We start from the raw sequence: 72,089 nt of genomic DNA, 5'->3' as shown, positions 1-72,089 counted from the left end.
GAGTTGTAGTCTCATTTGGATCATTGGAAGGTAATGGAAATTGATTTATGTATTTGGAATATGGAATTAATACTCTATGGCAAACATAGTATGAATGTTTTATCCCTGGCATTGTACATGCATATGCACTTATATCTTTGTTAAATCACATATATTGTGTTAGATTGTTCCTACTGGGCTGTGGCTTACCATATTTGGAAAAAATATTTTCAGATAATGATGGCATGCCTCCACCATGATAATAGTATTGGAGGGATCTTTGGGAAGCAAGAGCTTCTTGTTTTGTTATATTTTGTATAGTCTAGGGGGCTTTAAATTGTAAGGGCTAGTCCCACTTTTGTTGTAACCAAGTCAAGGCTTGGAAAGGTGTAAACCTGAAGGGCATTTATTTGTGTAAACTCTTTGTAATATTAACTTCATGTAATGCAAGAACCATATATTCCGATGTATGCTGTTACTTATATGTGCTTATGGGTGTATATCAATAGTTATATTTTGAGGGCGTTACATCCTTCTCTCTCATCTCTCCTCTTCAACCGCTGATCGCACCACCGTCACCGACACCACCACCACCACTCTCTTTCTCTCTCTCTCTTTCTCTCTCACCTCCGTTCTTGTCTCGTCTTCGGTGTTGACAGCGGGCCAGCGGTGTGATGTCTTCGACGACTTCATCTTTAACTCCATCAAGCTCTAGATTTAGAATATTTGAAGATCGTAGGCAGTTTCTCCATTGTTGTCTCTCTTTCTCTCAGTTCCGAGCACTCTCGGAAATGGTGAAGGCTAAGCAGAATGATCCGAGAGATCTACTGCGACTGTTTGTTTGATGTCTCTCTCTAGTTCTGAGTTTTGTAGTAGTTGTTGTTAATGTTAATGATGATGAGGTAATCTAAGAGATCTATCTCCATTGTTTGATGTTGATGATGGTGATATATACATATATATAGTTGATTTTTTTTCTTGTCGATAATCTCTATTTGTTGTTAATATATAAAATATATATATATATATATATTGTTGATAATCTTTGTTGTTGATTTTGATTCTTGTTGATATATAATTGTTATTGTTGATATAATCTCCATCTGTTTGTTGTTGATGTTGTTGATGTTGATTAGATTTTTCGATCTTAATCTCTGTTTGTTTGTTTGTGTGTTTTTGTTTTTTGTTTTTTGTTTTTTTTTGGGCTGGGGAATTTTCGGGTTCGAGGAATCTCGATCCCCGTTAGGGGACTGAGGAGGGGACGGTGATAGGTTCCCCGTCGGGGATCGGGGTCGGGGATGGGAAAATTTTCACCATCGGGGATCGAGGATGAGATGTATGATCCCCGGCCCTGGCCCGACTCGTTGCCATTTCTAACTCGGGTTGGGCTTTGGCCGGGCCCACCTCGGGTCGCCGGGGGGGGAGGGGTGCTTCGGGCCGCCTATGGACCGCAGGCCATTTTTACACTCCTATCCACGGGACACAAAATTCCAACACATTTGGGACTAATAGTCCGGGGCAAAATTGAAAAATCAAACAACGGATATAAATCTTATCCCATCCTCTAATCCTATTTCACCTTCCAATCCTTCCAAACAAACAACACCTTACAGTATAAGTTAATCAACTTATTTTGAGTAAATAAAAAAAAATGATGTTCCCAGTATTTAGAAAGAAAGAAAATCTGTGTTTCCTAAAATTGCTTTATGATGTTCCCAGTATTTTGAAAGAGAGCACCAAATTTTCCAAATTTTGAAAAACCTTTATGAAGGGACTTGGATTCTAAGTTGACTGGAGGGCTGAACTCAACAAATGTGAGGAGGACTATGAGGCCCTAAATATTCATGAGCCTTGAAGTTATTTCTATTAAATATTACTGTAACCGACTTTGTAATTGTGGGGACACGTGGCGTGATGTTGGGCCAATGAATCACATGACAACCTATGATGACCAAGGCATGGCCATGCCTCATACCTTAGCTGAGATATTCAGACTTGATAACTGAGTCCTAATGAACTACAACTCCTAGGTTGGGTAGAATTGAAACTCTTCGGAGAAGTTTTTTTATCCTAACTCAACTAGAAGAGTGCAATCCTAGATGAGGAGTGCTAGGGTCCTAGATGGAAAGGATTCCTAAGCAGAGGCCGAGCACCCTTGGTGGCACCACAAAAACTAATAATAATAATAATAATAATAATAATAATATCCCTTCGAGTTGGAGAAATCTCATCCTTTTTGTGTATGTTCAACACTATCCGTTCAATAAATTCTATAAAGAATTCAATGGCCACAATTCACCAGTTTACATGCAAAAAAATGTCTACATATTAGCAAAAGCAACACACCTTTAGCAAAAGAAATATCAATTGTGTCTAATTTGTCATGTATATTTGCACATGACATATAGTTCCCTGGTACTTCCCATGAATCAAAAAGCACCAGACATGTTACCATATCATATACTCCAAGATTATTCAATAAGAGACCCTTGGCCCCACCTTCATCAACCTATGCAGATGCATGGTGATAGAGAGGATCCACTGCAAATGCAACTGAAAAGAGAGGAGATTTCATTGTAACCTCATAGTTCAAACAAAACTAGTAACATAGAACCAAAAAACATGCAGTCACCATTAAATTTCTTCGCATTGAGAGGTTCAAATGATGATTCCAGTGTGGATAATGGGGACACCTACATATATTCATTTCCTTTAGTTTGAGTCCACTAATAATCTATTCCATGAAAGTAAAGGTCTACCAACCTTCATCTCTTGCTCTTTCTTAGAATTCCGTTTCTCTTGCCCATTGTTGACACTGGCATCCTCCACCACATTATCCGCAATAAAAGAACAAGAAGAAGAAGCTAAAAAACCAGAGGTGCATTTACCCATTGTGCAGCAAAATGCAGAAACTCAACAACTCCAAATGTGAATTTAGATTTAGCAGTCAAACATACAAAGCATGGAATATGAAAGTCAAAAGAAATACAAATCAGAGCTAAAAGTTCCAGCAAATGGAACAAGGGAACAAGAGAAATAATGTAACTAAAACTTCCCATTTGCAAATACAAGCATTGCCTAATAAATTATTTTGTACAGAAAATAAACAGAAGAACCAATATTATAAAGGAAAGATTATACCAACTTTTGCTGGATATGGAAGCTGTTGAAGCTGAAGCAAAAATAAAAACTCGAGAAGCTTTGGAGACACCCAAACGACCCATAAATAATCATTATTTACTTTGTTTTTTTTTTTTTGAAAGGCACTATTTACTTTGTTGGATACCTGAATTTTCTACTTTGAGTGAAAATCTAGTTAAGTTGGTGTCTATAATTCTCAACTCAACTCAATACAATCAGCTTTAATCGTAATTACTTGAGTACAACTACATGGATCAATTTTCTATAGATGGCCCTGCTCAAAGCCACATCTATCAATTTATCTATCTATCTATTATATAAGCAAAAGGAGGATTTTAACTTTGAGAGCTCTAGGAGCTTCAAAACTCCAATCCAATTATGTTTGTTAGTGTAATATATAGCTATCATACATTAGCATATATTATATACATGTAAAGTAAAGTAAAGCAAATGTTTATTTTATTGTTTCAGCTTTCGGTGCTTTCCTTTAGCATCCTATGTACAACACTCTCCTCTCTATAAAAGAGAGTGAGCTTCTCCTTGTGTAATTACTGAACATAATCAATATATACACTTCATTCAGTCTCTCTCTATCTCTCTCTCTACCAAACTAACATGATATCAGAGCCCAGTTCTACACTCCTGGCATTTTCTGTTTTTGGTGCTTAGTCCTGTACACAGTGGCACTACACCATCCTGCTCGGAATCACCTCATGATTCCAATGGCACCTCCTCCATCACCAGAATCGCCGGCACGCACCGTCAACGTGCCGCTTTTGTGTTCGGCGCATCTCAACTTCTGCCGCCACTCGTACACGCGCCATTCACGCGCTCTTCCGTTGCTTGCTCACGTCAGCATCTGACGTCAGCCTTACGCTTGCGTGCGCCGTGCCTACTGCTGTGCGCCTCACGTGCGCCGTTTTGCTATTTTGCACCCGCGTGCGTCGTTCTGCTTCCGTGCGCCCCACGTAGGCCGTTCTGCTACGGTGCGCCGCGCACCCTTCCTACTATTGTGCACTACCTTCAGTCTGCTATTGTGCACCGCTGGCATAATTTCCCCTTTGCTGACATCATCTCTGCACAGCAGCCCTTTTCCCAGCTATTTTCGACCTTCCAGACTCGCTGGTACACCCTGTTTTACCAAATTTTGCTCCTACAGGCCTGCTTCTACATATTTAGTCCTACTTCACTTTTAATATGAATCGCTATGATGCCTCCCATCCAATTTCTATTCTTCTTAATGGTTCCAATTATGTACTGTGGGCCCAAGCCATGTTTTCCTTCCTTAAAGGACGAAAACTTTGGCATATTATCACCGGGGATGTGACCAAACCGGTGAAGGAGACCGCTGAATCTACTGCCACATATGCAGACCGACTCGAAGATTGGGATAGTAAAAACTACCAGATCATTACTTGGCTTCAGAATACCTCTACTCCCTCTATCAGTCTTCAGTTTGGCCGTTTTCAACTTGACTTTGTTTCCAATCCTGCTAAAAACATTTGGGATTTTTTACAAGATCGATACTAGACTATTGGTCTTTCCCATCAGTATCAACTTTAGAGTCAACTTCACCACATGCGCCAGGAATCCAGTCAGTCTATTAATGACTTTCTTTCTCAAATGTATTCTGTTTGGGACCAGCTTGCTCTCTCAGAACCGCGCATGGCCTCACTGAGAAGATGCTACTTTATTCACTACCTATCGTAATCAGCAGCGGTTGGTCCACTTTCTCATGGCTCTCACTCCCTCTTTTGAGCCCATGCGTGCCTCTCTTCTTCATCGCCTTCCATTGCCCACTCTTGAAAGGCTATTTCTGAGCTATTATCTGAGGAGACTCATCTTGGTACTCTCCAGACTCATCATGTGGACCCTGTTCTTGCCACTCCTCAGTCACAGCTCTCATTGACCCAACGGTCCAGTACTTGCCTCTATTGTCAAAATTGAGGCCTTCCTTCTGCTCATTTTTTGGTTCATTGCCCTATCCGATCCTGCCGATATTGCAACAAGCTTGGTTCTGGTCATCTGAAGCAGGATTGTTTTCGCAATCCATCCCGGTCATCTTCCACTAGCCACTCCTCTCGTGGTGGTTCTTTTAGGAGGAGCTCTCATCGTCAGTTTAATCGCACTGCTGCTGCTGCCTTTGAGGATTTCTCTGAGTCTCTTGCTTCTTCTAGACCTGTTTTTTCTCAAACTGATGTTGAGGCCATGTTCAAACAGCTTCTCTCCACCTCTGGTACACCTTCTCCTACTGCTTTGTCTGTGACTCCAGGTAACTTCTCTTGGTATTTTGACTTCGCCTGTTGTAATCATATGACTTCCAGCTCTACTATATTCTCTTCTATCTCTCCTTCTACTCATCTTCCCTCCATTCATACTGCTGATGGTTCTCTCATGTCTGTCAGTCATGTTGGGACTGCTGCCACATCTCAGCTATCTTTATCTCAAGTTTATCATATCCCTGCTCTAACCTTAAACCTTATCTCTATTAGTCAATTATGTTAGCTTGTTCTAAACGTCACCTTTTCTGCTAATGGTTGTTTGGTGCAGGACCCTTAGACGGGACAGACTATTGGGATCGGCCGTAAGCATGGATGTCTCTATGAACTCATTCAACTTCATGTTTCGAACTCCCCACAGATCGCTGCTCTTGCATCTGCTTCCTCTTTATCTCCTTTTTATCTTTGGCATTGTCGCTCAGGACATCTTTCTGTTAGTCGCTTAAAATCTTTAGTTTCTAGTGGTCAATTGGGTCATGTACTTCAAGATACTTTTGATTGTATACCCTGCTAACTTGCAAAACAACATGCTTTATTATTCAATAAAAGTACTTCTGTTTCTCATGCTCATTTTGATCTCATACATTCGGATATTTGGGGCCCATCCCCTACTACTACCATGGGGGGATCTCGTTATTTTGCTATTTTTATTGATGATTATTCACGGTTTACTTGGCTTTTTCCCATGAAAACTCGGTCTGAACTTAAACATCTTTATTATAGCTTTGCCAAAATGGTGCAAACCCAATTTTCCAAAACCATTAAAATTTTTCGCTCTGACAATGCTATGGAGTGTCGGGATACCGATTTCCTTTCCTTTCTTCAGAGTCATGGTACTCATCCTTATCGTTCCTGTGCTGGCACGTCCCAACAAAATGGACGTTCTGAACGGAAACATAGGCATATTCTTGACACTACTCGCGCTCTCCTTCCCTCGTCTTCTTGCCCTGAAAACTTTTGGGGGGAAGCTGCCCTTACTGCTGTGTACGCTATCAATTGTGTTCCTTCCCCTGTCATTCATAATCAAACTCCATTTGAACATCTACATGGCACTCCCTCTCCATACACCAATCTTCGGGTTTTTGGCTCTGTCTGCTTTGTTCTGCTTCAATCCCATGAACACACCAAGCTTGAACCTCGTTCTCGTCTTTGCAGCTTTCTTGGTTATAAGATTGAACATAAAGGCTTTCGCTGTTGGGATCCTCTCTCTAAGCGTCTTTGTATCTCCCGCCATGTCGTTTTCTGGGAGCACAAAATGTTTTCCTCTCTCTTCTCCTTTCACTTACACGCACTCTTCACTCCAGTCATATTTACTAATCCTTCCCTCGATCTCTTTTCTACTAACTTTGATACAGATTCCTCCTTCATCGAGATACCCTTGTTGATCCCTGATCCTAGCCAGACTGTTCTCTCTGATGGTCCACCTCTCATTGCACCTTCTAGTCCGTCTCCTCCTTCTTCGCCAGTTCTTCCCCCTACCGATCCTTCCACGGATCGGCCGCACCGGGTAACTCAACCACCTATTCATCTTCGTGATTATATTGTTGGGTCTGCTGTTTTTTCTATTTATGAACTTACCTCCTATCGTGAGGCTCGTACTAATCCTCTTTGGCAGCAAGCTATGACTGATGAACTTCAGGCTTTGGACAAAACTCACACTTGGGATGTTATTGATCTTCCTCCTGGCAAGATTGCAATTGGCTGCAAATGGGTCTACAAAATCAAGACTCATTTTGATGGTTCTATTGAGCGCTATAAAGCTCGTCTTGTTGCCAAGGGTTTTAACCAGGAATGTGACATTGATTATGAGGAGACCTTCTCCCTTGTTGCTCGACTCACCTCTGTTCGCAGTTTGCTTGTTGTTGCTGTTGCACGCCACTGGGAGCTCTTTTAGATGGATGTCAAGAATGCCTTCCTTAATGGTAATCTTCTTGAGGAGGTCTACATGTAACCTCCACATGGGTCTACTTATCCAACTCATAAGGTTTGCAAACTACAGCGTGCCCTCTATGGCCTCAAGCAAGCACCCCGCGCTTGGTTTGTTAAGTTCAGTTCTACCATTCATGACTTCGGGTTCACCTCTAGCTCCTATGACTCTGCTTTATTTATAAGGACTACTCCTCATGGTACCACTCTTGCCCTTTTTTATGTGGATGATATGATTATCACTGAAAATGATGCAGCTGGTATTCTTCACCTCAAATGTTTTCTCCATCGTCAGTTTGAGATGAAGGACCTTGGTACTCTTAATTACTTCTTAGGCCTTGAAGTCTCCCAAGATTCTACTGGTTCCTATTTGTCCCAGGCCAAATATGCATCCGATCTTCTGGCCCATGCTGGTCTTACTGATTGCAAAACTATCTCTACTCCAGTTGATCCTCAGATTCGTCTTATTCCTCTCGATGGGGATCTTCTCTCAGATGCTACTCTTTATCGCCAGCTCGTCGGTAGTCTTGTCTATCTCATTGTGACTCGTCCTGACATTGCCTATGTTGTTCACATTGTTAGTCAGTACATGTCGGCTCCTCGTACTCCTCATTATACTGCTCTACTCCGCATCTTTCATTACTTCAAAGGCACTCTATTCCATGGCCTTTACTATTCTGCTTCCTCATCTCTTGAACTGTGTGCTTTTTTTGATGCTGATTGGGCTGGAGATCCTACAGATCGACGCTCCACTACGGGTTTCTGTTTCTTGTTAGGGGATTCTCTTCTTACTTGGCGCATCAAGAAACAATCCCTCACTGCCCGCTCTAGTACCGAAGTTGAATATCGGGCTCTTGCTGATACTACTTAAGAACTTTTCTGGCTTCGCTGGCTCCTTGCTGACATGGGTGTTTTTTCTTCTAGTGCTACCTCTCTTTATTGTGACAATCAGAGTGCCATTCAGATTGCTCACAATGATATTTTTCATGATCGCACCAAGCATATTGAGATTAATTGTCATTTCATTCGCCAGCATGTTACCTGTGGCACTGTTCTGCTTGGCCCTATTGCTTCTGTCGATCAACCTGCCGATATGTTCACCAAAGCTCATCCTCCTGGTCGCTTCAGTGATCTCGTTTCCAAACTCAAGTTGGTTGATGCTTACCCTCCTTGAGTTTGCGGGGGGGATGTTAGTGTAATATATAGTTGTCATACATTAGAATATATTATATACATGTAAAGTAAAGTAAAACAAATGTTTATTTTATTGTTTCTGCTTTCGGTGCTTTCCTTTAGCATCCTATGTACAACACTCTCCTCTCTATAAAAGAGAGTGAGCTTCTCCTTGTGTAATTACTGAACATAATCAATATATACACTTCATTCAGTTTCTCTCTCTCTCTACCAAACTAACAATGTTGATTTTTTGTTATTTTTTAAAAAGAGAAAAATATCATTGGCAACTAAAAATTAAAATTTAAAGTTTAAAATTTAAAATTATAGTCAACAAAAATTTATTGAATTCACCTATGATTTAGGAATTTAAATTTCAAAGTTTTAAAACTAACAAAATACACATACTTTAATGAGTTGCTTTCCATAATAAAAATATACTTTATATTTTACCTAGCCAATTAATCTTTCTTTCGATGGGAATTACAAAATTCCTTCCTCAAAAAAAAAAAAAAAAGAGCTTATATTTCACTACCTTCACATAAAATTTTAATTTATACAAGAATAAATATTCTTTACACCTCTCTCTCAAATGATGATTATTAAGATTTCATTTGGTGTTTAAAACTTTTTTTTTTCAATTTTTTTTTTTTTGGCCTTTCATTCAAGCTTAATCTCCATGTCCGTTTAATAGATCATGTCCACAGGTAAAGATAACCATGGATCCCTCCTTCAAATTCTAAGGCAACTACAAATAACTGTTGGTCTCGATGTTAAGAGTAGGTGTGAGATTTTTTGCATATTTGTTATTTCTAAGTCATATAATACGTGAATGTGCCATATATTATTAAAAAGTCCGAGTTTGTGATTGATTATAGGTCTATCAAATATATTATAAATAAAATAAAAAGAATTGTATCATTTATTGATTTTATATACGTAACCTTTAAAAATCAATAATTATATTTTTCATAATTTTTATTTTCAATTCTATTCAGTAACTATTTAATTTATTAATTATTATGTTTCTTAGGCATAGAGTATACAAGTGACATAAAATTAGTGTGTTTCAAAGCATTAATATAAATACAATAATAATTGATAAATTAAATAGTTTCTTTTGCTTGGAAACACACTAATTTTATCAATTATTATTATATTTATATCAATGCTTTGAAATTCCTAAAGCCTCTTAGACCAAAAGCCTCTTAGACCAAAAGTTTATTTTGCTCAGAAACACACCAATTTTATGTCACTTGTATAATTAAATAGTTACTGAATAGAATTGAAAATAAAAATTATGAAAAATATAATTATTGATTTTTAAAGATTACACATATAAAATCAATAAATGATACAATTCTTTTTATTTTATTTTATTTTATTTATAATCTATTTGATAGACCTATAATCAACCACAAACTCTGACTTTTGAATAATATATGGCACATTCACGTATTATATGACTTAGAAATAACAATTATGCAAAAAATCTCACACCTACTCTTAACAACGAGACTAATCATTATTTGTAGTTACCTTAGAACTAGCATAATTACCCATGCTATGCACGGGTATAAATAAATAATCAGAAACTAATTTTTAAAATTAAATAATAATTTGAAAAATTTATCTAGAGTATTTAGTAAAAATAATTTAGAATCAAGTAAATTTTATTCATTTTTTTATCACAGTGACATATAAGAGAATTTTTTTTATTCTTATGTCATTAATTGTGTGCTCTAAGCTCTTAATAACAAATACATGTCATAATTTAATTGGTAAAAATTAAAAAAAATAAATCACAAAAATTATATTTATGATAAAATATAAATACATTTCATCTTTTGAGTTTCGTAAATTTAATTTACCATATGATAGTTGTAAATTATATTTGTCAATATATTAATTTTTTCATAATTTGTAAAATCTAAAAATTTGTCTATCATCAAAATTATAATTTATCTTGTGCTATAAGATTTACGTAAAAATGGATTAGAATTCACTTGTGATATTAAATTTAGGCTAAACATTAGATTTTTGCCAACTTGTCTTTCACCTAGTTATTAAAAATTATCTTTATCTATTCCCAACTTAAATGAATCATTTGACCTATCTATTTATTAAATTAGTAAATAGATATTTGTAAGTATTTTTTATAATAATTAAAAAATTTGAACTTAGTTTAAAAAAACTATATATTTATGTTTAAAACAATCAAATGAATAGTTATATATATATTTATAGATGAAAAAATTATCTAAGATAGAGCCACCCTAAATTGGTCATATTCTAGTCCTAAGAAATTTAAATTTTACCATAGCTTATCAATTTGTGACTCATATAAGCAAGTTTGGAGAGCTTTAATATTAGATTTAATGCTAGAAAGTAGTTAAGAAAATTTAGTTCAAGTCAATTTTTTTTGCCAATAATTCTTGATTTAAGCCTAGTTCTTGGGGAATCGTCTAGTTCATGTCCAATCCATGAGTTAGTAGACTCACCTATTTATTTAATTTTTAACTAGTAAATATATTTTAAAAAAAATTTATAACTAATATAGAAATTATGTACATATTTGTTTGGTATATTTATTAACAATTTTAAATTTATTTAAGAAATTATGTAGTTATTCTTAAAAGAATAAATTACATTGGTAGTCCTTATATTTTAACTCTTGTGTTATTTTTGTCCTTACAATTTTAATTTGCTTGATTTTGATCATGAATTTATAATTCTGTCTCAATTTGATCCAATTGTTATAATTGTTAGTATTTTTTTAATTGAAAATACACACAATAGTAGCATCTGTTTTAATTTTATAGATAAAATTGCATATTTGTTCAACTCAGTAAGTTAATATTAACCAACTTAATAACCGTTTTATTTTAAAAACCTTAACCGACATTATTAATTGGATCAAATTGATACAAAATCAAAAATTAATGGTCAAAATCAAACTAATTAAAATTACAGAGATCAAATTGGCACAAGAGACAAAATGCGGGAAATATTGATATAATTTGCCCTTCTTAAAATATGTCTAATATTGATTGTATTAATATTAAAATATATTTATATTTGAAAAACTATTTAAGACTAGATCAGGCTAGAACTTGAATAAAAAATTGATGGCTTATTAAAAATATTTAATAATTATAAATTTAAATTTGATCAATTTTTCATTTAATTCGTAATAAAATTAAGTTGTTTGATAATTATAATTTATACTTCCAATTTTTCTTTTTATTTTGTTTAAAAATATTTTAAAATTATATATAATTATAATTTCTTTTGAAACTTTCCTTTCCAATCTCAAATTAGTTATAACTTGAATTATATATAATTTATTTTTGAGTTCTCATCTACAAAAAAAAATAATAAACATAAATTTTTTTTGACCATTGTAAAAAATAAATAAAGAAATATATTATCAATAATAATAATAACAAAACATATTTTTATTTACCATGTGACATCTCACTACCACATTGATAATAGACATTAATAATAAAACTCATTACAATAAGACAGTAATAATATATCAGATGATAAATAACATATGATCACAATGATTTTTTTTTATAGTTATACAAAAGTACCCAATATGATATATATATAAATAATATATGATTCATATTCAATTTTTATATAGTAAAATTCACACTTAATCTCAACCACACATTAGTTTTCTAAATTAATTCATCACCTAAACTATCTACTATTCTTTTAAGTAATATCCACCTTTTCAAAACTCAACTAAATAATACTCTGACCGAACTCATCATCCTTCTTGTTGTTGCAATGCTCACCACCTCCACTAACCATTATGCAATTCCGATAAAGTTTTTTTTATCTTTGCAAATTTAAAAAGACAATGTTGGAAAAATAAAAAGGTACCGCTAGAGTTTTAAAGAGTTAAAAATAAAAAATGAAAAAAATGTGTGGTTTTAGTTTTTCTTATTCCATATATGGGTGATAATTTTTTTTTTTAAATCCATAAATTATGGAACAGTGTTCGTTATTTAAAATTTTATTTATTGATGGGCAACTCAATTAAATGTTTTAAATTTTTTATAAATAAAAAAATTTGAAAAATATGTTTAAGAAATTAAAAAAAAAAATGGCCAAATCATAAAGAACAATATAAGACGTCATATTCTATTAAAAAACTCATAACTGTATTATCAATTTACATATATCAAAAATAATAATAACAACAATATAAAAAATACACAAACACCTACCAAAAAAATAAAAATAAAACTTTAAATTAACTCCCAAAACAAGGATGGTTTGTAACGCCCTCAAAATAAACCCATCAATCATATATTCTTGATAAGAGGATAAAGCATAATTACATTTCATCAGAGTATTCATTACAAAATGTATTACATGTTGACAACAAAAGTAAATGCCCTACGGGCTTACAACTTTCCAAGTCAACACTTGATTACAGAAAGGAGAGTACTAACTCTACACAAATAAGCCCTTGGCTTGATATACATGTAATACAACAATAACAACAAAAAGAGTCTACAGCTTCAAGCCTCCCAAGCTACGTCCTTAGAGGTGGCATAACACCTGTACCTGAAAATGATGTCCCATATAGGGTGAGCCAACGCCCAATAGACATATGCTAAACATAACATGAGTAATAACTAAAACATTAGCACTTGATAAATGTTTAACTCATATAAACTAACATACAGTACAACCAGTTCCATGATCCTTCACGTAACAAAATCAACTGATAAACATGGCTCAGAACCTGGCCAAACAACTTAAGCGAGACTACATCTCATGCCAACAATACTTCAAACTGTCATTTTATGGAAATTGCGTCCGCGGGATTCGGCACCCATGTGTTTTTGTTCTCTTATGGCCATTTTACAGATATTTCATCTGCGGAACTCGGCACCCATGTATAGATATTTTTGGATTGCCATTTTACGGAAATTGCGTCCGCGGGATTCGGCACCCATGTATAATTATATTCGAATTGCCATTTTACGGATATTGCGTTCGCGGGATTCGGCACCCATGTGTAATTATTTTCAAATGGCCATTTTACGAAAATTTCATCCGCGAGATTCGGCACCCATGTATTCAAATACACTACTTGATTAGTTTTAATTCACCTAATCATCATGCAGTGTCTACAACAATCAAGACTATCCTCCACCGATAGTCCAAAGCAGTTATTTCTAAACAGATAATAAATGCTTCAACAGATATATAATTGATATTTTCAAAAGTGAGCGATTAATAAATCCAACTCCACCATTCTATCTCATAATTCCATAACAAATGTCATTAATTACACTAATGACCCAAATATACCCAAACATGGCATTTTTTCCTTTAAGCTCAATATTGACCCAAAGGTCCAAACATTATCAATAACACCAATAATCTCATTTCTAGACCCAAATACACATGTATAGGCTCAAAATACAAAACCCCTCTTTTATACATTTCGAAACCCTAACACCCAAAATCACCCAACTCAACATTATATCAAAATGACCAATAGTTTATATCAAAGACCATAGAAATGAGTAGTTATCCCTATCTCAAATTCGGAGCTCAAAGGAAGAAGATGTAGAAATCTCGAAGTGCTCCAAATCAAGAACTTTTCGGATCAAAAGATAGCCCACAACAAACTCCACACTTTTTACAAAGGGTCTAAGGTGGGAGATCACTCTAACTAGATCAATACTTAGAGAGAAGTTGAGTTTTTAGAGAGAGGAGCTCTCCAATGGAGGTTTAGAAAAGTAAGAGAGAGAAAGGAAAAGTGAAAAGTGATTCAAAATGACCCAGTTGCGATCTGATAAATGTATGACCCGCTCGAACGGAGAATAGGACGCTCGAGCGTCAAACACAAAAATTGGACCCGCTCGAGCGCAAAGGGAAGCCTGCTCGAGCGTAGATTACACTCGTTCAGTACTTTTACAGACCTTGTACATCCGCTCGAGCGCCAAGAGGCTCGCTCGAGCGCGACCCGCTCGAGCGCAACCCACTCGAGCGCGACCTGCTCGAGCGCAAGGAAAATCGCTCGAGCGTGAAAAATGCACTTGCAGAAGTTTTGCAGAGGCACAAAATGCTGAAAGTGTGTAAACTCCGCTCAAGCGCAAAGGGACCCGCTCGAGCGGACCACCAAAAGTTTGGGCAATAAGAAATGAGACTTAAGCTCAACCAACCTGTTCGAAACACGCCCAACACAACCCAAGACTCAAATACAAAGAGTAAAGGATGGAAATGAGAATGAGACAACAACACATCCATAGAACCGAGCCCGGAATACAATACAATAAATAAAGAAAGGAAAAACCAGAATCGCTATATGGTTAATGTAACGCTCCAAATTTCTGGCCCAAATGATAATACAACAATCATGGCTCTTTTAAGGAAAATTGAATATAAATCACCAAACTTATATTACATGATACAATAGTTCTTCATGCAACAATACATTAATCCAACAACAAGTAAATAAAAAAATAAATACCCCCAAGGGTTTACAAGTTTCCAAGGCTTGAGCCTAGTTACACAAAATGGTTATTCAAACCCACACACATATAGCCCTTGGCTTACGCACAGAGTCACAGCAAAATGAGAGTCTCATACTCTCAACACACATTTCCTCGCCTTTAGTTAGGCGGCATCACCACATCTTTTTCTGCACAAAAATCCCGTAGGTGAGCATAAAGCCCAGTAGGAAATCCTTAACAAAGTATATACATTTTATACAAGTCTCAAGAGATGAAATGCACATGCCATGCTATGCCATTTTGAAATAAAATCACATCTTCATCTTTGAAAACCATCATGCTCAATAATGTCATGCAATTTCAATTCTTCAAAACTTAACAATTCATTTCAAGAGCGGTAAATACGACTCTGGTAATCCCTAGGTCGGTGTCTGCAAGAAGACTATACATGTGCTACCAATTTGTCATGTTTACCGGTGTTAACCGGAAGGCTCGACACCTATCCGCACGGGTTTTCGGTCTTTCACCCCGGACTCTCAGGCCAACTTATTCAATATCATCTACACCACCTATTAAGACTTACCAACGCATTTACCCCAAAACCATTCCATGAAAACTTGTTTCTCAACATTATTTTTTCAATGCAAGTTTTCAAATCAACTTTTAAAGTTTAATGTAATCAAATGAATTGATATGCCAATAACACAAGATGAATATAAATACCTTTATTCCAATTCATCATCCAAGGAATAACACAATTCCTTCTTCTCAAGTATCCTCAACAATTAGTCATTTCAAGACTATTTCAACGTTTTGAACAATAATTTCCAAAATGAACAATAATTCTCATATTCCCTGAAATTCATCATTTATATAAATATAAATAAGAAATTTTTCAAAGATTCATTTATTTTGACACATAAAATAAATATAACAATATCATTCATGGATTTTCAGTCTCTTAAATTTTTTTTCCAAATTCTAGGTTTTCTCACCAAAACTATAAAACTCAAATCCTTTGAAAGAAAACTTTCCAAAATCATATTTTGTTCAATCAATGAAGATCAAAACCCATAAGATCATTTTAAAAGAACGAGAGACAAACTCACTTTCAAAATCGCTCAACTTCTTTAATCAACAATCAATTTTCAAAGCTATCGAAAGATGATTTCGAAAATCATATAGATCTTGCAAAAACATATATATAACTCTAAGAAAATCCCTACCTCAAGTTTTGAAGAAGAAACGAGATAAAACCCCCAAAATCGACGGTGTCGAAACTTGATCTTCACCGCACACAATGAAGCTTTCGAGATGATAACAAACTTTGGTGAAGAACTTAGGTCTAAATCTTAATGGATTTGGAGAAATCAAAGAGAGAAGATAACTTCTAGAGAGAGAAGCTCCCGATCTGAAATTCTGGAGAGTTTCAGAGAGAGAGAGGACTGAAAAAGTGATATGAAATATCAGATTCACGAACTGATATAACATGGTCCGCTCGAGTGTGGAAAGCCCTGCTCGAGCGTCAAATACACTAACCCAGTATTTTTGCAGACAAGTCAAACTTCTGAAACCAAACATTCTCTGCTCGAGCGCATAAGTGGCTGCTCGAGCGGACAAGCAACTTCGAATGTATTTTGTATTTTTGCTTTGGGGGCGCTACCCCTCGACCTCGCCAAGGTGCTGCCCCCTAGACCCCCGCGAGCTGACCGGGTAGCTCGATCCCCAACCAGCCTAGTCGAAAACATGAAAGAAGGATCAAAACCGGGATCGCTACAGTTAAACAGATATATATATATATATATATATATATTATCAATTTAGTTGAAAAAAAAAAGTCATATAGAGAAAAAAAAAATACTCACACGAAAATAGGATTTTACAAAAATAAAAAAAATACAAACAAATAAACTTGAAATAAATTTGGACTTTTGACAAAGAGAGAGACTAATCTTTGCATCATTACATTTAGAGAGGAGTTGGCTGGGCTAAAAAAAAAAGATCAAATATTGATTATTCTAAGGAAAGAATTGTATTGAATTTTTAATTTGATTGGGTTTTTAAAATTTTAGGATGAAGGTGGTTTATCATATTATTTTTAATTTTGAAATTTAAAATCATAGATAATTAGTGCTTTTATTGTTTCTTTGTTTGAATTGTTTCGATCAACATTATTTTTGAAAAGAGAGGGTGACTTATCATATTGTTTTGAATTTTAAAATTCAAAATTATAGATAATTAGAGGGTTTTATTTTATTTTATTTTCTTTTTTAAGGAACTAACCAATAGGGTTTTTTTTTTGGGAAAATCGGTTTAAGGTCCCTATCCAACTTTTAGTAATGGATTAGGTCCACAATGTGTTCTTTTGTAGCCTAAGGTCCCTCAATGTTATTTTAGAGTGTAAAATACATGTCTTACCCTTGTTTATAATATACGCTGTTTTCAATTTGGCAGCTAAAGATCATATTGATATTTTGTGGGAGATTACGTGAGGATGAATTTGACGATTCAGATTTTTGTGGAGATTTTCTAGGGTTTTGTAGGTGTTGAAATCCTGTTCGTTGTTTGTAGGTGTTGAAATCCTGTACGAGTTGAAATCATGTTCGTTGTTTGTAGGTGTTGATTGATCGTGTAGGAGTTGAAATCTGGTTCATTGTGTTTGATTTGATTTCATGTGGAGTTGAAATAGATAAGTTTTCAATTTTTGATTTGATTTGATCGTGTAGGTGTTGAATTAGGTTTTTGTTTTTAGTTTTGATCAATGTGAGAGAGACGAACTCAGTGTTGTTCTTTTTGATTTTTGAAGTTAATTTTTCATTATCTATTATTGATGAATTTTCGATGGAGTTGATTTTGATTTTTGGAGTTGCTTTTTCATTCTCTGTCAACATGGTTATGAGTTCCTTTTTGGTGCTCTGTTTTTCTGCGTTTTGTGCTCTGTTTTTTGTTCACTTTGCATTTTTTGTGTAGTGCAGAGAAAATTGCAGGTTTGTTACTATAATTGAACTCAAATCACAGAGAAAATTGTAAACTTGTAGTGCAGTGAAAATCACAGAGAAAATTGTAAGTAGGCAGAGAAATTTACAGACGTAGCAATAGAGCAGTAAATGTTTTGTTTTTTTTTTAAATTTTTTTTGAATTAAGTGTTTTGTGAACATAACAGATTTTCTCTGTGATTTTTTTATGTGCTTGTGTTTAATATATTTTTGTCTCTTGATGTTAATGTGTTTTTGTTTTTGTTATATTGAAAGTGAATATAAGTTCACAAATTTCTCTGGACTTTTCTTTGTAGTCCAGAGAAAATCATATGATTGTATTACAAATGATAAGTATTACAAATTTCTCTGGACTTATATGTTGTGTTTTTATATGTTTGCACTTTTCAAAGTTTTCTGATATGTTTTCTTTGCACTTTTCATTTTTTTTTTTTTTTGCACTATTCATGGTTCTGGACTTTTCTTTGTAGTATAGAGAAAATCATAGGTTTGTTATTATAATCCAATGAAAATGACAGAGAAAATGTTAAGCTTGTAGTTGAGTGAAAATCACCCTTGAAGTTGGTGTCTTGATCTTGATGCTTATTGGTTCTTCAAGGTAGCAACAGAGAAAATTACAGAGAAAATTACCTTGACAGAGAAAATTACCTTGTAATCCCAGAGAAAATTACAAGGTAGCAATGATTACACAACAGAGAAAATTACAAGGTAGCAACATAAACATGACAGAGAAAATTACACGACAGAGAAATTTTGAGGAAATGGTGCATTGAACAAAATAAATATGCCATAGAAAATTAGACACAAGACATAAACATAAGTTTACAAATTTCTCTGGACTTTTCTTTGTAGTCCAGAGAAAATCATATGATTGTATTACAAATGATAAGTATTACAAATTTCTCTGGACTTATATGTTGTGTTTTTATATGTTTGCACTTTTCAAAGTTTTCTGATATGTTTTCTTTGCACTTTTCATTTTTTTTTTTTTTGCACTATTCATGTTTCTGGACTTTTCTTTGTAGTATAGAGAAAATCATAGGTTTGTTATTATAATCCAATGAAAATGACAGAGAAAATGTTAAGCTTGTAGTTGAGTGAAAATCACCCTTGAAGTTGGTGTCTTGATCTTGATGCTTATTGGTTCTTCAAGGTAGCAACAGAGAAAATTACAGAGAAAATTACCTTGACAGAGAAAATTACCTTGTAATCCCAGAGAAAATTACAAGGTAGCATTGAACAAAATATATATGCCATAGAAAATTAGACACAAGACATAAACATAATGTGGCCAGAGAAAATTATAAATGCTGCCAAAGAAAATTAGACACACAAGTAAGAAAAGTAATTTGGCCAGAGAAAATTATAAATGCCAGAGAAAATTAGCCACACCAATAGAGTAGTAGCAAGCCAGAGAAATTTACAAAAACAAGAACACAAGAAGCTTCAATAAGAAGCCCCAAATGTACAGAAAGCAGTTCAATTTTGACAGTTGGAAGGAAAGCAACCCATCATCAGTTGGAAGCAAAGAAATTCTGGACTTCGCAGGAATTTCTCTGGATTCAACCCAGAGAAATTTCAAATTTCTCTGGTCCAGAATTTCTCTGGAACGATAAAACTTTGATTTTATCAATTTGTCATTGGTTTTGCTGCTGCTGATTCAATCACAATTTCCTGCACAAACAAATTAATAGTTCTTCTATGAGTTTGTGATAGATTTTCTTTAAACTTAATGGTATGAATTTCTCTGGGTTGAATCCAGAGAAAATTCAAATTTCTCTGGGTTGAATCCAGAGAAAATTCAAATTTCTCTGGATTACTTTAAGCCTTCCTCTACTGCTGCCTCTTCCTCAAGCTTCTTTTTCCAATATTCTTCAAGTAGGGGTCCAAATATTGCTTTTCCAGAAAAAACTCCAATTCTACTAAACCCAAAAAATCAAAAGACGTTATATTCAACACTCAGAGAAATTTTGAACCTGAAGATGTTATATTCAACACTGGATATATATATATATATATATATATGTGCTGACATTGTATATATATATATGTATGTATCATATATATATATATATATGTTTGCAACCATAGATAAGATAACCAAGAGTGACTGTTTGATTATGGTTGCAAATGGTCTTAATTGATTAATTATCATATATATACTAGTCAAGACAGTAAGCAACAAATTGTATATATATATATATATATATATATATATGTATGTATCATATATATATACATCTATTAAATTTTTTTGAAAAGAAAAAATAATAATGCATACATGTCGAAGAAGATCTGGAGTCGAGAATCGAAGCTCTGATCAATGACTTGAGACCAATACTCGTAAAGCTCATCTCTGTTGATCTTGTCAACATTCAACTCATTTGAAGATGAACAGACGTAGGGTATTTTGGTCCAAGAAATTGATAAAATGCGTGGGTATTTTGGTTAGGGACCTGAGGCAGTATTACATTTTTTAATGTCCTTTATGCAGAAAATTGTTATTATTAGGGAGCTTAAAAAAAAAACCCCTTTTTTTTTCCCCTTCTTTAAAAATTAACAAATTAACAAAATTAGTTTGGGAGTTTGAAACTTCCACAATCAATGTTTTTAAAATATCCATTTTCCTTATATATATATATATATATATATATATATAGATTTGAAGGAGGCATCCATGGTTATTCTCACATATGGACATGATCTATTGGATAGACATGGAGATTAAGCTTGAATGAAAGGCAAAAAAAAAAAAAAAAAAAGAAGAAAAAAAAAAGTTTTAAACACCAAATGAAATCTTAATAATCACCATCTGTGAGAGAGAGAGGTGTAAAGAATATTTATTCTTGTAGAAATTAAAATTTTACGTGAAAGTAGTGAACTATAAGCCTTTTTTTTTTTTTTTTTTTTGAGGAAGGGATTTTGTAATTCCCATCGAAAGAAAGATTAATTAGCTAGGTAAAATGTATAGTATAATTTTATTATGGAAAGAAACTCATTAAAGTATGTGTATTTTGTTAGCTTTAAAACTTTGAAATTTAAATTCCTACATGATAGGTGAATTCAATAAATTTTTGTTGACTATAATTTTAAACTTTAAACTTTAAATTTCAATTTTTAGTAGCTAATGATATTTTTCTCTTTTTTAAAAAATAACAAAAAATCAACATAATTGGATTGGAGTTTTGAAGCTCCTAGAGCTCTCAAAGTTAAAAACCCCTTTTTGCTTATATAATATATAGATTAGTCGATTTAAATTGATTATTATAAAATATTTTTACTAATTGACCAATCAATTTTTCTTGATCAGGTGTAGGGTTACAGTTAGAATATGACCCATGATATGGCCCGACCAACTTTGAATAATCTTTCATAAATAAACATACCTTAATATTAATCACATAATCTATATTTATCTATATTTATATTAAATAAAAGGGTGTTTTCAATCACAAGTTGCTCCTTGGTTTATCCAATCTAAAAATAAAAAAATCAAAAATCACAAGTTGCTCAAGCCCTCACCAAATTTAAAAATACGTTTCTCAATCCCTAAAAAATTTCGATTTGGCTGCAGGTTGCTCTGGTTGAATTCTTACTCTAGCAAGGGGGGAGGAAGTTACATGGTTGAGTTAGTGACAACTTAAAAATTGACACATAAAGTATATGCTACTATGTAAAATTTTGAGCCATGTTTGGGAAGTGTATTTTTTGTCAAAAAGTCATTGCAAGTTGTCAATTGATTATCTCTACCTTTTATGTGATTTTTCATAAACAATTAAAAAATTAATTTCCAAACAAGTCCAATTGTAAGTTTCAACCTTTTTCATTTTCGTAATTTGCATACAAAAGTCTAACTATTTATATAAAAATTATGTTATTAATTTTTTTTTTTTTTTTTTCACATCCCGTGCATAACACGGGCTTACCACTAGTACACAATTAAGCCTAAACCCATCTCAACCCATACCCTTCTTGGTCTGGCTATTTTCCTTTTAACACCTTCAACCTGAATCGAAATCATTCCTTACTGGTGCATTAGTGGGTCTACATCTCACACAGCCAAACCATTTTAAAGAATTATATCTCATCTTATCTTCAATAGGTGTCACTTTTGACTTCCCATGAATGCATTGGTTTCTTATCCAATCTTTGTGGAATTTCAATAGAAATCTAAACCCCAAGATCTCCTTTATATTGTTCTTTGGTATTGGCGCAAATTCAATTTATCATCCTTATCAATGGGTGCATCACTTAGTGCACAAAATTTTACATACCAAATCTACTGGGCACCCTTTCGATATATGCCTTATGTGATAAGCCAACTATACCACGTGATTTATCACAGTGAATCTGAATGCGTATCACAAAAGATGCATTCCCAAGATCTTTCATCTCAAAATTCTTTAAAAGAAATCTCTTAGTTTCATGCAATACACTTATGGCACGTTTGATTGGAAGGATTAAAGTATGGGATTAGGATTATTAATCCGTGGGCCCAATCATCCTATGTTTGTTTTGACATTTTAGTTTAGGACTATTAATCCAATGGATAATTAATCCAACAAATTTGTAGGATTATTAGTAATGGGGTAGGGGTGGGATAGTTAATACCACACTAATTTGATAGGATTATTAATACCTCACTATTAGTATTGTGAATCAAACATGACCTTATGTCACTGCCGGCCAGTAAGATGCAATCAGCATATAGCATTAGAAAAATAAATTTAAATTCCAAAGAGGAAACAACTTCCATATCTAGCAAAAGTAGGTAAAATCTTTCCTTTATAATATTGGTTCTTCTGTTTATTTTCTGCACAAAATAATTTATAAGGCAATGCTTGTATTTGCAAAAGGGAAGTTTTAGTCATATTATTTCTCTTGTTCCCTTTTTCATTTGCTGGAACTTTTAGCTCTGATTTGTATTTTGTTCGACTTTCATATTCCATGCTTTGTATGTTTGACTACTAAATCTAAATTCACATTTTGAGTTGTTGAGTTTCAGCATTTTGCTGCACAATGGGTAAATGCACCTTTGTTGATTTATCACGGTATCTGAACGCATATCACAAAAGATGCATTCCCAAGATCTTTTATCTCAGAATTCTTTAAAAGAAATTTCTTAGTTTCATGCAATACACTTATGTCATTGCCAATCAGTAAGATGTAATCAACATATAGCATTAGAAAAATAAATTTAAATTCCAAAGAGGAAATCACTTGGAAAAACTTAAGATACCATTGACTATATGCTTTAAACCATAGATGAATTTCTTTTGTTTGAAAACCAAATGTTCTAATCCCTTAGTCTCAAAACGTTACGGTTGCACCATTATGGTTTTTTCAACATTGTCGTTAAGAAACATACTCTTTATATCTTTTTGGTAAAACTCTAAATCAAATTGAGCCACAAATGCCACAATAATCCTAATGAGTCTTTCGATAAAACCGCAGAGAAATTCTCTTTATAATAAATGCATTCCTTTTGAGTAAAGCCTTTATTGACAAGATGTACTTTATATCTTTCAACACTGCCTTTAAAGTCTTATTTGGTCTTAAAGACCCATTTGTAACTAATTGGTTTTACACCCTTAGGCAATTCGATAAGATTTCAAATGTCATTGTCTCTCATATGCTTGAACTCATCAACTATGGCATCTATCCATTTTAAGAAGTGAACACTTTGTTTGGCTTGATTGAAAGAAGTTGGAACATCTTCTAATCATTTATCAAACTTATGCTTTTGGAGATAAATGATATAATCAACTAGAATCGCTGATCTCTTCTCTCTTCTTAATCACCTTATAGGTACTTTCAATTAAAGTTAATGAGGCTTTTCCATATTAGTAGAAGGAAACTCAGGAATATTTCGGTGACTTGCATCTGCATCTTATATAATAACAGGTGTCACCGCCTTATTATTTTCAATATTTGTCATAGAAATGTCAATACTTTCCTCTGTAAACAAAATATTTTTGATTGTAAACTTCCCCTACTTTTAGCATCCTCAATAAATTTGACATTATTCATTTCAATAATGGTAGTACTGGCTAGGAAATAAAACCCAAAACCCCTTAACCTTTTTATGATTATCCAATAAAGTAGCAACTATAGTTTTTGAGTCCAATTTTCTTTCATTTGGCTTATAAGGCCTAACTTTAGCTAGACAACCCTAGACATGAAAATGCCTAAAACTAGGTCTCTCTCCAGTTCATAATCCATATGGGTTTTAGCTACTGCCTTACTATATACCCAGATAAAAAATGTAAACTACAGTCTTTAAGGTCTCTTCCCAAGGAGACTCTGTCAAAGAAGAATGATTTACCATACTTCTAACCAAATCTTTTAGGATCCAATTTCGTTTCTCAGCTGTATCATTTTGACACAGGGTCCCTGATATGGTGTACAAAGGAACAATGCCATATTCCTATACGTATCTCGCAAATGCCTTGGACGTCATTCACCTGATCTGTCATATCTACCATATTATTCACCACCATGATCAGATATAACGTCTTTAATTTTCTTATCAAGCTGATTTTCAACTTCAACTTTATATCATATGTATGCCTTAAATACAGATATATGGATTATGAACTAGAAAGAGATATATGCTTTTTATCAAATATATGCCTTAAATACAAATATATGCTTTATATCAAATACATGCCTCTCACTTCCTTATCAGATATATGCCTTAAATACATCCAGTACTTGTAATGTTTCATGTATTAAGTATAGATATCCATAATGAAAACAATCATTTATGAAAGTGATAAAATATTGTTGATCATTCCAAGAAACCCTATGGAATGAACCGCAAATATTGATATAAATCACTTCTAGAACGTTCGAACTCCTATTAGTACCTAACTTTCTTATGTTTGTTTGCTTCCTCTTCATACATTTAATACAAATTTTAAAATCTGTAAAACCAAGAAGACCAAGAACTCTACTTGATACAAGCCTTTCAGACCTCTATAAAGAGATATGACCCAGATGTTTGTGACACGAAAGAGAAGAGCTCTCACTAATTAATATTTGCTTTGTACCATAATTTATCACATGCAAAGTTTCATTTGACTTTCAGGTAAGAGGCATCCAAGTCTAACCAATATAGATTATGTTCAAAGAATCATTACTAAGGGTATGTTTGGTAACGTTTACGTTTTCAGTTTATATTTACAAAAATTTTATAAACTGATTTTTGTTTATTTTTTATTTATTTTTAGAAAAACATAAACTACAAACGCGTTTGGTAATTGACAAAATGTTTAAAAAAAATTTAAAATATAAAAAAGAGTGAGAAATGGCGAGTGGTGGCAAGTGGCGGTGGAAGACGGTGGTGAAAAGTGGTGACGGTGGATGGTGGGTAGCTGGTGGTGGTGGGTGGCGGTGGCGGTGGTTGGTGGGTGGGTGGGTGATGGTGGCGGGTGGCAGCGAATGGGTGGTGGTGGTGGTGGTGGCGAGTGGTGGGTGGTGGTGGCGGGTCGGTGGCGGGTGGTGGTGGTGAGTGGTAGCGAGTGGGTGGTGGTGGCAGGTTGGTGGCGGATGGCGGGTGGTGGTAGGTGGTGGCGGGTGGTGATGGTGGGTGGGTGGGTGGGTGATGGTGGCGGGTGGTGGGTGGTAACGAGTGGGTGGTGGTGGTGATGGTAGCGGGTGGTGAGTGGTAGCGAGTTGGTGGTGGCAGGTTGGTGGCGGTGGCAGGTTGGTGGCGGATGACAGGTGGTGGTAGGTGGTGGCGGGTGGTGGCGGGTGGTGATGGTGGGTGGGTGGGTGGGTGATGGTGGCGGGTGGTGGGTGGTAACGAGTGGGTGGTGGTGGTGATGGTGGCGGGTGGTGGTGGGTGGTGGCGGGTGGTGATGGTGGGTGGGTGGGTGATGGTGGCGGGTGGTGATGGCGGGTGATGGGTGGTGGTGGCAGGTGGGTGGCGGATGGCGGGGTGGTGGCGGGTAGGTGGCGGATGGTGGTGGTGGGTGGGTGGGTGAAGGTGGCGGGTGGTAGGTGGTAACAAGTGGGTGGTAGTGGCGGGTGGTGGTGGCAGGTGGGTGGTGGGTGATGGTGGTGGTGGTGGTGGTGGTGGTGGGGGGTAGTGGGTGGTGGTGGCGGGTGAGTGACAGGTGGCTGGTGGTGGTGGGTGGCTGGTGGTGGCAGGTGGTGGATGGTGGTGGTGGCAGGTGGGTGGTGAGTGGTGATGGCAAGTAGGTGGTGGTGGCGGGCGGTGGATGGTAGTGGCGAGTGGTGGGTGGTAACAGGTGGATGGCAGGTGGGTGGTGGGTAGTGGTGGTGGTGGGGGGGTGGGCGGTGGGTGGTGGTGGCGGAAGACGGTGGTGGAAAATGGTGACGGGTGGTGGCTAGTGTTGGGTGGTAAAAAAAAAAAAAAAATTGAAAACTCAAAATGAAAACACATTTTTTGTGTTTTCATTTTTAGCCAAATTTATAAACTGAGACCATTGATTTATAAATCAAAAATCAAACAAGTTTTTATTTGAGTTTTTAAAATTTTTGTAAATATAAACAGAAAACTAAAAACGTAAGTGTTACCAAACGGCACCTAATAAAATTTAAATTTTGAAAGAGACTAAATCTTTCTTTTCCAAATGAACAAGTATAACTGAATTTGTTCAAACAGGAAAAAGAAATAAAAATCCGTCTAAATAACGGCACATAAATAGTCTTATCTAAATTCAAATGAAAATCATATTCTAATTTAATCTATAGACTTTAATTGCCTCAACACATACTTTATTATTATCTCCTATGTAAATAAACCTTTTGGCATTCACTGGCCAGGCAACTCCTTAGGCAACTCTGCATATTAACACTAATGTGAATAGTAGTTCCCAGATCTATTCATCAAGTGTGGGTTGGTACTTCTGTTAAATTATATCCAGAATAAACAAAAAATAAAAATTGTAATTTTTTTTTTTTTTTTTGGCAAGCTAAGTAATGGTATTTGGGACAATCCTTATTCACATGACCAATAACCTTCTTGCAAAAGAAAAAGTAAAGAACCTTATTCTATTTCTATTGCACATTTGCCTGTGAAATCCCAACATTCGAAATTTCCTTACTTTACTATCTCTTATCCTTTTTTTTTCTTTGAATTGCCATGAGAAAAATTATCAAGTGAACACTTTTATGTTTTCTAGTTTTAACCTCACTTCCTCTTGTGCACTAAGCAATGAGCTTATTAAGAGTACACTTTTTCCTTTAAATTTAAATGTAATTTTAAAGGGACCAAATTGTGCAGGAAGGGAAATCAGAATGAGATGTTGTAGTTGTGATATCCCTGTTCCGTAATATGTTAATTGGTCCTTAACATGTATGTGATTATGTGTTTAATATGATTTTGTGTGCCATTATGTGAAAATATATGGTTTTGAATTTCTATTTGTTCACCGTAGGAATATCTGTTTGATTATCTGCTTTGGAAATTAATTTGAAGGCCTTATCAGCCACGAAACCCGAAATTAATTGCGCCATTGTGATTAGCGTAATTTTTAAAGTCTACGGTGAAATTTAATTGAAAATTGATTCGGATCAAATTAATCCGATTGAATTTGATGAATTAGTGCGCAATTATTTTATATTAAAATAATGTGACCAAGGGAGCTCTTATTAAGGCCATTACACTCTCATTTTTGTTTCTTTTTGAGTTCAACTTCTGAAATTATGCTGTAGAGAGAGAGAGGGGCCGGATTTAGTGAGAGAAGAGGCTCAAAGTAGAGATTTGCTAAGGAACTTGGTAATCTTGAAGCTACACTCAAGAATTAAGCACAAGTTTGGAAGATTAAAGTTCCTAGGTGAGTAATCAACCCTTAATTCATAAGTTTGAATTGTGAGTTTGTGAATTGAAGATTAAATGGTGGGTTAGCTCATGAATTGAGTTGTATTTGTTGAATTTAAAGTCAATAGATGCATGCATGTAAGAAATTACTATGAATTTCCATATTTGAGCACAATGTGTATGATCCATGTTGAATTTTTGGTTTAAGTCCATATATTTGATCACCTCTTCACCAATTAAGTTAAGGATATTGGCCCTGTTTGGTACATCTTTTTTTCAGCTTATTTCAGCTTTCAGCTTAATTTAAGTTATTTTGATGTGTTTCGTTTAGCTTAACAATGCGGCTTATAACTTTTTGTAAGTCAGAAATCAGCTTGTTCTTTAAGTGGGGCAGGATAAGCTTAATTTATAAGTCAGAAATCAGCTTATGTTCATAGTTATAAACTATAAGCTGTTAAGACATACGCTATAAGCACTTTCCCACAGTTCTACCAAACAGGGCCATTGTGTATATTCCACATGCAAGTGCAAATCATGGAAGTATGAACCTTAAATGTTTGAATTTAGTGTGTTGGTGATGAGTTTGAGTCAATTTGGGACATGCATGTGTTTGATTCATGAAATTGAGCTTCATTGTGTTGTGATTTGGTGTTTATACCATGTTAGTACATGTATATGTGATGTTGGAGCCAAAAGCATGCATCTAGAACCTTTGAATGTCGAATTGAAGCTCAAGAACATGTTCTGAATTTTCCAGAATTTTGATTCCCGCTCGAGCTGGGAAACCGCCGCTCAAGCGTGAAATTTGTGTTCCTAGTATTTTCTGCAGACATGGTGTCCGCTCGAGCGGGGAGCCATGTAGAGAGGCCTTCCACTCGAGTGCCAGAGTTCGCGATCGAGCGTAAATTTGACATATCCAATACTTTTGCAGGCCTCAAGGGTCCGCTCGAGCGAGGAAGTCCACGCTCGAGCGGGGGCCATGTTTTCTGAAATTTTGAAAAGACATTCTGTGTTTCATTTTTTGTTCTCTTTCACTTCCAAGTACTCTTAGGCATGCATTGAACATTGTAATTGAGTTAAAGAGATAAGAATGAAGCCTAATGAGGAAAATATGAATTTAGAACGGATCGAATTGTTTGTGACCCTTTTGTGTTCATGGAATGTGTAGGGTCGAGCTCCAGGGCAAACCAACCAACCGATCATTGCGAATAATATCTTAATAGAGATATCTGAAATATGTTGTTGTCCAATTGCTTACTTCTATGTAAGTCTTATAAGTTTATTGATTCGATTGGCGGACAATGTTTGCTATACCAAATGAGTGGGCCAGAGGCCGTTTTGACATGAATGGATGGGCCAGAGGCCATTTTGACGTGAATGAATGGGCCGGAGGCCGTTTTGACATGAATGAATGGGCCAGAGGCCGTTTCGACATGAACGAGTGAATGAGCCAAAGGCCATTTTGTCATCTGAATGGGCCAAAGGCCGTTTTGACACAAATGAAAGTTTGAATGGGCTAAAGGCCAGTTTGTTTGGAACCGCAGTCACTTGACCTAAATTGTGTATATATGTTAAATAGAAATATGAATTGGGCCTAAGGCCGTTTGATGCATGTTGTTCTACATATCGTCTGTATAGCTTCTTTAATTGATATTATTCACTGGGCTTTCGCTCATGCTCATTCATGTGTTTGTAGGTGAGCCAAGGGAAGTCCAAACCCAGCCCTAGTGAAGTCTATGTAGAACAACAAAGGTTTTGGGAGAGTCAGCCCTTGTGTCTCACGCACAAGACCTATCTTCGCCCTTTTGGTATGTATTTATATTCTGTCATATTGGAGAAGACTTTGCATCTGTTGTATATAGTTGTGATGGGTTGACTTAGACTTATATGATCCTGTATGTACAGAACCTTATGTAGTACATATTTTGTTGTGAGTTATTAATGTGCATATGTATGGTTTGTTATGATGTGCAATGTAAGCACAGCTCTATGGACAAAGTTTTAAATTGCTTTCGTTTGGCCACCATTAACTCTGTTAAAATACGTTTGGTTTGGTTTGAGGTCGTAGGTAATCTCATGATTACTGGCCGGTTACGTCCTTAACCCACAGGGGCGGGTTTGGGTCATGACAATAGTGATCCCGATTTTGACTTGGTTAACTTACAGGGGTTGAGCTGCCAGGTCAGCTCGCCGAAAGCAGAAATGCAAAATGCATTTAAAATTGCTTACGTGAAAGTATATTTCATGCTCGAGCGGACCATGTTATATCAGTCCGTAAGGGGAGATTTCAGATCACTTTTTCAATTCTCTCTCTCTAAAACTCTCCAAAATTTCCAGATCTAGAGCTTCTCTCTCTAGAAGTCATCTTCTCTCTTTGATTCTTCCAAATCCGTTGGGAGTTAGACCGAAATTCTTAATCAAATTATGTAACTTCTCAAGGGTTTCATTGTGTGCGGTGGAGATCGAGTTTTGACATCGTAAATTTTGGGGTTTCATCTTATTTCTTCTTCAAAACTTGAGGTAGGGAATTTCTTAGAGTTATATATATGTTTTCGCAAGATCTATATATTTTCGAAATCATCTTTCGATAACTTTGAAAATTGATTGTTGATTCAAGAAGTTGAGCGATTTTGAAAGTGGGTTTGTCTCTTGTTTTTTTAAAACGATCTTATGGGTTTTGATCTTCGTTGATTGAAGAAAAGATGATTTTGGAAAATTTTCTTTCAAAAGATTTGAGTTGTATAGTTTTGGTGAGAAAACCTAAAATTTGGGAATTTTTTTTAGGAGATTGAAAATCCATGAATGATATTGTTATATTTATTTTATGTGTCAAAATAAATGGATGTTTGGAAAATTTCTTATTTATATTTATATAAATGATGAATTTCAGGGAATATGAGAATTATTGTTCATTTTGGAAATTATTGTTCAAAACGTTGAAATAGTCTTGAAATGACTAATTATTGAGGATACTTAAGAAGAGGGAATTGTGTTATTCCTTGGATGATGAATTGGAATAAAAGTATTTATATTCATCTTGTGTTATTGGCATATCAATTCATTTGATTACATTAAATTTTGAAAGTTGATTTAAAAACTTGCATTGAGAAAAGAATGCTGAGAAATAAGTTTTCATGGACTGGTTTTGGGGTAAATACGTTGGTAAGTCTTGATAGGTGGTGTAGATGATATTGAATAAGTTGGCCTGAGAGTTCGGGGTGAAAGACCAAAAACTCGCGCGGATAAGTGTCGAGCCTTCCGGATAATATCGGTAAAAATGACAAATTGGTAGCACTTGTATAGTCTACTTGTAGACACCAACCTAAGGATTACCAAAGTCGTATTTACCGCTCTTGAAATGAATTGTTAAGTTTTGAAGAATTGAAATTGCATGACATCATTAAGCATGAGGGTTTTCAGAGATGAAGATGTGATTTTCTTTCAAAAGAGCATAGCATGGCATGTGCATTTCATCTCTTAAGACTTGTATAAAATGTATATACTTTGTTAATGATTTCCTACTAGGCTTTATGCACACCCTATGGGATTTTTATGCAGGAAAAGATGTGGTGATGCCGCCTAACTAAAGGCGAGGAAATATGTGTTGAGAGTACGAGACTCTCATTTTGCTGTGATTCTGTGTGTAAGCCAAGGGCTGTATGTTTGTGGGTTTGAATAACCGTTTTGTGTAACCAGTCTCAAGCCTTGGAAACTTGTAAACCCTTGGTGGTATTTATTTGTTTATTTACTTGTTGTTGGATTAATGTATTGTTGCATGAAGAACTATTGTATCATGTAATGTAAGTTTAGAAATTTATATTCAGTTTTCCTTGAAAGAGCCATAATTGTTGTATTATCATTTGGGCTAGAAATTTGGGGCGTTACAGATGCACATGAATTTCATTAGAAAATTTTTGCTTTAGTGGTCTCATTCTGGTAACAAGATTAGACATCTCCATAGTGTACTCTTTTATATTTCTTTTGCCATTATACCGCATGGTGACAAGTTTTCTAAAAAGCATACTTGCCTCAACCTTTTCTGTGTAACAAATCGGTTTGCAATTTGGCTTAGAAATTTCTTGACATTTCCTTCCTCAAACACTGCATCTCGAATTGTATATGAGACAGAAAACTTTATTATCATAAAACATACACGATTCAAGCATTCCCACTTTTCATATGTAACTTTATATCAACTTTACTTTTATCAGTAATTGTGTAGAAACTCCATTTTGACCGGCCCCAAGACTTGGGCACTTTTTTTTTTATCACACTATGACAAATAACAAGGTGTTTCTCACAAAATTCTCAGCAAGAAAAATGAAATTTGGTTTTCTCTCAAAAAACCTTACGCCCTATTTTGACCAAACTATTTTAGACCTTAAAACTGTCTTTTCAAAATATTTTGTCAAAAGTTTTTACGATATTTTGAGGATCTCATTTCGATTAAAATATTACACTTTTCAATAAGTCGAGTAAAGACAAAGCGGAAATAAATGGAAGGGACGTATACTCTTTGAAAAATATTTAAAAACATCTTCTTTATAGGTTTGGAGTTGAAGAAAATAGGAGGGAAAGGAAAAAAAACTAGTTTAGCAAAAGGATAAGCATCAAATCGTTAAGAAAAAAAATGAAAAACCTTCACTAAATTAGGCATATCTCTTTGTACAATAGGAATTCAGATGTGAGGTCACCATCATTGGAAAGTAGATTTCTGGGGCTTCAATTTAGACTCAAGAATCACCTAAAACCGAGTTCGGATAAGGAAGATATGCCCGTTTGAAGTTAGGCTTAAGAACAGATTTTGTTGACCCGGACAAAGACAGCAATAGGTCCGTTTTTTCTGGTTTTGGTTCAGTTGGGACACCCCATTAACCCATTTTATGATCCATTCAAGTGCATCCACTCATCCTCCATTATCTCCACTCACCCTCCATTATCAAAAGAGGTTTTCCCTTGTCATAAAGGATGAATCAAAAGCAACAAAGTCTTGATCATCATTATCATCCATGTCATCCCCATCAAATTTGTCTTCCACCTTGTCCCTCATTCCATGACTTGTTTATTCCTTTATGGCTTATACATTTAGATTGTATATTAAAGAGGGAGAGGATGGAATGAAAAAAAAAAAATTCATTCGAGAGAGTTAAAGAGAAAAGAGAGCAAAAGAGGAAAAATTGCCTAAATTGCAACCTTTAGCTAAAACACTTCCAAGTTCCCATAGCTACTGAAATTCCTCATTTCCACACACCAAAACCACTATAAAAATTTTGATATAGCCAAAGATCAATTGCCTTGATCATAAGGAAGAGTGTTTAGTGATTGAAAGTGAGAAAAACTAGAGAGTTAGCCACTTTCCATACCATGAACTCCAAAATTTCAAATTGAGGATTTGAGAACACACTTTCTACACTCGAGGGTGATCAAGAGCGAGTTTGTGAACTGATTAAGGCCGAAATGTACATCATTGAGGCCGTTAATTAGAATCTCTTAACTTCACTTGCTGGTCAAACCGTATATTTTTATGTGTGTTGAGTGTCAATCAGGTTATACATCGTCGGAGCATAAAATGAGCAAAAAGACAGAATTTGGCAGAGTTGACTTTTCCCGCACGTGCGTTGACTTTTTCCGCACGTGCGTTGACTTTCCCGCACGTGCGTTGACTTTTTCTGGGAAAGTCAAACCGACGTTTTAAACCTGTTTGGACGGGATTGGAAGTATAAAAAGAAGAGAAAAAGGCTGGATTAGGGTTCTAAAAGTTTTTGGACCTAAAGAGGGAGGCTAGGGTTTGCAAAAGAGGAAGAAACAAAAAGCTTCAAGGATGTCTCCCATGGTGATTCCTTCTCCTTCTACTTCCTTCCACTCCTCCATGAGTGGCTAGTCTTCTTTTCTAGGGTTTTGATGAAACCCTAGCCATGTAATTATGTAGTTTTCTCTTTTGATTTTATATTATGTAAGGTTTGAACCATTGTATGGTGTTTTAGAAATTCTTTATATATGATCTTCATTATCTTTTCAAATATTTAACTTTCGGTGATTGTTGAATATTATCCATATATGAGTTTTCTATTCCTTCACATTCAAGGTATGGGACGAACCATGCTACGAGGAACGAGTCGTATCACTACCCTAGTTTAGAGTGAACGATTCGTATTACTTGAGATGGTTCGTGCTCGTACATTGAATGTGATGATCTTCTTGTTAAATGCTTTGAGCTTGTAGTTGTGAAGCATTAATTCGTTCAAACCATAGCATAATTAATTTCAATTGGAAACCCTAATTATGTGGTTAGTGGTGAATTCTCAACCCTAGGATTTTTCCCCAATTTAGTAAATCCAATTTCATTTATTATTGATAATTTAATTCCTTAGTTTAATTTATTTGTTATTAAATTAAGTTATGATCATTCAATCTTTTTATCAAAATTAATTTAGGAATTTAACAATTAAATTAGTTTAATTTCACAATAGTCCCTGTGGATCGATACCTGGACTTGCCATTATTCTGATAGAATTTGGTATAGTTTAGTATTTAATTTTGGTGTGTTCAACGACCCATCAAATTTTGGCGCCGTTGCCGGGGACTTCTGGCGAAATTAGTTAATTTAAAGTTACATTCTTATTTTAATTTTTAGTTTAGGATTTTATGCTTTTAGTGTTGCTACGTGTGCAGAGTGTTTGAAATTGGAGCTATTATTGAAGTGTAAGCGGAGCGCAGCCGAGCTTAAATAAAAACCGCAGCACTAAAGTGAGTAAACAGAAGCAAACACTCACAAGCAAAGCACCAAAGTGCTAAAACAGAAGTCAAAGCTCAAACAGAGGTTGGGGACAACGTCTACACGTCAACCATCCGTAAGACGAGTAAAGCGTTTTCGTTAAACCGCTGTGAGTATTTCTTCCTTTGGTATTTTGCTTTCATACTTAGTGCATAGAGTCGGAACTTGTTGTGTGTGTTTGGGTAGTGTATGCACGGGCGTCGTTCTTGTCGCCCTGAATTGTGGAGTTTGGACCTTGAACTAGAAAGGACCCTTAGGAGACTTAGGACTTCTGCCCGTATTCCCAGGCTTGAATATTCATACATTGAGCCATTAGAGATGGCAGATCCTAATATCCCGAATGAGCCGAACCGGACACTTAAGGATTATTTTACACCCACTGCATATACATCACCATCATGCATCCAATTGCCCAACACCACTGCTGCTCATTATGAGATCAAGTCCAGCACTATACAAATGCTCCCATCATTCCATGGACTAACTCATGATGACCCTTATAAGCATTTGAATGAATTTCTGGAAATTTGCTCGACAGTAAGGATCCAGAATTTCACAAATGAGGCCTTAATGTTGAGATTGTTTCCATTCTCGTTAAAGGATAAAGACAAACACTGGCTAAATTCTTTACCTGCTAATTCAATCACAACTTGGGACCAATTACAACAACGGTTCTTGGAGAAGTATTTTCCCATAGGTAAAACCAACCAACTTAGGCGAGCCATCACAAACTTTGCTCAAATGGATGGCAAGCAATTCCATGAGACTTGGGAAAGACTTCGAGACCTTCTCCAACAGTGTCCCCACCACCAAGTGCCTAATTGGCAACTTGTTCAAACATTTTATTATGGCTTAACTGAGCCACACCGCCAAATGGTGGATTCGTCCTGTGGTGGGACATTTATGTCTAAAAATGATGCTGAGTCATGGCAATTGTTTGAGAACCTAAGTGATAATTCCCTTCACCATGCCTCCGCAGCCCGGCAAGTCCGGCAACCCATGGTTGGATCCCCGAAAAGAGGGGGCATTTATGAGGTCGGGCAAAACCTAGAGTTAGCCCAACAAGTAGAGGCATTGTCCCGCAAGATGGACCAATTATTAGCTACGGGACATGCTCCTACCCAACATGATCAGCCTCAATTTCACGAGGCATGTGTTATTTGTGCGAGCCCTGCTCATGACTTGAGTGAGTGCCCTTCGGTATCACAATTTCCGGAGTTAGTCCAAGAGCATGTGAATGCGGCTCAAGGATTCTCCAACCCGGGTAATAACCCATACTCCAACACATATAATCCGGGATGGAGAAATCACCCTAATTTCTCATGGAGGCCCCCTTCACAAGGCACTTCTTACAATCCTCCACCACCAAGGCAGAATTTCAATAATTTTGCCAACCAATCATCTTACCGACCACCGCAACCGTATAGACCCCCACAACCATACCGTCAACCACAACCCCCGCCTGTCCCTCAGGGCAACTCTGCCTTTGAGACTCAGGTGTTGGAAGTTCTTTCAGAACTTAAGGGGTTAGCACCGATAGTTCACTCCCACACTCACTCTATTGCCAAGATAGAGACCCAATTGGGTCAAATGGCTAACAACATGAATCGGAGAGAGGAGGGAAAATTACCAAGTCAAACTGTGGCTAACCCTAAGGGACAATACGGGGCAGAGAGTTCGGGTGGGAATGGTAAGCAACATGAGCAAGTGCAGGCGGTGGTTGCTCTAAGAAGTGGTAGGGAGTTAGAGCCTCAATCTGTTGCGTCTGATGTAACTAGAGTTAGGAAGGGTGACCACGGTGGTTCACCAAGTGAGAGCAAGGGTGAGGGGGAAACACTTAAGAGGGATGAGTTAGTCCCTAGCACTCCATATGTGCCTAAGGCACCCTTTCCCCAGTGCCTTGATACACCGTCCCCTTTTAATAAGAAGGCGGCATCTATGGAGGCAATGATGGAGGTCTTTAAACAGGTAAAAATCAACCTTTCCCTGTTGGAGGCGATTAAGCAAGTACCATCATATGCCAAATTTCTGAAGGACCTTTGTACGCAAAAGCGTAAATCTAGGACACATGTGTCCCAAAAGGTCCTACTCACGGAGCAAGTAAGCTCCATCTTGTTGAATGACACACCTCCTAAGCTTAAGGACCCAGGTGCCCCAACCATTGCATGCATTATAGGGGACCACTTCATTGATAGGGCCTTATTGGATCTAGGGGCTAGTGTTAATTTGTTGCCGTACTCTGTGTACGAGGAATTTGGGCTTGGCGAGTTGAAGCCCACTACTGTTACTCTTCAGTTGGCTGACCGGTCCCTCAAAGTGCCACGTGGCATGATTGAGGATGTGCTAGTTAAGGTTGATAGGTTCTACTTCCCTGTTGACTTTTTGGTATTAGATATGGAACCGGTAGCCAGTTCTAGGAAACAAATCCCGGTGATTTTGGGTCGACCTTTCTTGGCTACGGCCAATGCGTGCATTAATTGTCGGACCGGGGTTATGGAAGTTTCATTTGGTAACATGCAAGTGAAACTTAATGTTTTCCAAGCATCACAACAACCTCATGAGAGAGAGGAGTGCTTATTAGTGGATGTTGTGGATGAGATTGTTGAGGAGGCTTTGCCCTCCATTCTTGTAGAGGACCCTTTGGAGGCTTGTCTAGCTCATTTTGGGTTTGAAAATTTTGATATAGATGGGTCAGTTGAGGAGGTGAATGTCTTGCTTAATTCTTCTTCTACACCGGATTTTCCTCCATGGAAAGCCCGGTTTGAGTCACTTCCTCCTCTGTCGAGAGAGCCTGCCACACCTTCTTTGGTCACACCACCTACACTTGAGTTGAAGCCACTTCCGGCCACACTCAAGTATGCATTTTTAGGGCCCCAAGATACTTTACCGGTCATCATTGCATCTGACTTGACTGCAGCGCAGGAGAGTCAGTTAATGAGTGTTCTAGTGGCACATCGGAGTGCTATAGGGTGGTCAGTGGCTGATTTGAAAGGGATAGATCCCTCCGTGTGCATGCATTATATATACCTAGAAGAGGACACCAAACCTTCTCGCGAGATGCAACGGAGACTGAATCCTAACATGAAAGAGGTGGTGAAGAAGGAGGTTTTGAAATTGTTGGATGCGGGTATTATATACCCCATCTCAGATAGCAAGTGGGTGAGTCCCACACAAGTAGTGCCCAAGAAATCGGGCATCACTGTTGTTGAGAATGAAGGAGGAGAGTTAGTCCCCACACGGACCACTACTGGGTGGCGAGTGTGCATTGATTATCGGAGACTAAATTCCTCGACTAGGAAGGACCATTTTCCCTTACCTTTCATTGACCAAATCCTAGAGCGGTTAGCGGGGCAGGGTTTCTATTGTTTTCTTGATGGCTATTCGGGGTATAATCAAGTCCCGGTGTACCCCGCTGACCAGGAAAAGACCACATTCACATGCCCTTTTGGCACTTTTGCCTACAGGCGCATGCCCTTTGGGCTGTGTAATGCACCGGCGACTTTTCAATGGTGTATGATGGCTATTTTCTCCGACATGGTGGAGAAATTCTTAGAGGTTTTTATGGATGATTTTTCGGTATTTGGACCGTCTTTTGAGGAATGCCTTAGGAACTTAACTAGAGTGTTAGAACAATGTACTGAGGCAAACCTAATCTTGAGTTGGGAAAAGAGCCATTTTATGGTTCGTGAGGGTATAGTGTTGGGACACATTGTGTCCCCTCGAGGTATAGAAGTTGACAAGGCTAAGGTCGACATCATTACAGGCCTTTCTCCACCCAATTCCGTGCGTCAAATTAGGTCTTTCCTAGGGCATGCAGGTTTTTACCGTAGGTTCATCAAAGACTTTAGTAAGATATCACGTCCTTTGTGCAGTTTACTAGTTAAGGATGCGCCTTTTGTCTTTGATGAAGCATGCTTAAAGGCATTCGAAACACTAAGAATGGCTTTGACCACCGCCCCAATCATGAAATCACCAGATTGGTCTCTTCCTTTTGAAATCATGTGTGATGCTTCTGATTATGCTGTCGGGGCTGTGTTGGGCCAAAGGGTCAATAAGGCACCATTTGCTATATATTATGCTAGTCGCACTCTCTCGGATGCTCAATTGAACTACACTACTACCGAGAAAGAGTTGCTAGCTGTGGTCTTTGCCTTAGACAAATTCCGGTCTTATCTTCTAGGTTCCAAGGTCATAGTCTTCACTGATCATGCCGCTTTGCGGTATTTACTATCTAAGAAAGAGACCAAACCTAGGTTGATTAGATGGATTTTGTTGCTTCAGGAATTTGATTTAGAGATCCGTGATAAGAAAGGATCTGAGAATATGGTGGCGGATCATCTCTCTCGAATCCTCGTTGAGTATAATAGCGACCCTCTTATTTTGCATGATTCGTTTCCGGACGAACAACTTTTTGAGCTGTCACAAGCGAGCCCCCCGTGGTTTGCACATATTGTGAATTACTTGGCCATTGGGCAAACACCGCAGAATTGGTCTAAGCAAGACAAAGACCGGTTCTTTTCACAGGTCAGGTATTACTTTTGGGAGGATCCGGAGTTGTTTAAATATTGCTCCGACCAAGTGATCCGACGGTGTGTGCCGGAGAGTGAGGTGCATAGCATTCTTACATTTTGTCATTCTTCTGCATGTGGCGGTCATTTTAGTGGGCATAAAACGGCCGCCAAAATTTTACAAAGCGGGTTTTATTGGCCCACAATTTTTAAAGATGCCCATCAATTTTGTAGAACTTGTTTGCGCTGTCAGCGAATGGGTTCGATGTCTCAGCGTGACATGATGCCAATGTCCCCTATTCTTGTGGTAGAAATATTTGATGTTTGGGGAATTGATTTTATGGGCCCTTTCCCGTTGTCGTTCGGGTTTGAGTACATTCTCTTGGCTGTAGATTATGTGTCGAAGTGGGTGGAGGCGATAGCTACCCGAACAAACGATCATAGAGTGGTAATCAAATTTTTGCATGAAAATATCTTTAGTCGTTTTGGGTTTCCTAGAGCCATAATAAGTGATCAGGGTACACATTTTTGTAACCGGTTCTTTGAGTCGGTAGTTAAGAAATACTCTATCACTCATAAAGTTGGCACTCCATACCACCCTCAAACTAGTGGTCAAGTAGAAGTCTCGAATAGGGAGGTAAAGCACATAATTGAGAAAACGGTGAGACCGGATAGGAACGATTGGTCACAACGGTTAATTGATGCATTATGGGCTTACCGCACTACTTATAAGACACCCATTGGGATGTCACCATATAGAGCAGTGTTTGGCAAAGCTTGTCATCTCCCGGTTGAACTTGAGCATCGAGCATTGTGGGCCATAAAGAAGTTTAACTTCGATATGGCCGCGGCTGGGCTCAATCGGAAATTGCAACTCAATGAGCTGGAGGAAATCCGGAATGATGCATATGAGAGTTCGAGAGTTTTTAAAGCTCGGACTAAGGAATTCCATGACAAGCACATTAATAGAAAATCTTTTGAACCCGACCAAAAAGTGTGGCTTTTTAATTCTAAATTGAGACTCTTTCCGGGTAAGCTAAGATCAAGATGGGATGGCCCTTTTGAGGTTGTTGAGGCATTTAGTCACGGCGCCGTTGAGGTGCGGGATCCAAGAACTGGCCACACTTTCAAAGTGAATGGCCAAAGATTGAAACCATATATAGAGGGGATTGGGAATGGGGATATGATTGAGTCCATTGCCTTGATGGACCCATTTTACTATGATTGATAAATTGATTCCTTGTTCTCTTTTCTTTCCCTTCTATGCTATTTTGTTTTTCTGTGTTCTCGTTATGCTTTACTTGTGTCTAGGAGACTTTAAATCCTCTAAAGGTGTAATTCCTTTGGTGTTTGCCGTGCCCGAACGGCATCTAACGGTCTGGTATAGCCACCTAACTGTGTTTGTAGTGAGTTCCTAGGAGACCAACTGAGACGGTGGAAACTAGAGTTCGAATGGCAAAGCCTAGAACACAAAGGTTTGGGATTTCCGAGACTAAAGTCTGGTTTAAATACCGAGGGGTGTGGAGATTGCTTCAAAACTACCTCGGCTTGAACTCTGTATGGCAGCCTCATAGATTGAGGTAGCTTTATGCGCCTCGATTCTGGATACCAAATCAACCTAGTCTGTCACCCTGTTGGAGAATAGGGAAAGTTACAAATACAGTTAGGGAGAAAAGTAGTACCCGTGGTTTTCGCGTGAAGATCATACCTTTAGTGGGCATTCCTTGTTCTTTTATGCTATATTTATTCCGGATGTCAACTAAAAGTAAAAATGTTTATTTTCAGTGTTTAAAACCATACTTTCATGTTTATTTTCTTTGTTTATACTTGATCATTTAAAAAAAAAAAAAAAAAAAAAAATTAAATCGCCGCACGTGCTGGGCCCCGCACGTGCGGGAAACTTTGCAAAACAAACCAGCTTGCACTCTGCTTTAAAAGCAGGTGCGGGAGTTTGTGCGTTGACCAAGCCGCACGTGCGGCGTGACTCCCGCACGTGCGGGACGCCGATTTACACACAAAAAAAAAAAAAAAAAAAAAAACCGGAGTTGAAATCGCCGCACGTGCGGCTTGGGCCCCGCACGTGCGGGAAAAATTCAAAGGCATCAGCTTGCATTCTGCTTTAAAGGCAGGTGCGGAGGGACGTGCGTGAACAACCGCACGTGCGGCTTGACTCCCGCACGTGCGGGACGAAGCAATTTAAAAAAAAAAAAAAAAAAAAAATTGTTTTGTTTCCTTATTATTTTTATTCTCATTTACTAATTTTGATATTATTTTAATTTTCGTTTAAAAAAAAAAAGGGTTTTTTTTGTTGTCTTATTATTATTATTATTATTTTTTATTTTATTTATTCTATTTTATTTTTATTTTTATTTTATTTTTATTTTATTTTTATTTTTCATTTACTAATTTTATTTTATTTTAATTTTCGTACCCAATTAAAAATTAAAAAAAAAAAAAAAACCAAACCACCTTATCTACTCTCTCTCTCCCAATCACTCTCACACACACTCTCTCTCTCTCTCTCTCTCTCTCTCTCTCTCTCTCTCTCTCTTATCCCCACAAACCCATCTTCTTCTTCTTCTTCTTCTTCCTTTTTCTTCTTCTTCTTCTTCTTCCCTTTTCTTCTTTCTTCTTCCTCACCACCATCATCTCACCGCCGGCACCACTTCCCTCTCCGTCCGGCGAAACTCCGGCGAACCTCCATTCTTTTTTCTCTCTTTCTCCACTTTTTCAAGGTAAAATTTTCTTCTTTTCTTTCTTTTGCATAGATTTGTGGAAGTAGAAATTATTTTGTAACGTTTTTGATTTATTTATTTATTTATTTTATCTGGATCTAAAAAAAAAAAAAAAAAAAAAAACAAACAAATCTTAGAATGCATGTTTGTTAGAATGCATGTTTGCTAGTTTCTTTTCTTTTATTTATTTATTTATTTTTATTTTTATTTTATTTATATCTATATATTTTTTATTTATTTTTATGCCTATTATTTTTTTTTAGAGTGCATGTTTGTTAGTTAAAAAAAAAAAAAAAAAACTTCATAAATATTGGTACTAACACTAATACTAATCTAGTTTTTTTTTTTTTATTATATTTGTTTTGTTTAATTGCGTCGTAGTGATTCTGAGTTCATTTAATTAGTTAGTGAACTTTAGTTTTAGTTTTATTTTTATTTTTTTATTTTATTTTATTTATTTATTTATTTTTTTTATACTTGTGTAGTTAATGATTTTCTTTTAATTTTATTCTATGATGTCATTGTTCATATCAGTACTAAGTAGTTTAATTTATATTTTATTTTGTTTTGTTTTCTGAAATTTTATTTACTTTTCTTCTCTTCAAAAAAATAAAAAACTAAAAAATAAAAAATAAAAAAAATAATAATATATAATACAAAAAAAAAAGTAAAAATAAAAATATATAAATCAATAAATAAACATGTTTAGTTTTGGTTGTTTGATTCTATAATTTAGTCTATTTTGTAGTTTAGTTTAGTTTAGTTTAGTTTATAGTTTAGTAATTTAATTTCATGACATGTTACTTCATTTATTTACTTAATTAATTTTGTTTTTACAAAAAAAAAAAAAAAAAAAAGGGGAGTGGGAATTGCATGTGGTACATTCTTTCATAAGTTATTACATTCTCATGCTGGTTTCACGGGTATCTGTATTTATTGTTGGTGTGTGCAGGATATGAGTCGCCGTGTCACTGCTCGGGCCTCCAAAAAGGCCAGGGGTGCCTCCTCTTCGGCGCCACCACCACCACCATCACCACCATCCTCGCCACCACCACCAGGAGACTTGCCTCGGCCGGAGTGGGCTTCACAGCCTCTTCATAAGCTCACACAGTTCAACCTGCCATTTTTTCAGCAGGACGAGGACACTACTTGGGCGGTTGAGCAGCTCCGACTCCGGCAACAGTTGGGCATTTGTGCTGTGACAGCGCCCACTTATCCTCGTCTGGTGCGCCTATTCTACCAGAACCTGCATGAGACACCCACTGCGGTTGGCCTGCTCTCTGACATTGATGGTCATGTTGTTCACATCACCTCGGCCATGATTGCCAAAGTGTTAGAGTTTTTCGCCAAACCGGAAGATCAGCCTTTCCCGGAAGTTGAGGATCGCCAACCCATACCTCGCCTCATCCAGCAATACTTCCCGGGAGCCCACGGTGACCCCAGTTTCACATGCTTGCGGCGAAGCAAGCTACCTAGCCGCTTGCTTCTCCTTGATTCCGTGGTCCATAAGAATGTCCTTCCACTTGGGCATCGAGCTGAGCGCCGTTTGGAGTTTGTGCGGGTTTTACACGGGTATCAGCTCGGCTATCAGGTCCCGCTTGAGGATTTCATTTTGCTGCATTTGCAGAAATTTCTACGGGAGGCAGTTCGACCTACTCCTCTGCAGAACCTGACTTGGCCCCTACCATTCGCCAATTTGTTGACACTGGTGTTTGAGCTGAACCACCTCCCCATTGCTGAGGATGAGGAGATTGATCGAGGGTATCCGACATTCGGCCGGCGGGAATGGCAGCACAGCATATCTCGCATCCCGCAGCCGGTGGGTGCCCCGGTTGAGGAGGCCCAGGACCCCGTCCATGACCACCCGGCTCATCCTGTTCCCCCTGTGCCTCCCCAAGGGGACCCACTTTACATGACTCGCGAGGAGTACTTACAGCTTCAGCACTCTGTCGATCAGGTCCATCATACTCTTCGTGATCACCACCAGAGTCTCATGGAGTTGCGCACGGATTTCCAGGCTTTTCGCGACTACTCTCAGGCGCGTTTCGACCAGCTCCACGCCGACAACCTCGCCATCCAGCAACAGGGTCAGGATAATGCCTTCGAGACGCGCGCTTTAATGCAAGCCTTGTTTGCCCAACATTTCCCACCACCACCACCACCGGCTTCTCCCTAGTACCAGCCTGTCTATTGCTTTATCTCTTTTATTTTTATTTTTATTTTCCTTTTTCTTCAAAAAAAAAAAAAAACAAAAAAACAACAAGCGAGTGAAGTGTGTATCTGTTACTCTCTGCCTACCTGGATGTGCACCTACAATTCTGGTAATTTTCTATCATTTCTCTTTACTTTTCCATTGAGGACAATGTCATATTCAAGTTGGGGGATGAGGGTTATATTTTATTTTGTGCATTCCTATTTGGCTCATAATTCATGCTTATACCTGTTTCACTTGACTGCATTACTTCACCTGATGTGACTTTTTGCTAGTATGGTGATGATATTTGCATATGTTATTTGGAGATCATAGTAGACTTGTATGAAAATGATTTATTGGGTAGATACTTGCATGCCATGTTTGCACGAGGAGAGTTGTCTGTGTTTGTGATTTTAGTACACTTGTCATGAGTATGCCTTAATTCACATGAGCACACTATCATAGCAGTGATCTTTTTATTATAATCCCTGGTGTACATCATTGATAATAGCTAGAGTTACAGAAAAGAATAAATGAGGAGCCAAGATTCTAAAAAAAAAAAAAAAAAAAAAAAAAAAAAAAAAAAACCTTGACTAGTTTGGGTCCGTAGCCTTTTTAACTCGAGTTATTAAGCCCGTAGGGGTGTCTCTACACCTAGTGCCCTAAAACCGTCTGGTTTGGGAGTCATTGGCCCAAAACTTGCTACATGGGTTAATTAGAAAGCTTAAGGGACTTAGACATTGCACAGTTAAGGAAAAACAAAAAGAATGATTTGTTCGGATTCGTAGCCTTTTCAACTCGAGTTATTAAGCCCGTAGGGGTGTCTTTACACCTAGTGCCCTAAAACCATCTGGTTTGGGAGTCATTGGCCCAATGCTCGTTACACGGGTTGATTAGAAAGCTTAAGCGATCAAGACATTGCACAGTCAAAAAAAAAAAAAAAAAAAAAAACCTTTTTAAAATCTTGGCTGCAATAGGTTAGCTTTTCTGTATATGATGGGTGTTATTATGAGTTACACTGGGTTATTATAGTGGATAGTTAACTAATATGGAGATTGCACTTTACACCGAGGGTACTCATGACTTGTCTACTAGCATGCACAAGTATAGTAAACTTTACTTTTGTATTAACTGAATTGTGGTTTTGACTCAATAGGTTCCTTCATGCTTGTCCACTGTGTCTTTAATGACTCATGATGTCTAAATATCACACTGTAATGGCACATAAGTTGATTGTTAGGTGGAGTAATGTGGTCATTTGTTGTTGTGTATATATGAATATGTTAATGTTTGTGGGTATCATTTCTGGAAACCCTCACGAGACTTTACTCGTCCACTTGGGGTAACCTTGTGGTTTAAAGGCTTGTTGCATATGCTAAATGCAACCGTTTTCCCACGAAAGAGGAAATAGATAGATTTTGTTTAATTTTATTTTATTTTACTTGCTTGAGGACTAGCAAGTAGTAAGTTGGGGGATGTGATTAAGGCCGAAATGTACATCATTGCAGCCGTTAATTAGAATCTCTTAACTTCACTTGCTGGTCAAACCGTATATTTTTATGTGTGTTGAGTGTCAATCAGGTTATACATCGTCGGAGCATAAAATGAGCAAAAAGACAGAATTTGGCAGAGTTGACTTTTCCCGCACGTGCGTTGACTTTCCCGCACGTGCGTTGACTTTTTCTGGGAAAGTCAAACCGACGTTTTAAACCTGTTTGGACGGGATTGGAAGTATAAAAAGAAGAGAAAAAGGCTGGATTAGGGTTCTGAAAGTTTTTGGACCTAAAGAGGGAGGCTAGGGTTTGCAAAAGAGGAAGAAACAAAAAGCTTCAAGGATGTCTCCCATGGTGATTCCTTCTCCTTCTACTTCCTTCCACTCCTCCATGAGTGGCTAGTCTTCTTTTCTAGGGTTTTGATGAAACCCTAGCCATGTAATTATGTAGTTTTCTCTTTTGATTTTATATTATGTAAGGTTTGAACCATTGTATGGTGTTTTAGAAATTCTTTATATATGATCTTCATTATCTTTTCAAATATTTAACTTTCTGTGATTGTTGAATATTATCCATACATGAGTTTTCTATTCCTTCACATTCAAGGTATGGGACGAACCATGCTACGAGGAACGAGTCGTATCACTACCCTAGTTTAGAGTGAACGATTCGTATTACTTGAGATGGTTCGTGCTCGTACATTGAATGTGATGATCTTCTTGTTAAATGCTTTGAGCTTGTAGTTGTGAAGCATTAATTCGTTCAAACCATAGCATAATTAATTTCAATTGGAAACCCTAATTATGTGGTTAGTGGTGAATTCTCAACCCTAGGATTTTTCCCCAATTTAGTAAATCCAATTTCATTTATTATTGATAATTTAATTCCTTAGTTTAATTTATTTGTTATTAAATTAAGTTATGATCATTCAATCTTTTTATCAAAATTAATTTAGGAATTTAACAATTAAATTAGTTTAATTTCACAATAGTCCCTGTGGATCGATACCTGGACTTGCCATTATTCTGATAGAATTTGGTATAGTTTAGTATTTAATTTTGGTGTGTTCAACGACCCATCATGAACTAAGGAGTTCATCCATTCCTTAGTAGGTGAATTTCACAAACTTTTCATTTTCTTGCATTTCTTACTTGTTTTGCTCGTTTGCTTTGATTTCTTGTTATATTATATATTGTTGTAATCTAATTAAAAGTGGTGAGTTGAGACTCCCATATATATTGTTTTTAGTTCTATTTTTTTTGTGGAAATCTAAGAGAACAGAGTTTGGCCGAGCCTACCGGGCTACCCGACCCGTTAGTTAGCCGGGTAGCCACCTAAAAGTATACCATCGCGCCCATGACCTTCGTGACTGTGCCCGTGACCTCTAGGCAAAACTAGGCAACCTTCCGACGTTGCGAAGATCAACCTTCGATGGTCTTCGAGGCGCTTGCAGCTGTTATTTTCTTATGTTTATTTTATTTCGAGTGTTTGTGAGGATTTTTATGTTGTGTTATAATATTTATTCATCTCTGTCGGATTTGTAATATTTAGAGTGTTGTAATAATTTCCCATCCCCACTTCTTATCTATCCCATTCTTTAATCACTTTCCCTAACTGTACATATGTATTTATGTTGCATGCCATGCATATCCATGCTTTTACATACATGATTCATCCTTAGATCTGGGTAAATTTGCATCTTTGTGCTTTATTTGATTATTACATGATTTTGTGCGCTATCGCATGTTTTGCAATGTTTCACATATCATGTTTTAGAAGCCGAATCCTTAGAAGCATTCTTGTCTATGTATTGCATTAGGATTTTGTATATAGGATCATGCATATTTTACTAATTTGTTTTGTAGTTGTTCGTAGGACATCGGTAAAAATATAAGTTGTTATGCTTTAGCATCCCGCTTGTATGTAATTTTCTTATTATGTTTAGCATCCCACCATTTAGCTATTTGCTTATGTGATATATCTCTATGAATACTAGTGGATGGAGGTTGTGTCGCTTAGTTTGGAATGATATTGATTTTTATGTTTGTAAACTCAATTTCTTTGAGTTGTGCATCTTCAAAATTTTTTCAAAAAAATATATGAACACAAATTGTTCCAAGATGAATGACATAGTCTATACTTGTATGTTTCACATAGTAAATTTTTATGATTTATTAAATAAATTGGAATATGAACATATAAAGCAAATGAAAATCATATCATGGTTTAGTAGAGGCTGATCTTTGATCGGGTGAGCGGGGGTGCTCATTATTGACCTTCCGCTCTCATACCTAAGGTTTCGATCCAAGCATCTTTTGTTACAACGAACAGTGGCCTTGGCACGAGTCATGGGTTTCCTAATTTTCCAAAATATTAGGTGGCAACTCTGAAATCTGATGACGCAGTCAATTTTTGACAAAATTGCAAAGAAATGGATTTTCAATAAAAGTTTCCAAATGTGGACTCTCATCTATGTTTCACAGTGCATTCGTGAGACTAGATTGCAGAGATCTCGGGAGTCTAAATTGTTTAACGCGCGCGGGTACCCCTCGGGAGGAGGTATAGTGTTGTAACCAATAGATGTTCCTAGCCTTATTTCAGACGGAGAGGGGAAAATTTTTAACTGGATAAACATCAAATCCTAACACGTTTCATGTGAAAGATGAAAATGTGGTATAACCAACAAGCATACATAACAGTATCTCATACGGAAAGGGGGAAGCTTTTAAGCATGTAAACATCAAATCCTAACACGTTTCACATGAAAGGTGAAAATGTGGTATTAACCAACAAGCATACCTAACTGTATCTCATACGGAAATGGGGAAGGTTTTAACCACGTAAACATCAAATCCTAGCATGTTTTATATAAAAGGTGAAAATGTGGTGTAACCAATAAACATACTTGACCGTATCTCATACGAAAAGGGGGAAGGTTTTAACCAGGTAAATATCAAATCTTAACACGTTTTACGTGAAAGGTGAAAATGTGGTGTAACCAACAAGCATACCTAACCATATCTCATATGAAAATGGGGAAGGTTTTAATCAGGTAAACACAAATCCTAACATATTTCATGTTAAAGGTAAAAATGTGGTATAACCAACAAGCAAAGGTGAAAATTCTAACACGTTTCACGTGAACGGAGCAAAGGCGGTGTAACCAACAGGTATAACTAACTGTATCTTATACGGAGAGGAGGGAGGTTTTAACCAAGTAAACATCAAATCCTAGCACGTTTCATGTGAAAGGTGAAAATGTGGTGTAACCAACAAGCAAAGGTGAAAATCCTAACATGTTTCATGTAAAAGGAGCAAAGGTGGTGTAACCAACAGGCGTACCTAATCATATCTCATACGGAGAGGGGGAAGCTTTTAACCAGGTAAACATCAAATCCTAACACATTTTACGTGAAATGCGAAAATGTGCTATAATCAACAAGCAAAGGTGAAAATCCTAACACGTTTATATATCTGCTTGTATATACTTTGTTTGTGTATGTATATTGATATAAATGTATACTTCTGTTGTGTATACTGATGTCTTTGTATATCGTTTAAACCTTCTCCCTTTCCGTATGAGATATGGTTAGATATGCTTGTTGGTTACACTACATTTTCATATTTTACGTGAAATGTGTTAGGATTTGATGCTTATCTTGTTAAAACCTTCACTCTTTCCGTATGTGATACGGTTAGGTATACTTGTTGGTTATGCCACATTTTCACCATTTACGTGAAACGTGGTAGGATTTTATATTTCTCTGGTTAAAACCTTTCCCATCTCTATATGAAATACTACTAGGAACTTCTGTTGGTCACACCACTGTACCTCCTCCTACGTGAAACGAGTTTGGATTTCGAGTTCATTATTTTCTTTTCTCACGTGAAACGTATTTCGATCTGAGGTTCACCATTCCTTCTCTCATGTGAGATATGTTTGGATTTTGAGTTCACTTTTCTTCTGTCAATTGAGTTGTGGCACATTTAATGCAATGATATGGCACATTTGTATGCAATGCACTCTTTCTATTATTTGTGTTGTGGCACAGTTATATGCGTTATACCCTCTGTTATGCTTTATATCATTTGTAAGAGACTTGTCTCATATGTTACTATCTTTATATCTTTATCATCACTCCAAGACATTGCATCCTATTACATAATCATGAATTTTCAAAACAACCGGCTACGCAAAGCGTGTGAGTCTAACTTTCAAATTCTATGCCAAGCATATCATTTGCATTTTGCCCCTGAACTACGCGTGTTTGATTCCTTGCAAAGGGATACGTATGCAACCTTCAGGTTCAACCACTTGTATTGCATCTTGTTTGTTTGCCCAAATCTTACGGCCTTGTCAAAAGGGTCGTCTTCGGGTTTTGACATTCACTCACACCATGAAATGACTTCGAGCTCTGCCAAAGAGGGGTAACTATAGACACCCCATTTTGACCGGCCTTAAGACTTGGGCGCTTTCTTTTGATCACCCTATGATGAATAACAAGAAGGTGTGTCTCACAAAATCCTCAGCAAGAAAAATGGAATTTGGTTTTCTCTCAAAAATCTTACGCCCCATTTTGGCCAAACTATTTTAGACCTTAAAACCCTCTTTTCAAAATATTTTTCCAAATATTTTAATCATGTTCTGAGGCTCTTATTTCGATTAAAATATTGCACTTTTCAGTAAATCAAGTAAGGACAAAATGGAAATAAATGGAAGGGAGGTGAACTCTTTAAAAAATATTTAAAAACATCTTCTTTACAGGTTTGGAGTTGAAAGAATTTAGAGGGGATGAAAGAAAACTAGTTTAGGGAAAGGTTGAGCATGACATCGTTAAGTAAGAAATGAACAACCTTCACTAAATTAGGCAAGGCATATCTCTTTGTACACTTGGAACTTAAATGTGAGGCCACCACCATTGGCAAGTCGACGTCTGGGACTTCAATTTAGACTCAAGAATCACCTAAATCGATTCCGAATAAGGGAGATATGCATGTTTGAAGTCGGGCTTAAAAGCAAATTTTGTTGACCTGACCCGAGATAGCAGCAGACCCGTTGTTTTTGGTTTTGGTTTGGTTGGATCACCCCATTGACCCATTATCTCCACCCAGCAGCAGACAAAAGTACACCCACTCATCCTCCATTATCTCCACCCACCCTCCATTATCAAAAGAGGTTTTGGCCTTGTCATAAAGTATGAATCAAAAGCAACAAAGTCTTGATCATCATTATCATCCTTGTCATCCCCATCACTTTTGTCTTCCACCTTGTCCCCCATTCCTTGAATTGTTTATTCCTTCATAGCTGATACATTCAGATTGTATATTAAAGAGGGAGATGATGGAATGAAAAAAGAAAAATCATTCGAGAGAGTTAGAGAGAAAAGAGAGCAAAAGAGGAAAAATTGTCTAAATTGCAACCTCGAGCCAAAACACTTCCAAGCTTCCATAGCAACTGAAATTCCTCATTTCCATACACCAAAACCACTCCAAAAATTTTGGTATAGCCAAAGATCAATTGCCTTGATCATAAGAAAGAGTGTTTAGTGATTGAAAGTGAGAAAAATTAGAGAGTTTGCCACTTTCCATATCATAAACTCTATAATTTCGAATTGAGGATTTGAGAACACATTTCCTACACTTAAGAGTGATCAAGAGAGAGTTTATGAACTAAGGAATTCATCATTTCCTTAGAAGGTGAATTTCACAAACTTTTCATTTTCATGCATTTCTTACTTATTTTGTTCATTTGCTTTGATTTCTTGTTATATTAAATATTGTTGTAATCTAATTGAAAGTGGTAAGTTAAGACTCCCATATATATATTGTTTTTAGTTCTGTTTTTGTTGTGGAAATCTAAGAAAACAGAGTTTGGCCGAGCCTATCGGGCTACCCGACCCGTTAGTTGGTGAGGTAGCCACCTAAAAGTACACCATCGAGCCCATGACCTTTATGACCGTGCCCACAACCTCTAGGCAAAATCGAGTAGCCTTTTGCCATTAAGAAGATCAACATTCAATGGTCTTTGAAGCTCTTGAAGCTGCTATTTTCTTATGTTTATTTTATTTTGAGTGTTTGTGAGGATTTTTATATTGTGTTGTAATATTTATTAATCTCTCTCGGATTTGTAATATTTAAAGTGTTGTAATAATTCATCATCCCCACTTCTTATCTATCCTATTCTTTAATTGTTTTCCCTAACTGTACATACGTATATATCTTGCATGTGATGCATATCCATGCTTTTACATACATGATTCATGCCTAGATCTGGCTAAATTTTTATCTTTGTGCTTTAATTGATTATTGTATGTGCGTTATCGCATGTTTTGCAATACTTCACATGTTATGTTTTAGAAGCCGGATCTTTAGAAGCATTTCTTGTGTATGTATTGCATTAGGATTTTGTATATAGGATCATGCATACTTTACTAACTTTGTTTTGTAGCTGTTCGCGAGACGTCGGTAAATATGTAAGTTGTTATGTCTTAGCATCCCGCTTGCATATAATTTTCTTATTATATTTAGCATTCTACCATGTGGCTATTTGCTTCTGTGATATATCTTTATGAATGCCGGTGAATGGAAGTTGTGTCGCTTAATTTGGAATGATATTGATTTTCATGTTGGTAAACTCAATTTCTTTAAGTTGTGCATCTTCAAAACTCTTTCAAAAAATACATGAACTCAAATTGTTCCAAGATGAATGACAGAGTCTATACTTGTATGCATCACATAATAAATTTTTAGGATTTATTAAATAAATCAGAATATGAATATATAAAGCAAATAAAACTCATCATGGTTTAGTAGGGGCCGATCTTTGATCGCGCGAGCGGGCTCATTATTGACCTTCCCCGCTCATACTAGCTAAGCATGTTTGGTTATGACGAACAGTGGCCTTGGCACGAGTCATGGGTTTCCTAATTTCCCAAAATATTAGGTGGGGACTGACGCTGTTCATTTTTGACAAAATTGCATTAAAATGGATTTTCAATAAAAGTTTCGAAATTTGGATTCTTATCTATGTTTCACATTGCATTTGTGAGACTAGATTGTAGAGATCTCGGGAGTCCGAACTGTTTAACGTGCACGGGTACCCCATGGGTGATGTTACAAAGTGCGGAAAGCTCTTCAATACGAAATGCATAAATCAAATTCATACACCCAAAAAACAATAGCAACATGTTCTTTCAATCTTGTAAAATTACAACAATTAAAAACTGAAATACTATTCAAACTCATAGATTTATATGATGCATTCACTTTATATAAGACATAATAAATCTTACAATTAATAATTATTCCATTTACCTTAATGCATTGATAAAAATATAACCATAATTATTATTATTACTATTATGCAAAAATTAGTCTAATTGAAAGAGCAATTAATTAGACTATAGGACATTAACTTTAATAATAAAATATTAAACCTTTAGCAATGGATCCTCATGAGAAACCTAACACATCGTAACAATCAAGTCTTTGGACAAGTATTATAACATGCAAGTTGTCTTCTCCCAATAAGACTAATTAATATGAATAATATAAAAATAGGTCTGGCCGAACAATAGGTCTTCCTTTGGGCCGACTATTAAATGCATAGATTAATCCCATAATTATATCACCCATATTAATTATCTTATACCGTCTATGACCCAGCCAAAATAATAACCTTCCTTTGAGTCGATTAGTACTCACATGGATCCAGACATAACCATATGCAATCCAAAACTTTACCTCGAACTCAAGAAAATTTACATGACAGAGACCACTTAGGCGGTATGTCACTTCAATTATCTTAAGTTTTAGGTATGAATTGCGAAAAACTTTATGCCCCAAAAACAACTTTAATTAATTATTTAATATAAATAATTAACATGTATTACGACAATGAAACTCAATAACAACATTAAATTATAATAACAACAATGTTCATACCATAATCGTTATGAAAACAAAATTAATGGCCCACGGCCACACCAATCTAACAGCTTCAAATCTCCCATGATTTCATATACATAAAATCAATTACAAAGTCATATTGTATATCAAACAATCCATGTATAGATTTCATTGAATGCAGTGAAAAAGTGACTTAAAAATGAATCTCAAGTTACATTATGATCAATTAATAATTAATGATGCCATCAATCATAAATAATACTATTATTATCAACATCACAATAATAATATGAACAATTGTGCAAAAAAAAAAAAAAAAGTGACCCAAAAATCAAGTCTAAAGCCGCAATGCAACGCAATCAACACAGATATCAAATTTCCATAAAGAGCAATGAAGCCATTATAACTTTATATAGCCTTCGATCATAACTCTGCCATATAGGTAATTGTGCTATTGATGTAATAACATCACAAAGCCGAAGCAAAATAAATATATATATATATATATATCGATGTTAACTGCAGTAACAATAAAACCTTATATATCATATATTGTCATGTTGATATCATGGCATGAAAAAGAAAACTTACATCACAAGTCAAATAAAATAGACTTTATATTCTCCTCAATAATTTGACAAGAAGCTCTGATACTATTTATGGAATTTCAATAAAAATTTAGATCTCAAGTCAAATCAATAGAAAAAAACAATAACAGTTGCGTACTTGATGCAATTGATGGAGGTAATCCAAGTGATAGACTTTTTTTGTGGTTATTGTCTTCCATTCCAGAAGACTACTCTTGTTTCTCTCATAACCACATATACATAAAGCCCCAATTTCATATTAGGCCATCATAAATACATGGAACTACAAGTGGGCTTAAACTGATCTCTACACATATGGTTGAACCCATACTCCTTTAGTGCACATACCATGACCAAAAAATATGTGCTATTAGAGATGTATCCATGACCTGGTCATGTTTCTGTATGAATCATAATTTAATGGGTCTAACCGACACCACTCATATTTCATTTAATAATATACAATGTATTATTTGATCTATGTAGACCCGTAGAGAAAATTCCTTACAATTGTTTTTTGTAGCACCACTTATTTATCAGAGCATCTTCCCCAGCTCCACTCATATTTGAAATATTGTTTCTTTACTACCCAATGCCTACTATTCTAACCCATATAACATAACTGATATATAACTTTCCCTTCAACTTAGCAAAATTTTTTTAATCACACAAAACTATCAAAGCTCTTTTCCATCAATCCTTCTCTAAGTCTATAGGTCACATCCACTTCAATCTTCTCTTATTTATTAATAATTGGTCCAAGATCTCATGTATCTTGTGGCCATCAAATCTTCATCCTCATTGCCAAATCTAGTTTTGCTATAATTATACTCCAATTTGTCTTAGTCCTACTAAACCTAAAAAAAATAGACTATGAAATATCTCTCTCCAATTCTGATATAGTTTACTCCTACTAGTTTTGGCAATTAAGACTATATCATCAGCAAACAATGTACATCGAGGCATATCCTCTTGAATGTGTACTAACATTATAAATACTAATACAAAGGAATAAGGACTAAATGCTAATTCTTGATCCAAAAGGTAAGGAAGATGCTTGTATATTTTTTTTTTTTTTGATCAACGAAAAAAAAAAAAACCTTCATAGAATCAAAACCAAGAATAAATCTTTTACATCTTACATCAATAAAGATAGACAAAAGCAGTGTTAATAGCATCATAGTGAGCCATACCCATCCTTACTAGGTTGGCACAAGAAAATCCACCCAATTATGTGCTTACACTTGCCAAAACCTAGTTGAGGAGAACTCAACTAACAGACCCACAACAAACAGAGACCAAAGCAAAGGAACCAAATAGTATAAAGAAATAGAATAAACTAACCGCAATAAACCAAAGCAAAGACAATAAACAACAGCCATTTCTCATAGCTCCCCGATGGAGTTCAAATTATAAAGCAAATTATTGACTGAAAAATCCACCTCCTTAATATGGTACTTCACCAAAAGAGCTATGTCCAACTTAACGGACTCACAAATTTCACACCAGTTAACCACTGATCCAGCAAACTTAATTTCATTCCTAGCCTTCCACACAAACCACATAACCACGGATGGCAAGGCTTCCCACATACACTTGAGCATCTTCTTAAATTTAAAGCCACCAAACTCCACCACTTTACCAAGTTAGACCAGATACTCTAGGCAAAATGACAATGAAGGAGAACATGACTCACCTTTTCAGCACATGAATTACAGAAACAGCAAAGAAAGCTTCCACTGGTATTAAGAGAACCAATATTTTGAAGAAACACGGATGTTTTAAGCCTACCTCTCCATGCCAACCAACATGTGAATTGCATTTTTGGTGGAGAGATGCCCTTCCACAGCAAGCTAGGCACCACCAAACCTGGACTGTTATTCAAAGAAAGCCACTCATAAGCTGATTTTGCTAAATAAATAGCTGAGGCACCAAGTCCACACCAATTTATCCTCCACACCTAATCTTAACTCTGGGACAGAATTGAGCAAATGAAATACAAGCATTCAGAAGTTTTTAGTGACTAGTTTAATTGTACAAGTGAACAAATTGGTTTTAAGAGAGGAATTACTACACCCATCTTGGGTCATGTTTGTTTTTCTCGTCTCCTAGCTATAACCATACTAGAGGAGCTTTATTTCCGTTTCTTTTATATTCATTTTAACCAATGGATGTGTCTTTTTCAAGCTCTACTAGTTTGTTTTTCGTGTTCACACTATTCTGAACTAGTGTTCTTGTTTAAAGGCTTACAAGTTACAAATACACACTGCATGGTCAATTACTCGATGTTTCTGTGGACAAGTGTGCAATGAAAACAATTCCTTCTCAGTGATTGGTAGTGATATAGTAGAATGCATGACACAAATGCCTTTATGCACGTACATAGATATATATCATTGCTTCTTTCAGGAGACTTGTAACAAAGGCATGGATAATATGCTAATGCTTTATAACACGTTTAAAATTCATGTCAAAGTAGTTTAAAACTTGGAAACCCTAATGATTGAATCTACAAATTTGCATTGGTTTCACTAGTCACACCTGATCTTAATGCTTGTATTGGTTTATTTTGTAACATCCCCAAAATAATATAATAAAGATAACTCATATGCGGAATAACTATGAGAAACAACATACTTTTATACATTAGAGTTTACTGTTTAACAACTAGTTAAATGCCATATAGGCTTGCATCTTCCCAAGTCATTGCTTGGTTACACAAATTGAGTATCACTCATTACATCTTAAGCCCTTGGTTTTACAAACAATAAACATGCACACAACAAGACATAATTAAGAAGCTCTTACTTCCCGAAAGTCCATCCACACTATTGTCTTGGAGGAAACATCTAACCTGCACCTGAAAATGGTATTCCTGTATAGGGTGAGCCAACAGCCCAGTAGAAATAATCTAACATCATATATGAGGTTTAGCAAAGGTATAAATATCACGTGCATAAACAATACCAATACTAAGACATCCACAAGGCCTGCATATTCATATGTCACTAAGACCAAACCTCACTCTATTTTTCCTTCAATTCATTTCCAGTTCATACATGCTACTCAATTCATGAGTTAAATTCATTATCTTTCAACAACCAAAATGAGACTATAACTCAATGGTTTTCTAACTATGCAAAACACACATAAACACTTCAAACTTGCCATTTTACGGATATTTCGTCCGAAGGAATCGGCACCCATTTATATATGAAATTTCGGGTCTTTCACCCAGGACACTTTGGCCAACTTGCTTTAAATGGAGTCCATCCACTTTCGCATCCCAAACAAATATACATATGCAATGTATTTATAAACATAATCACATATGGAGTACATTCAATTTCTCCTCCCAATAAACATACATATACAATGTATTTATAATATGGTCATATTCAATTACACCAACAATGGAATAGCATTAAATCGCCTAATTCTCATGTAATTTCTACAACAATCATAACTATCCTCTACCGATAGTCCAATGCAATTATTTCTAAAGAGATGTTCAATATCAAAATAAATAGTTCATTCAAAACTTCCATAGGTGAGATAATACATATCTAATATCACCATTTTCAATGTTAATCCTAATTATTTATGCAAAATAATGATTTAATCAAATTAGGGCAAAATCCCAATTTTTTACCAAATATCAACCCAAACACCAAAAACAACTATTTTGGCACAATACAACCTTGTATCCAAACCTCAAATCCATTTATGCCACTTTCATCAAAAATCCCTCTTTTCCATATAACACCCAAATCTTAGATTTGTCCAAACCACAACCAAATCTCATTATATATACACAATAGCAAATAACTAAGCTAAAAACCATATTAGAGTGTAGAAAATCCCTACCTCAAGAAAAGAAAACGAGCAAAGCAAGGTTGAACTCCAAAAATGATGAAACCCACTTTTACTTGGATCAATACGAAGCTCTTGAAGCCCTCCACCTTATTCTCAAAGGTGCTAGGGTCAAGAACTCAATGGATTTAGATGAAATCTTAGAGAGAATGTGAGTTTTTAGAGAGAGAAGCTCAAGATCTGGAAATTTGGAGACTTTTAGAGAGAGAGAGAAAGTAGAAAATGATCTGAAATGTCACTTTCACGATCTGTTATACATGGTCCGCTCGAGCGTGGAAAGTCTCGCTTGAGCATAAGACACAGACTCCTGCTCGAGCGTGAAACCCTGCGCTCGAGCGTGAAATACGCTCTCCCAGTATTTTTGCAAACACAGTCCCCGCTCAAGTGCCAGAATGCTCTCTTAAGCGTAGAGAAAAATTTCAGAAGCCCGCTCGAGCGGAAGAGCCAAATTCTGGGCAACAAGGTTTTGGGAAAACAAACATTCAACCTGTTCCAAACACACCACTACAACCCAATAACCAAAATAAGAGAAAGACAAGAGAAACAAGACATGTATGACCATTCAAAGTCATACCAACCCAAGTGCAGAACACTACAAATGATGGGTCAAAACCAGGGTCGCTATAACCTCTCCCCCTTAAAGAATTTCGTCCCCGAAATTACAAATCATGTTTCAAAACCATGTTTTAGCCAATTTTCAAAATGATTACTAACAGCATATACGATGCTTCCAAGAGTCATACAACACCCACAATATTCCACATTCTCAAAATATATACAATGTTTATATTGAATCCATGTTCTTTCCAAACAATTATAACATATACAATGTTCTTACAAGTTAAAACATAGACAATGCTTATATTTCTCATTAACAAAATTAATTCTCAATACATATTTATGCATCAATAAACAAATCTGAATATTTCTCTCGAACTTCTAATTCACATTCCCAAGTCGCTTCCTCGACTCCGTGATGTTTCCACAATACTTTTGCCAAGGGAATTATCTTGCCTCGCAAGACTTGGTCCCGTCTATCCAAGACTCTTACCGGTCTCTTCTCATACGAGGCATCCTCATCTACCTCTAAGTCGGTCCAATCCAACACGTGCGATGAATCCGGCTCATATTTTCGAAGCATACAAATATGAAACACGTCATGAACCCCGAAAATCTATGGTGGTAACGCTAAACGATAAACAACCTCCCCAATCCGTTCAAGGATCTCCAAAGGGCCAATAAACCGAGGTGACAACTTCCCAATCTTCCCAAGCCTCATCAAACTCCGTCTAGGTGATATCTTCAAAAAGACATGATCTCCCACCTTAAAAGACAAAGGTCTCCTCCTACGGTCGACATAACTTTTCTGGCGACTCTGAGCCATAGCTAACCTCTTACGGATAAGTACTACTTTCTCTGTCGTTTCTCGAACCAACTCTGGACCTAACAAAGGTGCATCACCCACCCCAGCCCAACACACAGGGGATCTACACGATCGACCATACAAGGCCTCAAATGGTGCCATACCAATACTCGATTGGAAACTATTATTGTAGACAAACTCCACTAAGGGTAAATACCTCTCCCACGAACCTATGAAGTCAAGGACATAGCCTCGAAGCATATCCTCAAGGATTTGAATAGTACGCTCGGACTGCCCGTCAGTTTGAGGATGATACGCAGTACTAAAAGTTAATTTAGTGCCCAAGGCACTCTGCAAACTCTGCCACAACCGAGCAGTGAAACACGGATCTCTATTTGAAACAATCGTCACAGGGACCCCGTGCAACCTCACTATGTCCCTAATATACAGGTCGGCAAGATAACCTACTGAATCACTCACACGCATGGAAATAAAATGTGCTGACTTAGTCAACCGATCTACGACCACCTAGATGGCATCACTACCCCGTTGAGTCCTCGAAAGACCCACAACAAAATCCATCGTGATTTGTTCCCACTTCCACTCAGCTATAGGCAAGGGTTGCAACAAACCCGCTGGCCTCTAATGCTCGGCCTTTACTTGTTGACAAGTAAGGCACTTTGATATGAACACAGCCATATCCTTTTTCATACCTCTCTACCAAAACTGGTGGCTAAGGTCATGATACATCTTTGTGCCTCCCGGATGCACAGCAAGGCGCGAATAGTGAAACTCTCGGAGTACTTCCTCTCGGCAAGACTCCGGTACAAACAAGTGATCACGGTATCTCACACTCAGGTCGGGATACATAGTCAAACCCCTTTCTACCTTCCCATTGGTCTCAAAAGGATTCTACCTCAAGGTCACCCCTCTGTGCTTCTAACACTCGGTTCACAAGTGTAGGTTGTGCAACTACTAAAAACAAAGCTGCAGACTAAACAGACTCGCCTAGATGCAAGTCAAACTCATTAAGAGTACCCAATATTACCCATTCTCGGATGGCGATAGAAGCTACATTGCTAATAGGCTTTCTACTCAAAGCATCGGCCACAACGTTGGCCTTACCTAGATGATAATGCAATTCAAAGTCGTAATCCTCTATGAATTCCATCCACCTCATTTGTCTCAAATTCAAGTCTTTCTGTGTAAACAGATACTTTAGACTCTTATGATCAGAGAACACCTCAAATTTCTCACCATACAAATAATGTCTTCAAATTTTCAAGGCAAATATCACCGCTGCTAACTCTAAATCGTGAGTAGTGTAATTCCTCTCATGTATTTTCAACTGTTGTAAGCCATAGGCTACTACTTTCCTTTCCTGCATCAATACACAACCTAGACCTTCTCGTGAAGCATCACAATAAACTGAATAACCCAAACCCCTCTCCGGAATAACCAATACTGGAGCTGTGGTGAGTCTAACCTTAAGCTCTTAGAATGACTTCTCACAAGTCTCACTCCACACGAACTTGATTTCTTTTCTTGTCAGCTTAGTCAAAGGTAAAGCTAACTTAGAGAAATCCTTCACAAATCTACGGTAATACCCGGCCAACCCCAAGAAACTACGAATCTCGAAAGCATTCTTAGGTTGTGCCCAATCTTGCACTGCCTCTATCTTGGATGAATCTATAATCACCTCTTTCCCGGATACCACATGGCCTAAGAACTTAACTTCCCCCAGCCAGAATTCACATTTGCCAAACTTAGCATACAACTCATGGGCTTTAAGTAACTCAAGTACTACTCACAAATGTTCCCCGTGTTCCTCCTCAGAAGGTAAATAAATCAAAATGTCATCCACAAAGACAACCACAAAACGATCCAAGGACTCTCGAAAAATTCAATTCATTAAATCCATAAACACCGCTGGTGCATTGGTTAGCCCAAAAGGCATCACAAGAAACTCATAATGGCCATACTGCGTACGAAATGTCGTCTTCGGTATATCCTCCTCCCTTACTCTCAACTGATGATAACCTGATCTCAGGTCTACCTTAGAGAAACAACAAGACCCTTTCAACTGATCAAACAGATCATCTATACGAGGCATTGGGTACTTATTCTTAATAGTAACCCGGTTCAACTTTCAGTAATCAATACAAAGTCGCAATGCTCCATCTTTCTTTTTAACAAAAAGAGCCGGCGCTCCCCAAGGTGAAGTACTAGGGCGAATAAAACCCTTATCTAGCAATTCCTGGAGTTAAATCTTCAACTCACTCAATTCAGCTAACGCAAATCTATATGGAGACATAGAAACTGGTGTCGTACGAAGCACTAAATCAATAGAGAACTCGATCTCTCGGTGAGGTGGTAAACTAGTAAGATCCTCAGGAAAAACATCTGAGTATTCGCACACCACTCTTGGCAACTCAATCTGGATTTCATCACACTCACTACTCATGAAGCTAGCAAGAAGGCAACTAAGTTCATTCCGCCCACGCGGATCATACACCGGTGATAAAACTCTATCCACATGGTCACTCAAGAAATAAAAGCAATCACCGCTCAAGGTACATATAGTAACCTTCTGACGGTAACAATCTATAACAGCCTGGTATGATGATAATCGGTCTATACCCAATATGACATCAAAATTAAGCATGTCAAGTAATACGAATGCAAAAGGTAATCGACGACCAGCAACCTCGATGTCACAACCCCGACATCCCTGTTTCAAAATAACCTCACCACCAATAAGTGACTTTACATGAATAGGAGATGCTAACTGTGCCAACTCCAAACTCAAAACAGATGCAAATGTAGACGAAATAAAAGAATGAGATGTTCCCGTATCAATCAACACATTAGCAACTGAATTGTAAAACAAAAAGGTACCTCTAACTACAGAAGGAGCAGGTACTAGATCTGGCACTACAACCATGTACATACGCCCAGTAGGTCTCTGGTCAACCTGCTCACCTCTCAGAGCATAAGCCTGATGCACTACCTGAGTTGAAAAAGCTCCCTGATTGTCCTTCGAGGCCTGTGCTGGCTGGTGACTCTGTGTCTGTCTCGAACCAGACGCATCAGGTGTGCCACCCAACTGTGGGCAAAACCTCTTCAAATGCCTTGCCTGCCCGCACTGGTAACAAGTGAGCGACTGGCCTCTCCCTTGACTTTGGCTCTAAAAATGAGCCAAAGATAATGCTGCTTGCTACCTTCCCCCTCTTTGAGGACAAGATGGAGACTTGTGGCCCAACTGACTACACTTAAAGCAAGTGAAATTTCCCTAGCCACCCCTTCCAGAACCAGAACTCGACACTGGAAAAGTGGACCTTGATTGAAACTCTTGTGACTGCTGAGAGTTAGAACCCCTCTGCCTCTTACTGTCCCCCTGACTATTCTGACTCCTCTTAAAGCCCCTAATTTCCTCATATTCTTGCATAACAATCTCGAGATGAGCTGCTGCCTCCATAAGACGTCTAAAATCTCTAAGTATGGACCCGGCCACTTGAAGCTTGAGTCCGGTCCTCAACCGCTTCTCAAATTCCAAACATCGACACTCCTCAGTCGCCACCAACTCCGGTGCGAACCTAGACATGCTAGTAAAGGTTGCCTCAAATTCAGCCACAGGTGTGCTCAGCTACGCCAATTTAGAGAATTGATCTCTCAACCTCTCCCTAACTGTGGGAGGTAGAAATTTGTCTTGGAAAGCATTGACAAAGGCCTCCCAAGTTATCTCAATGTGTCCACGCGCGTACTTCCACCACTGACCTGTATCTCCCTTCAGCTAGAACGATGCCAAACCCTCAAATGATCATCCTCGATGCTAAGCATCTCGAATGTTTTCAACAACTTCTCTAACCATTCATCTGTCTTCAATGGCTCCTTAGGATCACCCAAAAACTCATCCGAATTTGACCAGAAAAACTCCCTCTTTAAGAAAGATAGCCCTGTTTTAGCTACTTGGGCCTGGACTTGATTCTTAGCTCGAAGAATGTCCATAGACTCCCTAAATGCTCCGGCTATTTCGGGGGCTAAGGCGCCTATGGCCTGTTGATTAACCGGTTCGGCCACATTGGCTTGACCAACTTTTTCTTCCTGTGCCGGAATATCATCTGATAAAGGCACCTCATGCCTCCTAGGCCTACCACGTGCATAAACAATACCGATACTAAGACATCCACAAGGCCTGTATATTCATATGCCACTAAGACCAAACCTCACTTCATTTTTCCTTCAATTCATTTCCAATTCATACATGCTACTCAATTCATAAGTTAAATTCATTATCTTTCAACAACCAAATTGAGACTACAACTCAATGGTTTTCCAACTATGCAAAATACACATAAACACTTCAAACTTGCCATTTTACGGATAATTTGTCCGAATGAATCGACACCCATTTATATATGAAATTTCGGGTCTTTCACCCAGGACACTCCGACCAACTTGCTTTAAATGGAGTCCATCCCCTTTCTCCTCCCAAACAAATATACATATTCAATGTATTTATAAACATAATCACATATGGAGTACATCCCCTTTCTCCTCCCAATAAACATACATATACAATGTATTTATAATATGGTCTTATTCAATGACACCAATAATGGATTAGCATTAAATCGCCTAATCCTCATGTAATTTCTACAACAATCATAACTATCCTCCATCGATAGTCTAATGCAATTATTTCTAAAGAGATGTTCAATATCAAAATAAATAGTTCAATCAAAACTTCCATAGGTGAGATAATACATATCCAATATCACCATTCTCAATGTTAATCACAATTATTTATGCAAAATAATAATTTAATCAAATTAGGGCAAAATCCCCTTCTTTTTTTTTACCAAATATCAACCCAAACACCAAAAACAACTATTTTGGCACAATACAACCTTGTATCCAAACCGAAAACCCATTTATGCCACTTTCATCAAAAACCCCTCTTTTCCGTATAACACCCAAATCTTATATTTGTCCAAACCACAACCAAATCTCATTATCTATACACAATAGCAAATAACTAAGCTAAATATCATATTAGAGTGTAGAAAATCCCTACCTCAAGAAGAGAAGACGAGCAAAGCAAGGTTGAACTCCAAAAATGACGAAACCCACTTCTACTTAGATCAATACGAAGCTCTTGAAGCCCTCCACCTTATTCTCAAAGACACTAGGGTCAAGAACCCAATGGATTTAGATGAAATGTTAGAGAGAATGTGAGTTTTTAGAGAGAGAAGCTCAAGATCTGGAAATTTGAAGACTCTTAGAGAGAGAGAGAAAACAGAAAATGATCTGAAATGTCACTTTCACGATCTGTTATAACATGGTCCGCTCGAGCGTGAAACCCTGCGCTCGAGCGTGAAATACGCTGTCTCAGTATTTTTGCAGACACAGTCCCACTTGAGCTCCAGAATGCTCGTTCGAGTGTAAAGCAAAATTTCGGAAGCCCGCTCGAGTGTATAAAGCCCCGCTCAAGCAGAAGAGCCAAATTCTAAGCAACAAGGTTTTGGGAAAACAAGCATTCAACCTGTTCCAAACACGCCACTACAACCTAATAACCAAAATAAGGGAAAGACAAGAGAAATAAGACATGAATGACCATTCAAAGTCATACCAACCCAAGTGCAGGACACTACAAATGACGGGTCAAAACCAGGGTCGCTATAACTTATTTGATATACAAGTTTGCAATTTTATAAAAAGTATATTCAATCATTAGGGTTTCCAAGTTTTAAACAGCCTCGACATTAATTTTAAGCATGTTATAAAGCATTAGCTCATTAGCCATGCCTTTGTTACAAGTCTCCTAAAAGAAGTAATGATATATATATCTATGTACGTGCATAAAGGCATATGTGTCATGCATTCTACTATATCACAACCAATCACTGAGAAGGAATTGTTTTCATTGCACACTTGTCCATATAAACATCAAGTGATTGACCATGTAGTGTGTATTTGTAACTTGTAAGCCATTAAACAAGAACACTAGTTCAAAATAGTATGAACACGAAAAACAAACTAGTAGAGCTTGAAAAAGACACATCCATTGGTTAAAATGAATATAAAAGAAATAGAAATAAAGCTCCTCTAGTATGGTTATAGCTAGGAGACGAGAAAAACAAACATGACCCAAGATAGGTGTAGTAATTCCTCTCTTAAAACCAATTTGTTCACTTGTACCATTAAACTAGTCACTAAAAACCTATAAACATATTAAATCCTATAAGTTATATGTAAGAAAAATGCCAATATGAAAGTACTAAACAAAGATTAATAAAAGGCTATTAATTAAATCATATTTCATACATAATGCTAACTTAAGAGGCCAAATCAACCATTCAGATTTTACAAATACTCGAGTTATTTCTCAATTAAGGACTTATTTAACTAAGATCAATACTTAATCTTTGCTTTCACTTTCTTTTCCCAATGAAGAACATCTTCAATCTTTCATCAAATTCAAATTTGATGAATAAATGTCTATTAAGTATGCTCCAACCATTTCATCAAATCAAGTAGGGGCAATTATTTCACTAAATCAAGGATGGAACAAATCCTTCACCAGATTCTCAACTTTCATATTTTTACTTAAATTTGATGAATTGATAAAAAGAGCTAGGATTAGAGATAAGTTTCTTTGATAATTAATGGTTAAAACAAGTTTTTAGAATTAGTTTGGAATTTTTCAAAAAAAAAAAAATTTGATAGAGAGAGAGAGAGAGAGAGAGAGAGAGAGAGAGAATTTGAGTGTTCCATTTGACCAAAATTTCACTCTAAATTGATGGGGGGAAAAGAGTAATGATTGGAGATAGTTTAAGACCAAAATATATATCCCCAACATTCTATTTGAATGGGATGATTTTGTGAGAAGTGATAAGAAATATAACTTTTTTTTTCCTCATGTTTGGTTTATATGTTGGATAAGAAATGGTGAGAAATAATGATAAATTGTGATAAAGAGGACTCTCTTAGTAAACCTATTTCATTTTTCACCAAAAGTGGTGAGATTTAATGAGAAACAAGTAGGGATGTAAAATTGGCCCAACCCACTATGGCACCACACGAGCTTTCGCCGAAATTCGACCGATCGACGGGCTAGAAGGTTAGGCCCAGGCCCAGGCTCACTCAAAATAGGGCCTGTGGGCCTGGGCTCAAGCTCGGGCTTGGGCCTGGCGGGCCTTTTCTTTTTTCTTTTTTTTTGTGTGAAAACTAATTGATATATATTATATATAGAGAGAGAGATTATTTATGAGATATAAAAAACAAAAGAAAATTTGTACTGTGGGGATATATTTTCTGAATTCCAACACGTGGCATGGTGACGCCAACGTGTCAGCCGAGGTGCCACGTGTCAACCGAGGTGCCACGTGTCGTCATAGTTAAGTCGAGATGATCTCGGAGTTGCCGAGGTTATCCCCGAAAATATCGGAATCCGAGATAAGCAGATAAGGGACAAGAGTCCTAAGACAAAGAGGGGACTTAACCAAGATAAGGATAAAACTCTTAGGGAGTTTATCTTTATCTCTTAAAGAGTCCAAAGTAAGCACTAAGTTGGAGTTCATAGAAGTCATACTTCTAGTGGGACTTGAATTTAGTATATTATAAAAGAGAGGCACCCCCGTGGGTCTAAGGTATGCAATTTGTGTTTTGAGTATTAAGTTTTGCACTTGATTATCTTTGAGAGATATACTGACTTGATCGTCGGAGTGCCCCCGGGTGGAAGAGCCACCACCGGAGCCTTTTCTTTCTATTTCAGGTTGCTGAAGCCATCTATTCTGCCTGTGCTCTCTAGTTGATCACTAAGCAGGCAGTGTGGTCAGATTTTCACCCACACAATTTGGCGCCGTCTGTGGGAACGAAGGAAGAATAGATGGCCAGTAACGGACAGCAGGAAAATATTGGAGATGACGCTCCCGCTGGAAGTGGCAGACCAATTGACCTTGACATTGAAGGAGACAACCACAATACAGAAGCCCGTGACCAGGGTCATAGAGAGAAAGATGTCATCCAGGAAGGCGACACGTCAAAAAGGACAGACCAAGGAAAGTACTACAATGAAGATAACCTCCAGGTATGGAGGGACAGATGCCTACGGAGGGATGAGGAAGTAAAAGAATTGGCAAACAAGTTGGCAGACCTTCAGTCAGTCGTCAACTTCATGATGCAAAATAATGTTATGCAGCCACCATACCCGCTGCAAGATACGCCGATGCCAGCAAACAACGCCCAGAAGGGCGGAAGGAAAACAATCCCCGACGTCCCTCAGCATACCAGGAGCGGAAGGCATTGTCACCGGCCTTCTAGCGAGGTCGGACGAGAAGAACCGAGGCAAGAGGAGTCCCGAAGGACGCACCACACGAAGAATCCAGAGCCCAAAGAACATCGGCATGTTCAAAGGCAAGCACTCTGCTTTGACACAACCCATGGAGAAAGATCCAAACGGGCCCACCACGAGGACGAAAGCAGTGTACCAAAAAGACTAAAATCCATAGACAGCCGAGCTCCAAGAAGGAGCAAAGAAGACCTGAGGGACTACCTTAAAAGAAGGCAACAGAATGTTGAAGCCGAGGTAAACTCTCTGGTAAAACCGAAGACAGCCTTCTCGGTGGAACTAGACAAATTCGAGCCACCAAAGAGATTCAGCATGCCGAGGTTCCAAATTTATGATGGCAAGTCAGATCCAAACTTTCATGTTGGACTATACTTGAATTCAATGGCGTTATATAGCGGGAACGAGCCGTTGCTCTGCAAAGTATTCCCATCATCCTTTGGGGAAATTGCATCTGATTGGTTCCATAAATTACCAAAGGGAAGCATAAAGACATAGGAAGGCCTGGTCGAGATGTTTGTGGCCAGGTTCGTGACCAACAAGCTGCAACCCCTGAGGGTTGATGCTTTGATGGCTCTAAGAATCACCAAGGAAGAAGGCCTTAGGGCCTATGCGAAGAGATACTACGAGGTGTTCAACCGAATACCCGAATGCAACCAAGAGGTAGCGGTCGTGTCTTTCAAGAACGGCCTGAAAGATGACTGCCCACTACGGAAGTCTTTGGCAAAAACATTGCCAAAAAGCATGGAAGAACTCATGGCAAGGATCGAGAAGTATGCCAGAGCCGAAGAAGATACATCGGGAAACAGAGAGATAAAGCAAGAAAAGGGAAACGGCTCGCCGAAGCGAAGCCGAGGCAACAATGGGCCGACCAAACAAGAAACATAGTTGAGAAATAAACAGGCGGTAACAACGGTATTCCGGATCCCAATCCATAAAGTCTTAGATCAGATTCGAAATCAACCTTATTTCAGGGCTCCGGCAAGAGCACCAGGGGAATTCATGGGAAGGAACGTTGGTAGACGTTGTGCCTACCACAATGAAGAAGGGCACCCAACTTAAGGTTGCAGAGCCTTAAAAGCACACTTGGAAGACCTGGTGAGACAAGGCCTTCTGAGGGACCTGGTCAATGAGGCCAGGACAAGGGAAGAACAGGCAAGGTTGCCTCAAGCACCAGCAGCACCGCCTCCCCCGGCACAACTACCACAAGCAGGAGGACCGAGGGTAGTTAATGTGATCCACTCAAGGGTCAACGAAAACGAAGTCAGAGGAGAGACCCAGAGGGTAAGACATTTACAGCATATCTACCAAGTCGGGAAGAAGAGACATCGGCCAGAAGAATGCCAAGGGCCGATGATAGCCTTTACTGAAGTCGACCTGGAATTGGTCCAACATCCGCATAATGATGCCTTGGTAGTATCCCTCCAGGTTGGGGAGTGCCAAGTAAAACGCATCCTAATAGATCAAGGCAGCTCCTGTGACATCATGTATGTCAGATGTTACAAGGAGCTGGGCCTTCACCCTGATGACTTAGAACAATCCAGCGGCCCGATGGTCGGCTTTAATGGAACGCCGACATGGCCACTGGGCACAACAAGCTTGGAAGTGCAAGCCGGCACTAAGAAGATCCAAACAGAATTTCTGGTAATTGACACGCCCTCACCATACAACATCATCTTGGGAAGGCCGTGGTTGCATGCAATGGGGGCAGTTCCCTCAACGTTGCATCAACTACTGCGGTTCCCAACAGAGCAGGGGATTGAAGAAGTCAGAGGGGATCAACTGCAAGCAAAAAATTGCTCCATGACAGCAATGAAATCCACCTGTAGTATACGGGAGCCAAGGAACGCAGAAGTTGAAGATGAGGACATGGAGGTCCTAGAAGACGTCGGGAAGGAACCAGCCGAAAAGAGCGAAGAGGCACTAAAAAAAGTTTTCGTCCAAGAAGACGGCGAAGAGCGTTTCTTTCTTCTCGGCTCAGGCTTAGCTAGAGAAGAAGAGAAAGAACTGGAAGATTTCTTAAGGGCAAACATAGAGGTGTTCACCTGGACACCTTATGAAATGCCAGGCATTGACCCTGAGGTCACTTGCCACAAACTGAATGTCGACAGATTGGCAAAACCTATGATTCAACGAGCCAGAAGACCGACGTTGATGCATGTCGAAGCAGTAGAAGAAGAGGTAGACAGACTCCTGGAGGCCAGGGCCATCCGAGAAGTTCAGTACCCAACATGGCTGTCCAACACAGTAGTAGTAAAAAAGAAGAATGGCAAATGGAGGGTTTGTGTAGACTTTACCAGCCTCAACAAAGCTTGCCCCAAAGACAGCTTTCCTCTGCCCAAAATCGACCAACTGGTAGACGTCACTTCAGGACATGAAAGGATGAGTTTTTTGGATGCATACAGAGGGTACCACCAGATTGCCATGTACCCTCCAGACGAGGAGAAAACCGCGTTCATCACCCCTAAAGGCCTGTACTATTACAAGGTAATGCCTTTTGGGTTGAAAAACGCAGGAGCAACCTATCAGAGGTTAGTAACAAAGATGTTTAAGCACCTGATTGGCAAAACAGTAGAAGTTTACATCGACGACATGGTCGTGAAGACCAAGGAATCAAAGGGTCATCTTGCCGACCTAAAAGAGGTCTTTGACATACTCAAAAGATATCGGCTCCGACTCAACGCCTCAAAATGCGCCTTTGGAGTTGGATCAGGTAAATTTTTAGGATATCTGGTAACAAGAAAGGGCATTGAGGCCAGCCTAGACCAAATCAAGGCCATCCTGGACTTACAGAGCCCGACATCGGCAAAGCAAGTTCAAGTGCTTACTGGAAGGGCCGCAGCCCTAAACAGATTCATCAGCAGAAGCTCAGATAAGTGCAGACCCTTCTTCAACCTGGTGAAAAAAGTCACGGACTTCCTATGGACAGAAGAATGTGAAGCCGTCTTAACCGACCTAAAAAAGTACTTGACCACAACTTCGGTTCTTTCCAACCCAGTACCAGGGGAGGAACTGTTTTTGTACTTAGCAGTCTCAGAACACGCAGTCAGTGCAGTGCTAATCCGAGAGGAAAAAGGAGAACAAAAGGCTGTTTATTATGTAAGTAAAACTTTAACCGACGCAGAAACAAGATACCTACCACTGGAAAAATTAATGCTAGCCTTAGTAATGGCTTCAAAGAAGTTGAGCCATTACTTTCAGGCACATAAGATTGTGGTCCTAATAGAGCACCCACTGAAGTCCTTGTTGCAACAAGGAGACTTAACAGGAAGGATAGCAAAATGGGCAGTAACCCTGGGCCAGTTTGACCTGGAGTTTAGGCCGAGAACAGCAATAAAGGGCCAAGTTTTAGCCGACTTCGTCGCAGAACTCACACCTGAAGCCATCGCACATCGGGCTCCGTCGAGCCAAGATGAGAATTGTCCCAACAAGCAAAAAGGATGCCAGCCAAAGACAAAAAAACAAGAGAAAGAGAAGCTCAGACCCTGCAGCATCTACATCGGCGATTCATTCAGACTATTCGTCGATGGAAGTTCAAACCGCCAGGGAGCAGGAGCAGGAGTACTGTTGATCTCTCTAGATGGAGAAATAGTAGAACAGTCCATCCGTTTGGGGTTCAAAGCCTCCAACAATGAAGCAGAATATGAAGCATTAATTGCAGGGCTAAAGCTGGCAGCAGCAGCAGAGGCAGACGAGGTAATTGTTTTTTATGATTCACAACTCATTGTTAACCAGTCAACAGGAGAATTTGCAGCCAGAGACGAAAGAATGTCGGCATACGCAAAGGAAGTCATCAGACTGGCAGCCCTATTTCAGAACTGCAGATTACTCCAAGTTAGCCGAGATGACAACACCCACGCCGACGCGTTGGCTAACTTGGCCAGTTCAATTCAAACTGGAAGAACAAGGACAATTATGATCGACTACATGTCGGCCCCGAGCATAGATAAACAGAGCACCGAACAAGAAGCAATGTGCGTAGACTTGGGACCAAGCTGGATGGATGCAATCATTGCATTCCTAAAAGAGGGGAAGCTGCCAGAAAACCATAAGGAAGCACATAAAATCAGACTGAAGTCGGCCAGATTCAGTCTAACAGCAGAAGGCCATCTCAACAGAAGGTCCTTCACTGGGCCGCTTTTAAGGTGCGTACACCCTTTGCAGGTTAAAGATTTTCTTTACGAAATTCATGAAGGAATTTGTGGAAGCCATGCTGGGGGCAGATCATTAGCCCACAGGGCCATTACCCAGGGGTATTGGTGGCTCTACATGCAAAAGGATGCCGAAGCCTATGTGAAGAAGTGTGAACAATGCCAAAGGTTTGCACCTTTGATACATCAGCCAGCTGCTGACCTGAACCCAGTATCCAGTCCTTGGCCGTTTGCCCAATGGGGCATGGATCTGGTTGGACAACTTCCCCAGGCCACTGGACAGAGAAAATACTTGCTAGTAGCAACAGACTACTTTACAAAATGGATAGAGGCAGAACCTCTTGCCAAAATCCGAGACGTGGACGTCAAGAATTTTA

The 72,089-nt window shown here is 37.5% G+C and overlaps 2 protein-coding genes across 2 annotated transcripts; both read left to right on the top strand.

Annotated features, from left to right (window-relative positions):
* Nucleotides 1–34,457: 34,457 nt before the first annotated feature.
* Nucleotides 34,458–43,969, top strand: LOC145796117 (uncharacterized). The gene is made up of 2 exons (XM_082881130.1): nucleotides 34,458–34,659; nucleotides 42,746–43,969. Exon 2 carries the CDS (start codon nucleotides 42,749–42,751, stop codon nucleotides 43,967–43,969), a length of 1,221 nt encoding a protein of 406 aa, XP_082737256.1. The 5' UTR covers nucleotides 34,458–34,659; nucleotides 42,746–42,748.
* On the top strand, nucleotides 35,782–42,333 carry LOC145796118 (uncharacterized). Its single transcript, XM_082881131.1, has 4 exons — nucleotides 35,782–37,643; nucleotides 37,737–39,079; nucleotides 39,293–39,506; nucleotides 42,328–42,333. Exons 1-4 carry the CDS (start codon nucleotides 36,141–36,143, stop codon nucleotides 42,331–42,333), a joined length of 3,066 nt encoding a protein of 1,021 aa, XP_082737257.1. The 5' UTR covers nucleotides 35,782–36,140.
* Nucleotides 43,970–72,089: the final 28,120 nt, after the last annotated feature.

This window comes from Camellia sinensis, chromosome 7, assembly GCF_055761805.1.
Source record: "Camellia sinensis isolate YWXY chromosome 7, ASM5576180v1, whole genome shotgun sequence".
NCBI lineage: Eukaryota > Viridiplantae > Streptophyta > Magnoliopsida > Ericales > Theaceae > Camellia > Camellia sinensis.
This window is presented reverse-complemented; position numbering and strand designations above follow the sequence as displayed.

Bases quoted from the DNA above. Each gene is read 5' to 3' on its own strand.
- LOC145796118 (XM_082881131.1), top strand. From the start codon at position 36,141: ATGGCTAACAACATGAATCGGAGAGAGGAGGGAAAATTACCAAGTCAA. The intron at 37,644-37,736 runs GTGAAGAAGGAG...GTAGTGCCCAAG, and splicing joins ATCCTAACATGAAAGAGGTG to AAATCGGGCATCACTGTTGT. The intron at 39,080-39,292 runs GTATTACTTTTG...TCAATTTTGTAG, and splicing joins CGGTTCTTTTCACAGGTCAG to AACTTGTTTGCGCTGTCAGC.
- LOC145796117 (XM_082881130.1), top strand. From the start codon at position 42,749: ATGAGTCGCCGTGTCACTGCTCGGGCCTCCAAAAAGGCCAGGGGTGCC.